The sequence below is a fragment of the Rutidosis leptorrhynchoides genome, chromosome 4 (assembly GCF_046630445.1).
Source record: "Rutidosis leptorrhynchoides isolate AG116_Rl617_1_P2 chromosome 4, CSIRO_AGI_Rlap_v1, whole genome shotgun sequence".
In the NCBI taxonomy this organism is placed as follows: Eukaryota; Viridiplantae; Streptophyta; class Magnoliopsida; order Asterales; family Asteraceae; genus Rutidosis; species Rutidosis leptorrhynchoides.
This window is the reverse complement of record NC_092336.1, coordinates 97,908,358-97,969,840: the sequence shown is the minus strand read 5'-3', so window position 1 is coordinate 97,969,840 and position 61,483 is coordinate 97,908,358. Positions and strand designations below refer to the sequence as shown.

At 33.8% G+C, this 61,483-nt stretch overlaps 3 protein-coding genes and 1 non-coding gene across 5 annotated transcripts; 2 read left to right on the top strand and 2 right to left on the bottom strand.

Annotated features, from left to right (window-relative positions):
- The first annotated feature begins 16,015 nt into the window (after positions 1-16,015).
- Positions 16,016-19,263, top strand: LOC139839968 (magnesium transporter MRS2-5). Of its 2 annotated transcripts, XM_071830181.1 has the most exons (7): positions 16,016-16,148; positions 16,461-17,023; positions 17,431-17,501; positions 17,811-17,939; positions 18,052-18,402; positions 18,512-18,559; positions 18,843-19,263. In XM_071830181.1, exons 2-7 carry the CDS (start codon positions 16,579-16,581, stop codon positions 19,071-19,073), a joined length of 1,275 nt encoding a protein of 424 aa, XP_071686282.1. In that variant the 5' UTR covers positions 16,016-16,148; positions 16,461-16,578; the 3' UTR covers positions 19,074-19,263. The 2 variants fall into 2 exon arrangements, with proteins under 2 accessions (XP_071686282.1, XP_071686283.1); XM_071830182.1 differs by lacking the exon at positions 16,016-16,148 and having other exon boundaries at positions 16,385-17,023.
- Positions 19,264-19,646: 383 nt separating this feature from the next.
- TRNAN-GUU (transfer RNA asparagine (anticodon GUU)) lies at positions 19,647-19,720 on the top strand. The gene has a single exon. It is a non-coding gene; the product is annotated as a tRNA-Asn (tRNA).
- Positions 19,721-24,293: 4,573 nt separating this feature from the next.
- On the bottom strand, positions 24,294-26,116 carry LOC139839965 (ureide permease 1-like). The gene is made up of 7 exons (XM_071830180.1): positions 25,880-26,116; positions 25,644-25,782; positions 25,344-25,518; positions 25,217-25,248; positions 25,025-25,122; positions 24,552-24,926; positions 24,294-24,449 (listed from the first exon to the last, which is right to left on the bottom strand). Exons 1-7 carry the CDS (start codon positions 26,114-26,116, stop codon positions 24,294-24,296), a joined length of 1,212 nt encoding a protein of 403 aa, XP_071686281.1.
- A 1,055-nt stretch (positions 26,117-27,171) lies between these two features.
- LOC139840843 (uncharacterized) lies at positions 27,172-27,807 on the bottom strand. Its single transcript, XM_071831086.1, has one exon. It carries the CDS (start codon positions 27,805-27,807, stop codon positions 27,172-27,174), a length of 636 nt encoding a protein of 211 aa, XP_071687187.1.
- Between the last annotated feature and the right edge of the window lie 33,676 nt (positions 27,808-61,483).

The following is a 61,483-nucleotide window of genomic DNA, read 5'->3' as shown; positions in this document are numbered from 1 at the left end:
TGAAATGATTTTGGATAACGGATGGTATTCTAATTACATAGAATATATATATATATATATATATATATATATATATATATATATATATATATATATATATATATATAGATCAAAAGATTTCGTAGATTACGGAGGACTTTGCGGGATATGTCAGGAAAAGTTTAAAGTAACAGATACGATAAGATATGATTTAGCAGATATGCTAAGATATGAATTTTTGTCTATACACTATTCATGCAATCAATGCAGCAAGACGTGTCTTAGACTAAAAATGATAAGCAGGTAATTTCCTGAGGATGATAAGTAGTTAATTTTCGACACAAAATGATAAGCAAAACTTTTGACATGCAGACACGGTCGAAGTCCAGACTCACTAATGCATCATATCGACTTATCAGTTAGACACACTAATGCAGACCTGGTTTGCTAAGATCACCGCTCTGATACCAACTGAAAGGACCCGATCATATACATTATAAACGATTCACAATAGTTGATTACATTGCGAGGTATTTGACCTCTATATGATACATTTTACAAACATTGCATTCGTTTTTAAAAGACAATCTTTCTTTATATTGAAAACTGACAGGCATGTATACCATTTCATAATATCCACTATCCAACTATAAATTGATTTAATAATAATCTTTGATGAACTCAATGACTCGAATGCAACGTTCTTCTAAATATGCTATGAAAGACTCCAAGTAATATCTTTAAAATGAGCAAATGCACAGCGGAAGATTTCTTTAACACCTGAGAATAAACATGCTTTAAAGTGTCAACCAAAAGGTTGGTGAGTTCATTAGTTTATCATAATCATTTATTTCAATCATTTTAATAGACCACAAGAATTTCATTTCCAGTTCTCATAAATATACGTCCCATGCATAGAGACAAAAATAATCATTCATATGGTGAACACCTGGTAACCGACATTAACTAAATACATATAAGAATATCCCCTATCATTCCGGGATCCTCCTTCGGACCTGATATAAATTTTGAAGTACTAAAGCATCCGGTACTTTGGATGGGGTTTGTTAGGCCCAATAGATCTATCTTTAGGATTCGCGTCAATTAGGGTGTCTGTTCCCTAATTCTTAGATTACCAGACTTTAATAAAAAGGGACATATTCGATTTCGATAATTCAACCATAGAATGTAGTTTCAATTACTTGTGTCTATTTCGTCAAACATTTATAAAAGCGCATGTATTCTCAGTCCCAAAAATATAAAGGGTAAAAAGGCAAATGAAACTCACCATACTGTATTTCGTAGTAAAAATACATATAACGTCATTGAACAAGTGCAAGGTTGGCCTCGGATTCACGAACCTAAATTAATTATATATATTTATGTGTTGGTCAATATTTGTCTAACAAATTAGGTCAAGTCATAGTGTACCACAATCCTAATGCTCGAGACTAATATGCAAAAGTCAACAAAAGTAAATTTGACTCAAAATAATTTCTAAAAATCTATACATGATTAATATATAGTTTAAATATCGTCGTTTTATATTTTTAAATATTTTTAAAAGATTTATTAGAGTAAATAATATAATTTATTTATTAATAAATAAAATTTTATATTAAATTTATATAATAAAATATACTTTTATATATATTAAGTAATAAAATTTATAGGGTTCATTTAATATCATAAAGATAATATGATAGGTATTATTAAAGTAAGTTATTACACGTAGTAAAATATGTTTGTATCACATATTTATTTGAGAAAATAATACCTATAATGATAGTAAGTAAAAGTTGTATTATTTTGTAATAATAATTATTATTATAAAAATATCAACATTTATAATTACTAAGATGACATTATGATAAAACGATAATTCTAATTATGATAACTTTAATATTTACGATAATTTTTAATATTATCTTTAAAATAATAATTCTATTTAAAATAATAATAATAATGATATTTTATAGTAACAATGACATTTCTATTAAAATGATAATTTTTGTTAAAATGATAGTTTTAATATTAACGATACTTTTAATAATAATAGTAATGATAAAAATAATAAGAACGATAATTTTATCTAAATCAATATCTTATAATATTTTAATTTTATCATGATACTCTTACCCATTATTTCCTAATCGTTTCGTTTAATAGCTTTTAATCGTCTTTTATATCGTGTTCATAATAATGATAATAATAGTAATCAAAATAATTAGGTGTTACAAATATTTGTTTTAATTACACTAATATTAATAATGATAGTTACTATAACATTATTAACGATAATACTAATAATTATAATTATCTTAATGATAATATAGTAATAATAATAATAACAATAACAATAACCATTTTTAAATAATGATATATATATATTAATAATGATAATAATAATAATAATACCAATAATAATAATAATATAATAATAATAATAATAATAATAATAATAATAATTGGATAATAATAATAATACTAATTATAACTTTAACGATAATAACGATAGTAATAAATAAAAAAAAATAACAATTTTTAATGATAAATCTCTTTTATTGATAAAGATAATAATAATGATAATAATAAGATAAAACTAGAACGACGATAAAAACGATGATAATAATAATCATTTTAAATAAAAATATCGAAAATTCAATTGATTATAACTTCTAATCCGTTCATCGAAGCCATTCGATATCTAAAGGAAAAGTTCTTAATTTTTCGCTAGCTTTCCAAGGACATGCATATCTTATACCTTATCTCAACCGCAAGTGTAACTAATTCAAGATTCAACCTAACCTGTCTAAGGGCAATATCAAAAGTACAGGCATGCATAATTCTAAATACTCGAGCACTAGTCAGGGATACACTATTAGTATGTAAAAGTTAAATTATGAGTACTCACGTATCAATATTGAGATTCAATATTGTAGGAAAGGTACGTAGACGCAACGGAAATGATAAACACTATATTGACCTTACGAGCATACCCATGAACCATACTCAATCACCTCCATAGCTATAACCCATAATTTTCTTAATCCTATCCCACTCGAAAAACAATTTCGAAATCACTCAGACAGCACTCCGTCGTAATATTTTATGTATACTAATAATATCTTGAAATAATACGGAGTAAATATATATATGTAAATCGATTGAGAGAGTTTAGAGAAAAATATTTTCAAGTTTCTATGAAATAATGAAACCTATTGAATTCTATTTATAATAGATTTTTGAATTATTAAAGTGAATTATTAAAGTATGAATTATTAAAGTGAATTATTAAAGTATGAATTATTAAAGTAAATTATTAAAGTATGAATTATTAAAATATGAATTATTAAAGTGAAGTATTAAAGTATAATTATTAAAGTGAACTATTAAAGTATGAATTATTAAAGTGAACTATTAAAGTATGAATTATTAAAGTGAACTATTAAAGTATGAATTATTAAAGTGAATTATTAAAGTTAAAGTAAAGTAAAAATAAAGTAAAGGTAAAGTTTAAGTATAGTAAAAGTATAAAACTATGTACGTATAATACGCGTATAAATATATATAATATTAATTTAAATCGTTATATATATTTAATAAAATAAAATATAAATATCGTTATCTTTATCATACTAGTTAAGTAATGAGTTGTCAAAAGTGATTCTAGATATTTATAAAAGTTATATACGTTTTAATAATAAAGTTCTTTTTAAACTGAAAACGTTTTTGTACGTTTGAAACTAAATAGATCAATCGAGTCTTTATGAGATTCAATCTTCCACTATCCTTTGTCTAGTTCTCAGTGATTGACAATTTGTTCTTATTTATAAATCACTTTACCATTTTTCGAATATTGTTAAAATGGAAAGATTTCTCAAATCAACGTGGGTCCTTCAACAGAGACTTGTAATCATAATTTAATATATCTGATAATTCAATCATTTGATCTTATCTTCTAATTCCATTGATAAACATTTTGAAACAGATACAATCATATAAAGTATTTAATCTAATATTTTGTTTACGTTTCAAGTTATAATATATATACACATATACATATATAATCATATTCGTTTAATGGTTCATGAATCGTTGGAACTTGGTCGAGGTTGAATGAATGTATGAACATAGTTTAAAATTCTTGAAATTTAACTTAACAAATATTGCTTATCGTGTCGGAAACATATAAAGATTAAAGTTTATATTTGGTTGAAATTTCTGGGTTGTCACATCTAGGGTTATAGGGACAAGTTTTTTGATGTTATTAAAGGTAATAACAAAATGGACCTTGGTTGATTACGATATTGTTGTGATGTACAAAACAATAAAAGATATGGCAGGGAGGCGTAAGAAAAGAGAGAAAGGATTATAATATAAATTTGTTACCATGAAAGAGATTGCAAAATAATCCATGCTTATATTACACATACATAGAATTTTTTTTTTTAACAGCAGGAAAATAAACTTTTATTGATCAAGGAATATTTACAAGGTTCATTATGACATGGGAAAACAAAAACTGTACATACAGGAATTAAAATCGCTAACCATACTCGAATATAATTATGGAAACGGTACTTACGGCGTGACTATCACAGGGTCGAGATGCCAAACTAGGAGCAGACTTGATGAAGACACAGGCAGGACCAGTTCGACCCACAGTACTGAACACTTCAGTTACAAAGCAGACCAAACATGATCCATTTCTCCCCAAACTTGGCACCCATTTACAGGAGATAGCCCGCAGTAACAAGGAGATTTGAACACGATGTAGCACATGCAGATCTACAAAGGAGTCTTAGCCAATTTCATAACTTTTACTGATTTCACGCTCATAATACAGAGGGTTTCAGATCCATATGCTCCAATCAAGGCTAAGCATTTTGTTTCTATTCGAGATCCATTCAAAGCTTTTAAATTGGATTTCATTAAGCACCATAAAACTCGTTTGTTTTGATTTAGAGAAGGTAGCCGCATTTCTATTTTTCTAAATTAGATAACAAATAACCCACTCAATTGCCTGCTAAAGAAACTTGCCCATCGAAGATGAAAACGAATAGCCATTGCCTTGAAATGCATTAACGGTATTAAGATTCGAAAGTGCACCTAGCTTCCACCATTAAAAGACATTCTCCCACGTCTCAAGTGCCGTCTTACACAAAAATAAAGAGCGATCAACACTTTTTAAGCCGTCATCACACAACGGACAATGGATCGATCTTAGATGATTCTAAGTCGTCATCATACATAGATGATTCTACAACCAGCATTCGGGCTAATTTACAACATACTTTGGAAACTAACTATCCACTATTTATGGATAGGATATACAATAATGATTGACCATCTTATATTCAAATATACATATACATATGTTATTAAAAATAATAAAAAAGACAATACAATGGATATCAGATGCTACAAGTGAATGTATCTGTTAGGAAGAGAGGATCGCCTGGACGTTGGGAGATACAAATTTGAGAGAAAAATAACTCTATTACTCACACGAATAGATTACACGGGTATTTACAAAACTCTAAAAAAACTCTCAAACTTACACACACACACTCTCTAGGTTGTGATTACACTTCTCTGAGTGATTTTGGGATGATTTACAACTGAGTTTTGCACCTCTATTTATAGCTAAGATCTTATAGCGGTAGATAGGTGTGAACGAGGAAGGTTGGCGGAAGTTGGCGGCCGTCATCGTGTTCAAGTTTGCTTCTTCTTCATGAGTTGTTCAAAGATGTCTTACTTTGAACATCTAGAAAGATTAGGCTGGAAACCACTGGAAACCATCAATTCTCCCCCTCCAGCCAAATCCACGAACATTCCAGTTATGTCTCTGCATAACTCCAACTTCTCTCGAGTCACCACCTTTGTTAACATATCCGCAGGATTCTCCTTTGTATGGATCTTCACTAGTCTCAACAGTTGTCGATCAATTACCTCGCGTATCCAATGATAGCGAATATCAATATGTTTTGTACGGGAATGGTACATGGAGTTCTTGCTCAAATCTAGAGCACTCTGACTGTCACAATATACCTTGTACTCCTTTTGCTTGATTCCAAATTCATGAAGATAACGCTTTAACCACAACATTTCTGTTCCAGCTTTCGCGGCAGCAATATATTCTGCTTCGGTTGTAGATGATGCAACACACTTCTGTAGTCTTGACTGCCATGAAACAGCTTCTCCTGCAAAAGTGTAAATGAATCCTGAAGTAGATTTCCTACTATCAAAATCTCCAGCCATATCTGCATCCGTATAGCCTTCCAAGATTGGATCAGCTCCCCCGTAACAAAGACATATCTTCGTTGTACATTTAAGATATATGAGAATCCATTTTACAGCATTCCAATGCTCTTTCCCGGGGTTAGAGAGAAAACGACTCACTGTTCCCACTGCGTGAGCAATATCGGGCCTCGTACACACCATTGCATACATCAAACTTCCAACTGCTGAAGAATATGGTACTGACGACATCTCCCCGATCTCTTCCATGGATGAGGGACATGATCTCTTACTTAACTTGAAATTGTTGGCTAATGGAATGCTAACAGGTTTGGCATTGTTCATATTGAACCGTTCAAGCACTCGTTCAATATACTTCTCCTGAGATAGCCATAACCTTCTATTCTTCCTATCTCGGGTAATCTGCATTCCCAAAATTTGTTGAGCTTGTCCTAAGTCTTTCATGTCAAAAGACTTAGAGAGTTCCTTCTTCAGCTGGTTGATCTTCGTTGCATCTTTCCCTACGATCAAAATATCGTCTACATATAGTAGAAGAGCAACGAAACCTCCTTCAGAAAACTTCTGAATGTAGACACACTCATCTGCTGTAGTTTTCTTGTACCCTTGACTCACCATGCACGAGTCAAACTTCTTGTACCACTGCCTAGGTGCCTGCTTTAAACCATACAAACTTTTCTTCAGCTTGCATATGAGGTTATCTCCTGAAACCTCAAAACCTTCTGGCTGCTCCATGTAAATTTCTTCTTGTAAATCTCCATGAAGAAAAGCTGTCTTTACATCCATCTGTTCAAGCTCCAAGTTCATACTTGCGACCAATCCAAGTATGACTCTAATTGAAGTCATATTGACTACTGGTGAAAATATCTCGTCAAAATCAATCCCTTTCTTCTGTTGGAATCCTTTGACTACAAGCCGTGCTTTGTATTTCACCACTTTTCCACTACCATCCTTTTTCAGCTTGAACACCCATTTGTTTTTCAGTGCCTTCTTCCCGCGTGGAAGTTCTACAATCTCATAAGTTTGATTTTTCTGCAGAGAATCCATCTCATCCTGCATTGCGAGCAACCATTTTTCTTTGTCCTTATGAGATACTTCTTCATGAAAACTCTATGGTTCTCCATCTTCAGTAAGTAGAAGGTACTCGGATTCCGGATATCTACTCGATGGAATCCGAACTCGTTCAGATCTACGAACTTCTGGAATATTGTGAGGAGATCCACCATCATCTTGGCCTTGTGATGGCTCTGGAACGTCTGGTAGATGGGGTTGTGGCTCCCCCTGCTCAGCACCGTCATTTTTCTCATTATCTTCTACTTCTGGCATTTCTTCTTGCACTGAAAATTCTTTTCTCATGAATGATTCCGTTGTTGCCTCTAGCACCTGAGCAGCAACATTTGTCTTCTGAGATATTGTGGGCTTTTCAATATCTTCTATTGTCTGGCTTTCATGGAACACCCCGTCCCTACTTTTGATCACCTTTTTCTCCTTTGAATCCCATAATCTGTATCCAAATTCTTCATCTCCATAGCCTATGAATATGCATGGAGTGGTCCTTGCATCCAGCTTCTGCCTGAGCTCCTTGGATACATGTGCATACGCCAAATATCCAAATACTCTTAAGTGAGAGTATGATGGATCCTTTTCAGACCAAAGTTTCTTCAGAACTTCAAAATTCAGTGGTACTGATGGAGATCGGTTGATCAAGTAATATACGGCTCTGACCGCTTCTCCCCAGAATGGCTTTGGCAGCTTAGCCATACTGAGCATGCTCCGAACACGTTCCATGATTGTTTAGTTCATTCTTTCTGCTATACCATTGTGTTGAGGGGTACGTGAAACTGTCTTCTCATGTCGGATGCCATATGATCTGCAATAGGCATCGAACTGCCTAGAAGAGTATTCACCGCCATTGTCGGATCGAAGACACTTTAACTTCTATCCTGTCTCACGTTCTACCATGACATGGAACTGTTTAAAGTAATCGAAAACCTGGTCCTTCGTCCGCAAGAAATATACCAACACCTTTCGAGAAGCATCATCGATAAACATTAGAAAGTATCGGTTACTGCCAATTGATTCAACCTCCAAGGGACCGCAAACATCAGAGTGTTACCAGACTGAGTAACTCTGATTTTCTCGTTGAAGATGAATTAAACGAGACTCTATGTTGCTTACCAAACAGACAATGATTGCAAGGATCTAGTGCAGCGTCCTTGTCTACATTAATAAGCTCCTTCTTTATTAGGGTAGACAACCCTTTCTCACTCATGTGACCGAGTCTCTGGTGCCATAAATTTTGTGAAGCCTCCTTTTCTGCAACATTAATACTGTCTGTGCAGATCTTCACATGAGTTTTGTATAGTGTGCCACAAATGTGTCCTCGAGCGACTATCATAGCGCCTCTTGACAATTTCCATGTGCCTTTACTGAAATGACTATCATAGCCCTGTTTGTCGAGAGCTACTCCGAAAAGTAAATTCAGCCGAAGATCTGGCACATGGCGGACATCCTTCAAAGTGATTGTGCTCCCGGAACTTGTCTTTATCTTGACATCACCAATTCCGACAATCTCAGCGGAACTGGAATTTCCCATCTTCATAGCTCCAAAGTCTCAAGCTTTGTATGTTGTGAAGTATTCCTTGTATGGAGTCACATGGTAGGAAGCTGCAGTATCTACCACCCATTATGTGTCTTCTCGTGAGACGTGAAGGCATGTCTCATCATGGGTTGAACAGTAAGCAACATCACCTGTGATAGCAACTAATGTTTCTCCACCCTTATTCTTCGGCTGTGAACTGCTTTGACCTTGTTCCTCTTTTAATCTATAGCAGTTCTTCTTCATATGTCTCTCTAATCCACAATGATGACATTTCTATGTTGGTTTTCTGCCATCAGCCGACCTGCCCCTGCTCTTGCTTCTGCCTCTCCATTTATTTTTGCTACTCATTCGCTGTCTCCCCCGATTCTCTGTGACAAAGGCATGGGTCTGATATGTGCCCATATCTTTTCTCCTTGCCTCTTCACTGAATAGGGCATCCTTGACCATTGACATGGTAAGTTTGCCATTCGGGACTGAGTTGCTGAGTGTTACTACCAGCGTTTCCCAACTATCGGGAAGGGAACTAAGTAGCAGTAGCGCCTGAACTTCATCGCCAAGCGGCATCTCTACATACTATAACTGGTTGACCAAGCTCTGGAACTCACTGGTATGCTCGGCAACTGAAGTTCCACTTTTGAGCTTCATGTTGACTAAACGCCTCATCAGCAGGGCTCTATTCCGAGCAGTCTTGGCCTGGTACATGTCCTCCAACTTTTTCCAGAGGACATATGCGTTTGTCTCTTGTTCAACATGGTGGAAGACACTATGATCAATCCATTGACGGCGACCAATAGTTTTTCGGTTTGATTTCTTCCACTCTTTCTCTTTGGCAGAATCAGGGTTTATACCCTTCAATTCAATAGGATCGAACAAATCCTTACAGCTAAGGAGATCTTCCATCCGAGGTTTCCACAGCGTGTAGTTTGTGGCTGTGAGCATAATCATAGCTCCAGAAGATGATGTTGACTCTTCTGTGGACATTATCACCTTACAAATAATTTTTCAACACAAACGGGGTTGAATTGTAGAAAACAGATATCACCGTTACGTCCGGAACGGTTGAAAATGGTGGAATAGACACTTCGCGGCTTAAATTCCACTTACGGAGCAAAATTATAATTTTTATAAACTTCAGGGACCAAAAATGAAATTCTGAAAATTTCAGGGACCAAATTGTAAAATTTCAGAATTGCTACAGTACTGCTACAGGAACTTGCTACAGTACCGCCAGCTGCTACAGTGAATTGCTACATGACTGCTACAGTGGATTGCTACATGACTGCTACAGTGATCGTCTTCTCCGGTGAAATTCCGGCACCGGTCGTCTTCTCCGGCGAGATTCCGGCGAGTCGACCAAACTTTGACCGCGTTTTATGGACTCGTTATTACTCCGTTTAAGTCACCATTTTTTGCGTTGGACTCGGTTCGACGAGACGAATCCAATGGTACACTCAAAATTGAATTTTGAGAAAACTTTAGAAGACCCAAAAACTCAACCAACGTCTCTAACCAAGCTCTTGATACCACTTGTTAGGAAGAGAGGATCGCCTGGACGTTGGGAGATACAAATTTGAGAGAAAAATAACTCTATTACTCACAAGAATAGATTACACGGGCATTTACAAAACTCTAAAAAAACTCTCAAACTCACACACACTCTCTAGGTTGTGATTACACTTCTCTGAGTGATTTTGGGATGATTTTCAACCGAGGTTTGCACCTCTATTTATAGCTAAGATCTTATAGCGGTAGATAGGTGTGAACGAGGAAGGTTGGCGGAAGTTGGCGGCCGTCATCGTGTTCAAGTTTGCTTCTTCTTCATGAGTTGTTCAAAGATGTCTTACTTTGAACATCTAGAAAGATTAGGCTGGAAACCATCAGTATCTTGTCGTCAAACACACAACCAAGACACCTCATAACTATACAAATATACTTCGTACAAACTCAACAAACATCACTAACAAATTAAAGAACCTTCCAGGAACGCTTCATCTATATATCATAGGTGAAAGACCCAAACAAGATACAAACAAAGACAACAAAGCCCACACAACTACAACAACGTTTACAAACAAAGAAACTCAGCGAACCAGAAACAAAAACTACAAAAGGGAACAACCACTGAACAAGGCTCCAAGCAACCAAGCAAATGAAACTAAACAAAACAAACGAAAGATCCCGATCAAAACCTAAACAAACAAGAACACACAGACTATGACCGGAATCAAAACATGTTCCTCGTAGATTTTTCCTCAACTCTTCCTCGTGGATCTTTCGATCCTTAATTAGCCTTTTTTAGGTTTCAAAGCGATCTTGAAATTAATAACCTTAGCTTCAACACAAATTTCTTTGAAATCAGACTCGAAAAAGCTGAGTTGACTGGTGATGAATGCAAAGTGTCATCATAGATGGGTTGTAGGCAAACAAGGATGAAAAAGTTAAAGTGCCACTCCAAATGCTCGTGAGGTAGAGATATTATGGTACTAGTATTTTGAAGTACTAAACATAAGATAGTGGGAAAAATAGTAGAAACGTGGCTATGCACGTTGGTTCGCTAAGTTAAACAAAACTTATTTATATATTTTTATAGCACAAAATTCTTATAGCCGTTCTAACGATCTTTGAAAAGATGATATTTATGTGCAAGAAACATGCATGGTGGCTCAAATTTATATATGAACCCAATTAAAAAATATGGATTTATATACAAATTACAAATAAATAATAAATAAGTAAATACTCCGTAATAAATAAAAAAAAACCTAGAAAGTAGAAGGAAATGCAATAGAGGGGTCAATATTGTAAATCGGATAGTTAGAGGGGTTGGTAAAGATATAAAGTTAATCTAGAAGGGTTATTTTGACAAAATATGAATAAGAATTAGAGTTGGAGTATAGTATAGTAATTCGACTGTTGCGCCTAAATAAACGGAGATTAATTCTATAAATAACCCATATATCACACAAATTGCATATACCTGCATTTATTCTTCCGTACGATCCAAACTTACGGCTTTAAGGTATTTTTTTATCTGAATTTTATTTAGTTTTTAGCTCTATAGGTATTCGACACATATCAACAATACATTGTAAGATCTTGGTGTACTTTGTTAGACTATGCTTAAATATTGTTGGTACGTAATACAATCTTGTTCTTAATTTTAGCTAGGTTTAAGAATGGCGCAAGTTTGCAAATCGGTTGATGAACAAAAACTCAACGCATCGGTTTCTAATCAACTAAAACTCGAAGAATCAACCAATGAGAGTTTGAAGATGTCGAGCGGAGACGTCAGTAAAAAAAGTGGGAGGGTCACAAGGATACGGGAGAGGGAAGTCAAGTCGGCCGCCTCTCCCGGCGGTCATTGGTGTAGAACACGGGTTTGGGAGAGCTTATGTTGTTCGTCAACGTATGCTTAAGCAACAACAATTAGAACAACAACAACAAAGTATTGGCGCGAAGCAAGATTCATCAAGTAACGATGAAAAACATGTTCATGTTTCAGTTCCAACTCCAGCTCATGCGGTTGTCCCTAAACCTGAAGTTGTTGATGGACCGCTTGCGATGTACTTTAAGAACGCAAAGACCAAACCATCAAGAAAAAATAGACGTTAGTTTGCCATTAAAAGCGTATTGCTTGTGTACTCAAACTATATAGGGTTTATTTGGAGTTTTTTCGTTTTCTAATACTGTCTTTATATTAGTATATATAAATATAATTAATGAATTAATATTAGTTGATTAAAATTAAGTTTAAAATTAATATTGATCTATCTATGGTTTTTGTATACATGATGAATGATCCTATATGTATTATATATATTTTACAACCTTTGATATAAATCGAAAGCTGAAAAGGATAACATGCATTAGCTTTTCAGTTTTTAGCATCACAATTCACTATTTCCTCTGTTTCCATATTCGTTCGAAAATTGATAGGTTTTTCTATAACTTGAATACTGGGGAAAATAACTAAATGAATATAACCGATCATCTATACTTTATATATTTAATTTATTAGATTATTAGATTTTAAGCTCTTGTTACACGAGTGAATGTTGAATTTAATATGTTTCGAAATTCCACAAATATAACGTTTATATTTTTTTTTTGAACGACTTTATTTATATAAAGTCTCTAGCAAGAAACTAGAGGACAAACGAGAAACAAACTAAAAGAAATATTTTATATAAAGTTTATATGAAATAAAAGAAATATTTTATATAAAGTTTATATGAAATAAAAGAAATATTGTTAAGTTTAAACATTTGGATAATAATAAGCATTTAGTAGCATATGAATATAAACAAACGAACCACAAGGCCATCGATGAAGAACAGAAAAAACATACTGGCGAACATCTCTAATGATACATAGATTAATATGTATTCTCATATATTGGCTCACAGACTTCATTATTGATCATATAAGTAGTTAAAATTTTAGTAATAAAACTACGCACGTACAAAACTAAGAAATTTTATAGAGTTATAAAAATTCAAATAAGAATGGTAAAAGATAGAAGATGAGTACCTCATATATAATATTAGGACATGGGGCAGAACTTCGTCACTTTAATGTGGAAGGAATGTGATTTTTCAGTTAGTTTTCGGTTTGATATGGTTGTTTACTTTCTTTTGTAAGCTTGTGTCTTGTTGATTTGATGAGTCTTTAGATAGTTATTTAGTGTTTAGATAGTTATTTAGTTTTAAGTTCTTGTTGGTTTTTGTTGTGTTGGCATGTTTCGTTGCCTTCGTTTGATTTGTATTCTTCCTGTTTCAAGTTATATAGTTTTTGTTTTTTTGCCAAATATATATATATATATACATATATATATATATATATATATATATATATATATATATATATATATATATAATATTAGGACAAATTCCATTAAAAATGACTTTTTCACCTTAATTTCTTATAAAAATTAATATATTTTTATTTAAATGTTTAAATGATTGTTTTATCAAATGTTGATCAAAAAGAGGTATCGTTACTTTTAAGTTACAACTTCGTTAAAAGATTAGTGATACTTTATTTTTTTATTCACATTTGATAAAATTAACTGTACATTACCATTTGACTAAGTACCTAAATCAAATTAGCTCGTAAAGTATACGAAAGTATGGAACTTACCTGCATATTTTCAATTAACATCGCGAATAGATCCAATCTCACAACCGTCGTTTTAATCCCAAACATGATTTCACCAATGTAAGTACTCGTCGCCAGATTACCACCAAAGAACTACATTATTCAAGTATGAAATATGAATAAAAAAATGGAGTATCATTAATTAATTTTTAAACGGAGTTAACTCAAAAGTAATGATACTTATATTTTTTGTTAATATTTGCTAAAGCAATTCTTTAATTGTCAAAATAAAAATAAATTACATTTACCAAAGAGCTAATGGCTTGGCGGTATCGAGGCCATCCTTACAACCTTGAGGTTGAGGGTTCGAGTCCTGCTTAGGACAATTCGCGGTGTATATATTCGAGTTAGATTTAGATGGGTGTGTGAGTTTGTCTTTCAAAAAAAAAAAAAAAATTACATTTTATAAGAATTTGAGGTAAAAAAAATATGTATATATTTTATTTAAAATGGTGCTTATGAATTTTTTTTGGTAAAATAACAAATACAAAAAGCAAAGGTGGTTCATCGAAAGATAAGAAGGCCGAAGAATGCAACATGATAACGGATAGACACAAATTTAAAAAAAGCTGAAGAAACTCTACCCGCTAACAACAATCGAGTCAAAACCGTGACAAACGAGACATACAACCAAAGACGACTACTAAAACGCAATAACCTAACCCAACAAATACAATTAGCAATAAAGACAATAAAAACAAAACAAACAAAGAACCAAGGATGATAACAATCAAGGGATCAACCTTTTTTAAATTTTTCGTTGACCGTCTCCGACCGATTCACTTGCCCGCTGGGTTCTCGATTTTAAAATAAAGAACGTTGAATGAACCATCCCCGATTAAAGTAGACGATGAAGGAGTATCCAAACCACGATTTTCACTTACCATCCCAAGAGAATCTTCGAAAAAACCTTGGATCGCTACCCCCCAATCCGAAACAACAACGTTTTCGTATAAAGACAACGAACTCGACTTGTCTTTTTTCTTTTAATGATTCCATTTTGAACCACCAGTGCACTCAAATTGGAATGATCACGGGTAAATTTCCAAGCCTTGAGACATTTTTTTTTGTTTTTTTGTTAATCTTGCCATAACACGAGCACGCAAGTGAACTGTCCTCCATGGTCTTACGCAAGGTTGGAGAATTCGGATCTCGGGGAGATCTCGTTTGGACTTTTTTTTGGGAGATCTAGGCATCACGGAATAATCTCGGGAGATCTCGGACGTTAACTTACGTTGACTTTATAGTTTCTTTTAATAAGAATACACATAAAAACATAAATATATGTATATTTATATACGTTTTTACGAGATTTTACAAAAGTATCCGAGAAATGAGCGAGAAAATCTTAAAAATTACGAAATTTACAGGAAAAATCTTACAAATTGGCAAGAAAATCCGAGAAATCTTGGCTTTGACTAAGTTTGACCCCGTTGACCGAGAAATCGCGAGAGATGAACATCTCGTCTCGATTGCCTTCTAAAAACGAGATCTCGGGGGAGATCTCTGGAGATTTACAACACTGGTCTTACCCATGAAAGTAGGAACAGACATAACTTCGGGGATCAACTTTTCAACAACCTTATTAGACTACTAGTATCGGCTAGTCTTTGGAGCGTGGTTGGGAGCTCTGTTGAAGGATGATGATATTAGCAAGTTTCATTGGAGTTTCCTTGCAAAGACCGTGGTTGTATATGTCAATGTATAGCATATTGAAGGACGAAGGTCTTGGCTTATTTGCTTGTACCATATGCTTTAAAAATTATACATTGTATTAATTAAAAGTAGTGAGTGCATTTAATAGTGAAGGAGTATGTCATGAATAATAGTGTAAAGTGATGATTTTAGTGATAGAAAAAAATTGTTAAGGTGACGTTGATGACGGCTGTTCTTAACCAAGGTGCAATCCTACATTTAAATTTAAATTTAAATCTATATCTATATCTGTATTAAAATTAAAATTAAAACTATAATAATCAAAATAAAAAGGTATGTCGTTTTGGCCCAAGCATAAACCTATTCTTAACCGAAACGCTTTCAGTCATGCTACGTGTTTTCATCACATCTCTGCACCAATTTCGATTTATTTCTCACTTAATTAATTTTTCAGTTCTTCTGTCTGAATCCAGTTTCATAGTTATTAAACGAGGTACCAATATAATATTCTATTTCATTAATTGAATTGTTGTTTTGAACATATCATTGATTGATTGTCATGACGTATTGGCGGGTGATATTATAATCCACTGCGTTAAAATTATCTTCCAATTTTTTTATATTTCAACAATCCCTAAATTAGGTTACAATTGCTATCCATTGCTGAATTAGGTTAAAATCACTCAATTATGGAGTAGTATCCAAATTGAAGTTTCAACGCATACATCCTAGGTTTTTATTGGTCAATTAAGCCTCAATTTCCAGTTATTGATTTAGGGTTTTAATTAAATATAAATATATGTAGGTATCATATCACTATATGAGGAACTAGGGTTTTAATACCAGCAGTTTGGCACTGATGCTGACATTATATTGCTGCATATAATTGGTTAAATTTTGGAAATATCGAGCCGTGTGATTGAATGGAAGAATCACGCAATCCGTTTCTGCAATCTAATATAATCGAGTCTGCTAATAGTTTTAGTGCGAGATTTAATCCCGGTAAACGTGGGCGCCAGAACTTTATCGGGCCTGGTTTTCTGGGGTTAAAGAAACGAGGTCATGCTCTTGGGAACCGTTCGTGGATTAAAATTGAGCAAAATGGGAACTCGAAAGTTGTAGAGTTAGATAAGGCTACTGTAATGAGACATTGTTCTTTGCCTGCGCGAGATCTTCGTCTATTGGATCCTCTTTTTATATATCCGTCTACTATATTAGGTCGTGAGAAAGCTATTGTGGTTAGTCTTGAACAGATTCGATGTATAATCACGGCTGATGAGGTGTTTCTTATGAATTCATTGGATGGATCTGTTGTTCAGTATAAATCTGAATTGTGTAAACGAATTCAGCAAGAGAAGTATCACTCAGGTAGATGTTCATCTGCAACTTATTTTTGATGGTTGTGTTTAAGTTGAAATTTTGATTATTCCCGTTAGTTTATATGGTAATTTGGAGTTATTTGGATGAACGAATTTGAACTGATTATTAAAATGTTGTTACAATTATCAGTTTTTAGTGTTTAGATAAACTAACATTACTTATCATACCTGAAAAATGTTAGTCAGTTCATTTATAAAGTTTTTATTTGTTCCTTATTTTCCATTTTTCGGGCTTATCTCTTGTGACTGAAGTATTAAGGGACCCACGTATGTTTTTTCATTTCGACTATATTTTTAATTAGACCGACAAAATGAAAAGGCTAAACAGAATAGTATGATAAATGGCATGAGGAATGTTGTGTAAGGTTTTTCACGTTGCTGTTCGTTTTCATTCAGATGACTTGCCATTCGAGTTTAGGGCATTGGAACTAGCGTTGGAGTTTACGTGTCTCACTCTTGATACTCAGGTACAGACATAATTAATAGCTATTGGGGTGATTGGATGTGCGATCATTTACATATATGATTGGATTGATTGGATGTGGCAAAATGGATGGTCAAGTGGTTTGGGTAACAGGTTGAAGCGGATTGGGGTGATACATTGAAAGAGTTAGACACATTGAACTTACTGGATTCAGACACATTGAAATTGTTATTATTACTAAAATACACTTTTTATATTGGTCTATATATCTTGCTTATAATTAAAGTGAAGTACATCATCTTATCATGTCTCTTTGTGTACGTTAAATATGCTTTTCTCTTTAAATAAATAGGTGAAAGAGTTAGAAATGGAAATTCATCCTGTGCTTGATGAACTAGCAAAATCAATAAGCACTCTCAATCTTGAACGTGTGCGTAGATTTAAAGGCCACCTTCTTGCATTGACTCAACGGGTCCAAAAGGTACTTGTAATGTGAATACATATATTCATCTCAATACATATCAAGCGCCAAAACTTATTTGCCCTTCAACAGTTAGTTTGTTAGTTTTTTTTATTTCTCCAATAACTTTCAGGTCTGCGATGAGATAGAACAGCTAATGAATGATGATGGTGATATGGCTGAGATGTATCTAACTGAGAAGAAACAAAGGAACTCATGTAATGATCTATATGATCAAGTACAAGGAAATAATCATGTTGGGCTTGTTGTGGGATTAGGATCAAAATCTGCACCCGTATCTCCTGTGGGGTCCTTAAGCGGTGCAAATAATTTGCAAAGGGCGTTTAGTAATGTTAGTGCACATAAACCTGGAAGCTTGTTGAGTTCATCTGCAACTGGTGAAACTGAAAACATTGATCAACTTGAGATGTTGTTGGAAGCATACTTTGTTGGAATTGACAATACTCTAAACAAGTTGCTTTCGGTAAGATACTACTACATTTTTTTTTTTTAAATAAGAAAAAAAAGATACTACTTCTTTAGTGTTCTATCTTTTTCATTTTGGTTACATTTTTATGTGGAAATACGTGCAGCTCAAGGAATATATAGATGACACTGAAGATCTGATCAACATTAAACTGGTAAATAACATGTTTCTTTCTATCAGAGTATCAGTAAATACTTTTATTCAGAGCTATAAGAAAATATAAAAGCATGCTCATTTAATAACTGCTTTCATAGTCTATACATCAAAGAGCTGATTTTTACAAGTAAATTACATTACATCCCACAAGAAAATTAAGTGTTAATTGACTATGTTATCCTTTATTGTGTTTCACTTGGAGTAGATTAGTGTTGCATCCTGTTGCTAATATAGCAACTGTTTTAGTATTTTTAATTGAATTTTCACACGATTGTAACCAGGGAAATGTTCAGAATAAGCTGATTAAGTTCGAGCTGCTGTTGACTGCGGCTACTTTTTTGGCTACCGTATTTGCTGTGGTGACAGCAGTTTTTGGAATGAACTTTGAAGATGATGTGTTCGACGAACCAAACAGATTTAATTGGGTAGTTTCTATCAGTGCAACATTATGTGCAGTCATGTATATCTGTTTCCTGATTTATTTCAAACATAAGAAAGTGTTCCCTCTGTAGGTTTTATGTTAAATAAAAGGTGAATATACGTACTTTCACATGATTGTAATCAGTGAACCAAATAGATTTGTTTGACTTTTGACCCTGTGGTCAACTTGGTCTGATTCTGATTGGCTATGATGAAGAGGCCATGTTCACTTTTGTAATCAATAAGTTAACAAGATTTTTACTTGGTAATTTATATGATGATGGATGGAAGTGATTTAAAAGACTTCCAATCATCATTTTTATGTTGTTTCCATTTGAAGATGATTGAAGGGTGGATTCAACATTTGGTTGGGTTAGTAAAGGTGTGGGCTTTAAGGTTGGGGTTAGAGGAATAAGGGGTTGTTTGGATTGGGGTTTAGTGACAGAAAAGATCAAAGGTTTGTAAGTAAGAAGGAATAAAGAGAAGGTGGATAAAGGGTTTCTGCTATGGATGAAAAGTACCGGAGTAAAGGGAACAATCTTGTTTTCCACAAACTTATTGTGCTGCAAATACCAGATTAAGAAATTTATAACCACAAAAAATGTGAAACATAGTAGTAATAAATAAATAAATAAATACAATATAATGAACTGGAAATAACAAATGCTGGAATAGCTCAGTTGGTTAGAGCGTGTGGCTGTTAACCACAAGGTCGGAGGTTCAAGCCCTCCTTCTAGCGGTCAATATTTTTTTCTTTCCTTCTCATTTCATTCATGATTATAATATGACATGTGACTCTTAATATGTCATTATATAAACCCTTAACAAGTAATAGTCTTGTTATCAATATCACATTTCTTTCATTCTCATCAATTATCAATATCAATTTGCATATACTAAAATTATTTAAGGAAATGAGCCAAATTATCTAGAAATTCGATTCAACTTGAGTACAAACGAGTTCGAGCTTGCACATATTTTGAATAGAGTTTAATAAATTTGTTTGAACTTAACAAGTCCGGGAGTCTAAGTTTACATTTCATTTATACACATTAATTATATGTTAATAATCAATAATATTATATATTATATATAAACACGAAGCGACCTCAACTCGAGCTCGAACTTGTATATTGTCAATCAAGTCAGAGCTAAAACTCTACCACCCAAATCATTCAAATACCCCTTTGATTGAGAATCATGGCAAGTTAAATGCATGGCGGTACAAAAATGGTAACATTCAAAATTACAGTCATCACAAAAGACGAGCAAAGCAAGTATCGTTGTACTTTCATTGAGAATATGGTTTAAGCTGCCAAATGGTCATATACTTTTTTTTTCTTTTCAATATAGGTTATATATTCAAAAAAATACTATTGTAGGCTATGTACTTTGAAAAAATGTGCTAATGTAAACAAAAGGTGACCGGTTACCTGTTAAACCGGTCATCTTCATCTTCATCATCAACAGCAAAATCCGGCAAAATCCATGGCGGTTTATGGTGGTGCAAATTGAAAACCCCTCAAAACTTGACCAAAACTCATCAAAATTTGCAGTTAGCTGTGGTAGATCATTCTAAACATAAGCTTATTGATGGATTTCACAAACACAACCAAATATGAGAAATGGGTCGATTTTAGTAACAATTTTATGAAGAAAAAAAATGCTCATAACTCGATTTTGTTGATGTTTTGGATCCAGAATCTTCACAAAATTTGTTTATCGCTGCTCAAGGATAGTGTTTCAAAAAATACAATAATATTTTTTTTGGGTATGTGACCTACATTGAGACAAAAAAAAAGTATATGTCCATTTGGTAGCCTAAACCCTTGAGCATAATACTTGCATATGAAGTATATGTAGGAAAAAAGGTGCATGACATTAATTATTATTAATTAATTATTAATTATTAATTAACCTTATATACTAAAAGACACGAGAAATGTTGTAGTTTTAATTATAACCTTACATACTAAAAGACACGAGAAATGTTGTAGTTTTAATTATATTTGATTGTAGTTTTAAATTTACGTTCACATTACAAACAGTCCCTCAACTTTACCTCTATTTCCACAACGGTCCCTTAAATTTACACTTTTAAGGGATAAAATTGTAAATATATAATTTAATTAAAATATATAATTGTAAATATATAATATAAGAAATGTTGTAGTTTTAATTATATTTGATTGTAGTTTTGAATTTGCGTTCACATTACAAACGGTCCCTCAACTTTGCCTCTATTTCCACAACGGTCCCTTAAATTTACATTTTTAAGGGATAAAATTGTAAATATATAATTTAATTAAAATATAAGAAACTTATTCCACCCGAATTTATAACGGGCCCTATCTTCTCGCTGGGTGCGAGTTAAATTTTTCAGAGACCACCGTTCAACTCGGAAAAATCTTACGAACCCAACGGGACTAACTACACGCGAAACGGACTCTTCTCAAAAAAACGCTAAACACAACGACAACCTGTATCTTCCCGCTCGGCACGTGTTAAATTTTTTCGAGGGCAGCGCCAGACTCGGAATAATTTTATGAACAAAACGATACTAACTACGTTCGAAACGGACAATTTTAAAAATAACGCTAAACACAACGACAGGCCGTATCTTCCTGCTCGCCACAAATTAAATTTTATCGCCCGCACCATTAGGCTCGAAATAATTTTATCAACAAAACGAAACTAACTACGTTCGAACCAGACAGATTTTAAAAAACACTAAAGACGACGACACCAACAACGGCGCATAACAGATGACTCGTTTTCCCTTCTGTAAATAAAACTGCGTTAAATATGAATACGCCAGCCGAAAGCTCCCGCCGCATCGCGCGGGCCGGTCCGGACTAGTTAAATACCAAATAATATAGTGAATACAAACACCAAATCTTAAACTTATTCCTATGGTATATATATCCAATGATGAAATCAGACCAAGTATTATATACTTTGTGCCTTTGCAACTTTAGGTTTGTTTGTTTGTTTGTTTTCCGTACAATGTTGATTTTAGTGACACATCAGCTTGCAGTGATAATTGTTGATACGTAGATCATCGCAAAATAATACGGAGTATTGTATTGTGAATTTGCTTTCGCAACCAAAAATTATATGTTTTCATTTTTTATAGGGTGTTTTTTCCAGAACAACTTCTAAAATTATACTTCCTTCTGGTCAAGACGGCTCACTTTTAAAACTTGCTAATGGTATTAACGAGGATAAAAAAAACCCGCGCTTTGCTGCGGGATGTTGGGTTGATTAACGGTCTATTAATTGAACGTTCAAAAAAAAAAAAAAAAAAAAAAGATAAACGGTTAGTTACCTAAATGTTTAAAAAATAAAAGAATGAAAAATGAAGGGTAAAAAAGTAAGGTAAAAAAGGTAATGAAAATACGGTTTTGGTCGGTTAACGAAACATTAAAAAAAACGGTTAACGGGTCGGTTAACTAAACGTTTAAAAAGTAAATGAATGAAAAGGAAAGGCAAAAAAATCGGGTGAAAAAGGTTGGAAAAAAACAAACAATGAAAAATAGAAAAATGTCGAATTTTCAAAGTACCTTCAAATTTGCGGTTAATTACATCCTTGCCACTATGAATAGTGACAAGGTTCATGCCTTTTAGTAATATTTAATTAATGATTCATTTATCATTCCTCTTACACGCTCTGTGAATTGAACAAAACAATGTTCATATATGATATCCGCTCCTGCCCCCGTATTTGTATAAATGTCACCTACACTATAATTTACTATTTGTGCTTCTATAACCACTGGATCATCCGACAGATTGGTGTTAAATGTAGAAGAGAATGCTATTAATTGTTTAATTGTTGTTTCTATTCTTCTAATACTTCTGCCTTTTTGTGTTGCCCCGTTCCCCATATGTGAATCATATTCATTTCAACAAGGATCATCTCTTTTCCATTTTCTTCTAATTAACACGTTTCTGGTGTTCTTGGAAACGGATGACGCCATATGTTGATACGTATTTCCGTCTAGCGACATATAGGTATCAGTACTAGACTAGAACTCCAAGCGTGATGAGATGATTTGTCGATTGATGTTTACCCTCGGGACAGATCCCTGAACACCCGGCTCACAGTCTGAAACCGTGGTGTGGCTTTATCAAACTTTCGGAACCAAAATGGAGGATGGTCCGTTTAGCGCTCTGCGGCTAAGACTTCAAGTTCTAGAGTGAGAAAGTACTGTGAGAAAAGTGTGTTCTCTACCATAAGTGCAAGTGTCCAAAAAGTGATGTTCCGAGTGACCTATTTATATGCGTGAATCCTCTGTGATATCCGGAGACACGTGTCACGCTATTATTGATTGACTTATGCAAAAAGTGCGTAAACGAGTTTGTGCTTTACACTGACGTGACATGCGTGCAGCTCAAGTGTTCTCTTTAGGGATGCCTTCAGGTCTTACCCAAATTGTTGACCGGCCCGTCTTGTACGTAATTTATTACTGTGTATGTTCTTTTTGACGCAAAACGCAGAACATCTTTTCTCTAAGAATGTCCTTACCACTATTTTTCAAGCATTCTAAATGTCTTTTTCGTCTTTATACATTCTTTTTAAGCGTGCAAACCATATGACACACTTAATAATGTAATGCAAACTTTAATCCACGGAACAATACTTGTAACCGGAAACAAACGTGCACACGAGATAAGCAAAAGCTATCGGCTATTGAACTGTTTTTATTAACTCAATCGTAAGATAAAAGGAACTGCCTATTCAATCTATCTATCGTAAACAATATATAGGAAAAATAAATTAAAGTAACAGATAAACATTAAATAATTTATCTGAGACTTCAACTTTATCTAAAACTGCTTGCTTGCTACCTACGGTCAATTGACCAGCTATTCTTCCAACTTAAATGTGGCTCATTATGATTAATAATGGCGAACCTGATGGCTAAATCGCATGCTAAACTGAATAGAACAGAGTAACGATACTGGAATTATGATTGCACAGAACTCACGATAATCACAAAGCACCCGGCTTCTTTTACTTAACGGAATAAAAATTCGATAACTAGAAAACTGAAAAAAAAAAAAAAAAAAAAAAAAACAATTACGTATTCTAATACTGCCAGCTGCTAGCGTATTCTCCAAGTCAACATGTAACCTGGATCAGTTTGCTGGACCGAAAGCCCATCTAGGCATCAACCCGTCACAAAATTCCAGCCCACTTGTAAACTGCAGTCCATTAACAGCTTGCAGCCCCGTTTGTTTCTTAGACCTGCGCCTGTAAACCCTTCCATACCTTCGTTCACGTACGTACACCTGGCATCATAACGTCTTCAATGTTTTCGTTCTCCAGCTGACGCCATTAGAACTCCAACAGCCACAATAAACATCGACAACATGCTTACAAGTAACACATACGTTCTCTTGGACGATTTACGATATTCACCAAAAAATATCACTCCCCAAAAGGTACTCACAAGTGGAAGAGCCTGAAATTAGTTCACAAACAAGTTATATGTCTAATTATATAACCCGCTACTTGACCCGCCCAATTTGCCACCTCTTGTAATCATAAAAGACTTGTAACTAACCTCAACTGCATCGGCAGCAGCAAAACCAGCAGCTTGGCCTCCCATTAACTGGAGACCGTTTCCAAGACCGCACAAAAAACCGGCAAGAAACGCCCAACCTCGACCATCCCAGTCGTTCAAATACGATTTGATTGATGATGGTGGCAAGTTGAACGCAGGGCGGTAAAGAAATGTAATATTCAAAATTACACCAATCACAAAACTGGAGGAAGAAAAGTAGAAAAACGATGTGTAGACACTCAAGTGAGGAACCCCATCGTTTAATGTATGCCATTGATCGTTCGTTGCAAGATTAAATGCCGGAGAGAATAGAGAGATACAAACTCCAGCAAATATACATACGATTAAACCAATAAAAGTGCTTCTCCCAAACACCTGAAATGCAAATCAAAATGTATAATGTTTAGGAAATGAAGGCACACGTTAGCAGAACCCTAAAGATAATTAAATGCATGATGCATTGAGTGAGCGACCTTAATTGATCTTCGGTTTTCGAGCGCAATAAGAAAATTAGCAGTCCCTGCTTTAGCTTTCTCCTCCAATATGAGAGATCCATTTTCCAAATCCTCTCCTGAGATTATAAAAAAAAGTTAGATGAAAATAATCAAAAGTTCGAAGCCAAAACTAAAGGTGATTAGTAGTTATATATGTTCAAGTTTTCTTACTTGAATTCGAGTTCGTTCCATTACTGGTTGGTCTGTCATGAAACATATGAAATCATGTCATGATTTGAATCCAACATATAAAAAGAAATGAATGTGTATTGAAAGAAAGAAAGAAAGACGATTTTACCCATTTTCGCCCATGTTAGAATCTCCTAATTTATCAAGTTTTACTTTATTATCTTTGGCATTCGACGCATGCACCAATGAACCAAGACAAACAGCAATCAAGAAACACGCAACGCCTGGGAAAAGTACTTCGGCTCTGTTTATCTTGTCATCTAGAAAGTAATTCAACGTTGTACCTATCAACGCATCAAAAACATGCTCGTTTTCAAACAACTAACACTTGAAACTGTCACAATTGTATCAATCAATATATTAACATTAACATAATATATAACGATGATGGTGATGATGATGATGATACCTATGACGACAGTAATACTGCAGGCAATCACCTCAGTTACCGATAAACCAACAAACGCCCAAGCATATTGTGTCGACAAATTTCCAAGACTTAAAAATACACCACCCGCCATAGCGAACAATATACTTGGCCAATTACTCTGAAACTAAACATACCATACCATAAATTTACAGCTAAACAATATATATACGATTCACTAAGCTATTTCAATAACTTTGGTACATGATGATATATACCTGAGAAAGCTGTACTAAAAAGTTGGGTTTAGCATCATTAGTAGGTCCTAATTGCCCAAACGTAAATGCGATTATCACAGCAGCCAGAAGATTAGTGATTGTGTAATCAAGATAACTGTGTTGAGGTAACCTGCCACGTCTTTCTAACTGCGTTAAAATTGCGGGCCACGTTCCAAGAAAAAACAGTGCAAATAGCATACATGCTATAGCTCCACTTTTACTTTCCACTATATACATCTTTAAACCGAAATCCTTTTGTTGTAAAAGTGATCAGCAACTGAAATTAGTTAAAACAAGTTATGATCTGTGAAGGTGAGCTTATCTTTTGGTCAAATACATGACTAAAGATTGAACCCTTTTTATTAAAAAAACACTAATTTCCCATTAAAGTTGAGTACATAAATAGCAACAGAAACTTCAACTTTTATGATAATTTTTGGAAGTGATGAGTTATCTTCAGATCACTCATCAAAATTGGAATTAATTTGCAAAAAGTTAGCATCTTTATGAACCTTAAATGAATGTAAACTGAATATTGCATATTCTATGGTAGATTTGACCTTTTCAACAAACAAATCCAACAGAAACTTTGAACAAAATGAGTGAGATTCAAATGTAAAAACTCTATTTTCCAAACAATTGAGAAACTTAATCACACATTAGAAAAATGATGGTTTGATAATTAACATGAATAAATCAAACAGTAAAATCAAACTAGTAAAATACTGAAGACAGTCATCACCTAAAGATATAATATACCATAATAATAAATTATCATGTGAATGAAATAAAGATTAAAGATTTAAATACCAAATTTATTATTAATAAATTAAAATCAAACCCATCATAGCAGTGGAATTCAAAATCCTTAAGCTTAATTCCATAAAACAGATTACTGAATTTATAGATACCAAACAATCACAAATTCCACACATGCACACAAAAAAAAGTTTAAAATTAAAAAATAAACAAAGAAAGAAAGATGACATAATAGTATCAACCAATCATGGGCCAACAATTTGATTGAATTCTGTAAACAAACAATCAGCATACAAATAAATCAGCCCAGGAAGCCATAAAACTTATCATATCATGTATAGTGGTCACATTCATCATTATATATATATTTTTTTTTTTTTTTTTTTTTGGCAAAGATCAAAATATATTAATTTTCAAGAAACATACAAGGCCTGGACATTACCCAAAGCCAAACAACACAACACCAAAAAACCGAAAACAAGAGAAATACATCCAAAAGCAAAACCAGACATACAACATAAACAGCAACAACCCTAATTCAACACCAATTTATTATCAATCCACCTCATGTTCCACAAACTCGCAGCCTTCATCACAGCAGAAGATTTCTTCACTTTGATACTCATCAATTTGCACTGCACAAAATTCACAATAACAGAACATATGACATCTTCTTTTCTTTCTTCATTTCTAAACATCCTAAAGTTTCTTTCCTGCCATATAAAGTAAACACAAGCTGCTACCACCCATCTGTTTATAATACTCCAAATATGATTCGAAACAGGGAATTTAGCCAACTCATTCATAATCTCAGGCAGGGAATTAGGAATACCTTTAAAAATAATTCTTTCTTTAATCTTTCTCCAAACCTTACTACTATATTCACAAGAGAAAAACAAATGACAAACAGAATCCTTCACCAGTCCACATAGAGCACATTTAAAATTCTGACCTGAGATCCAATTCTCCAACCTATCATGAGTGGTTAGCCTGTTGAGCTTGGCTAACCATATGATAAATGCCTGCTTTGGATCCAAATAATTGAACCAAATAACATGAGCCCAATTCACTTTAACATTATCAGCTTTTAGATCAATCCAGACCTGATGGGAAGAAAAATTAACATACTTGCCAGAATTTGTAATCCATTGAAAACAATCCACATTCATCATTATAAATATTGTCTCCGAATAAACTATAAAATAAAATAATTGAATGATGATATATATATATATATATATATATATATATATATATATATATATATATATATATATATATATATATATATATATATATATATATACCTGTACAAATGGCTACAAGATTCTTTGAAGATGAACAACAACAAGTGACGTTAATTTTCAAAATTGAACAAGAATTAAAGGGTTCTTGTTGCAGTTACGTACAAATGATAAAAGTCCAAGATTACAATATAAGATCACAAAATTATAATGGAGAAAAGCTAAATTCTCATTGATCAACATACGGATGATGTATGTATATATATATATATATATATAGTAGTACTGGAGTTATAAACCTAATACAATACGAATAGGAGTAACCGCTACGCTCGACGTAAGCTCCAAGGCAGATTAGTTAAATAAGCCTATTAATTATTAATCTATCTTATATACTAAACCTCCCCCGATTTTTTGTCGTTTCAGTTTTAACTCTATCCTATATACTAAACCTCCCCCGGTTTTTTGTCGTTTCAGTTTTAACGCATTGTCGTTTTGAGTTTGCGTTCACACTACAAATGGTCCTCCAACTTTCGCACAAATTACACAACAACCCCTCAGCTTTACACTTTTTCAGGGGTAAAAAACGTAAATTTATAATTTAATTAAAATAAAAAAACCTTACTCCACCCGAATTTATAACGGACCCTATCTTCTCGCTCGGTGCGAGTTAAATTTTTCCGAGGCCACCGTTCAACTCGAAAAAATCTCGCGAACCCAACGGGACTAACTATATGCAAAACGGACATCGTTAAAAAAACACTAAATAACGGGCCCTATATTCACGCTCGGTGCGAGTTAAATTTTTCCGAGACCACCGTTCAACTCGAAATAATTTTACGAACACAACGCGACTAACTATACGCGAAACGGACATCGTTAAAAAAAAATAAATATTTCGGGCTATATTACATACATATATATACATATACAACACGACTAACTATACGCGAAACGGACATCGTATATCCAAATTGGATCGCGCGTCGAATACAACCGCAGCAACGCGCAGTCGGATTTTTTCTAGTTTTACATACAAGTTGCCATATTTACATTCTAATGGGCTTATTACGGGCCTAATGAGCCTTATTATGGACTAATATTACAAAGAAATAAAACGAAGATCACGTGACTCGTACGTGTTTGGCGGCTAAACTGAATTTGAACTCCAGCTACCAGAATTAACGGATTAGAGGTGGAAGAGGAGCAGTGATTCTGTTAGTTACTTAGTTGTAGTAGTTACAAATTGAGTCAGCAGTTTAAAAATATATGTAATGGCGATCAGTTATAGATAGTCAATTCTGTGTAATTCGTTTACTTCCCCAAATTCTGTAAAAACCCTAAATTGTTAAATCAACTTTGCAATTCAATTCCATTTACTGTTCTATAATCACTTTATCTGTTGATTTGTGGATTCATTTTCGAATCACTTGGATTCCTAATTGAATCATATCAACCTCCTGTTGTAAATTTAGTGTAATTTTGGGTTTTAATCTACACTTGTAAATGGGTTTGGAGGTACGGAGTGTACACCCATTAAGTGATAGATTACCCGAACCCAAAAGTGGTTTTCCATTATTTACTATCATGACTTGGTCTACCTAAAATTTGACTAAGTGTTTTCAGTACTAAGTTTTCTTAGTAAGCTGAAATTTGGCTAAGTGTTTTGTGCTGGTTGTTCTGCATTGCTGGTCCTTGTACTGGTTGTTCTGCATTGCTGGTCCTTGTGCTGGTTGTTCTGCATTGCTGGTCCCTGTGCTGGTTGTTCTGCGCAGCTGGTCCCCGTGCTGGTTGTTTTACGCAGCTGGTCCCTGTGCTGGTTGTTCTGCGCAGCTGGTCCCTGTGCTGGTTGTTCTGCGCAGCTGGTCCCTGTGCTGGTTGTTCTGCGCAGCTGGTCCTGTTTGCTGGTTCCTCTGCGCTGCTGGTCCTGTATGCTGACTTTTGCGCTGCTGGTCCTGTTTGCTGATTTTTGCGCTGCTGGTCCTTTTGCAGTGCTGGTTCTTAAGAGACAGCAGTAAGAAAACACTTAACACAATTTTGAGTGATTACGGAAGAATTATTCTTGCACCCACTTTTGCTTTAGTGGTTGAAGGAATAATACTTGTTTATTATAAAGTGATCACTAATGCTTTGATAGTTGTAAAATATAATATTTGTTTATTATAAAAGTAACAACTTTTACTTTAATGATGGAAGTGATAATATTTGTTTATAGAAATATTCTTCCTGTAACCACTTTTGAATATTATAGAAGATACTTTTATTAATCAATCGGCCAATTGATTTTAATAAAAAACTCTTTCATGATTAAGGGTGTATATAAATATATTAACCAATATGCATGAGAAAGAGACACAAGTTACGAACACCAAAATATTCTTCTGCAAAAGGAATTCTTGTTTCTGCCAAAACAAGAATTTAATCTCTGTCTTATCCCAAAGTGATATTCGTGTAACCCAGGCTATAAGGGTCGAATAATTACTTTCGGAAAGTGATACCACGATTCAGTGATTTATCCGGCTATCGATTATTTTACCCTACACGAAAGAATTTAATAAAACCTCCAACAATCGAAAGTAATTATTTGTTATAATCGATGGCGGCTACGATGAAACACATGATGGCGAATTTCTCCAAACTTGATAAGTTTGAGGGAATTGATTTTAGGAGATGGCAAAAGAAGATGCACTTCTTTCTGAGCAGCATGAGTGTGGTGTACGTACTCAGCACACCAATTCCTGAAGATCATGGTGATGATGCCACTATTGAACAAATTCGAAAAAGGTGCAAGTGGGAGAACGATGACTACATCGCTAGAGGTTTAATCCTCAATGGTATGGCTGATTCCCTTTTTGATATTTACCTAAATGTTGAATCTTCTAAAGAACTATGGGACTGTTTAGAAACCAAGTATATGTCTGAGGATGCTTCTAGTAAAAAGTTCCTTGTGAGTAATTTTAATAATTACAAGATGGTCGATTCTAGACCGGTCTTGGAACAATACAATGAGCTCATTCGTATACTTGGTCAATTCACACAACATAAGATGAACATGGATGAGTCTATTCAAGTCTCAAGCATAATTGATAAACTACCTCCATCTTGAAAAGAATTTAAACATTCTTTGAAACATAAGAAGGAGGAGTTAACTCTTGTTGAGTTGGGTAGTCATCTGCGTATTGAGGAATCCCTCAGGTTGCAGGATAATGACAAGCCAAAGAGCAACGAAGTTGCTGGTACGTCTGTTGTCAATATGGTGGAACATAAAAAGTTCACTAGTAATAATGACAAAAAGGGCAAACGTAAACATCAAGGTTATAACAAGGCTAATCCGAACAAGAAGTCTAAATTGACTTGTTGGAAGTGTGGTAAAACTGGACACATGAAAAAGGATTGCAAGTTTATTTTTGGTAATAATAATGCCAAAGGATCTAGCACAAGCGGTTCGAAAAATGGTTTAAACAACCACAACTCGAAAGGTCAGAATATATTTAATAATTCAAATGAGAATTATTATGTTTCATATATATCTGAGGCTTATTTTGTGCAGGATGATGATGTCGCGTGGTGGGTTGACTCGGCAGCCACCACCCATGTATGCAAGGATAGATTTTGGTTCAAGACTTACGAGTCCGTGACTGATGGATCAATTCTTCATATGGGAAATGAGTCAACAGCCTCTGTTCATGGACGTGGAAGTGTGGATTTGTGTTTTAGTTCTGGAAAAACTATTTGTTTGTTTGATGTTTTGCATGTACCACAAATAAGAAAAAATTTGGTTTCCAGTAGTGTGTTAAATTGTTGTGGTTATAAACAAGTGATTGAATCTGATAAGTTTATTTTGTCAAAACATGGTATGTTTGTTGGTTTTGGTTATTTATGCAATAGAATGTTTAGACTTAACATTAATCACTTGAATGTTAATTTTGCTTTTATATCTACTTCTAGCATAAATAATTCTACACTTTGGCATGCTAGACTAGGACATATACACTTTAAAAGAATGCAAGATATGTCTAAAGATGGATTAATACCGGTTTTTGACATGAACAATGAAAAGTGTAAAACGTGTATGTTAACAAAGATCACTAAGAAACCATTTCAAAATGTACATCGTGATACTGAAATTTTGGAATTAGTACATAGTGATTTATGTGATTTGCATGCTACTCCTACTTTAGGGAACAAGAAATATTTTGTGACTTTTATTGATGATGCTTCTAGATTTTGCTATGTTTATTTGTTACATACTAAGGATGAAGCATTAGATAAATTTAAAATATTTAAAACTGAAGTAGAATTACAACAAAAGGCTTTGATTAAAAGACTTAGAACAGATAGGGGAGGTGAATACATTGACCAATCGTATTTCCAATCCGTTGGTATTATCCATGAGACCACAGCTCCTTATACTCCACAACAAAATGGTATATCTGAAAGGAAGAATAGGGTCCTTAAGGAAATGGTTAATTCCATGTTATCCTATTCGGGTTTAAGTGAAGGATTTTGGGGGGAAGCTATGTTAACAGCTTGTTATTTGCTTAATAGAGTTCCTAACAAAAGAAATAAGATTACACCTTATGAACTTTGGAATAAAAGGAAACCTAACTTGAATTATCTTCGAGTATGGGGCTGTAGGGCGGTTGTAAGACTACCTGATCCCAAGAAGAAAAGTTTAGGTGAAAGAGGTATAGATTGCATATTTGTTGGATATGTTGAACATTCCAAGGCATATAGGTTCTATGTAATAGAGCCTAATGAGTTTGTCTCAATCAATTCTGTGATTGATTCAAGGGATGCAATCTTTGATGAAAATTGATTTTCATCTATACCTAGACCAAAGGATATGATTCCAAGTAACAATGGAATCAATAAGTATTGTAATGATGAAGTCTCTGAAAAGGCTGTTGATCAGTCACTTGAGCTTCGAAAAAGCAAAAGAAAAAGGAAACCTAAATCATTTGGACCAGATTTTCAACTATACTTAGTTGAAGGTTCTAGGGATGATGTTTCTACCCAATATTCGTATTGTTTCAATGTTGATGATGATCCTAAAACATATGATGAAGCAATGAGGTCTCAGGATGTTGCATTCTGGAAAGAGGCAATTAATGATGAGATAGATTCTATCATGGGCAATAACACTTGGGTGTTAGCTGATCTACCTCCTGGTTGCAAACCATTGGGTTGCAAATGGATTTTCAAAAAGAAGATGAAGGTGGATGGAACTATTGAAAAGTTCAAGGCAAGGTTAGTCATTCAAGGCTTTAGACAAAAGTCTGGCATTGACTATTTTGATACTTATGCTCCCGTGGCACGTATCACTACCATTAGACTGCTGATTGCTTTGGCTACGATTCACAATCTAGTTATTCACCAGATGGATGTGAAGACAGCATTCTTGAATGGTGAATTGGATGAGGAGGTTTATATGAACCAACCTCAGGGCTTTGTCATGCCAGGAAATGAAGGCAAGGTGTGCAAACTTGTGAAATCCTTATATGGTTTGAAACAAGCACCTAAGCAATGGCATCAAAAGTTTGATGAAGTAATTTTATCTAGTGGTTTTAAATTAAACCAAGCAGATAAATGTGTATATAGTAAATTTGATGATTCTGGTAAAGGAGTTATAATTTGTCTATATGTTGATGACATGTTAATCTTTGGGACTGACCAAAGTCAGGTTGATTTAACAAAAGAATTTTTGTCATCAAAATTCTCCATGAAAGATATGGGGGAGGCTGACGTTATCCTTGGCATTAGGATCAAACGTGAAAGCAAAGGAATTTCGATTTGTCAATCTCATTATATTGAGAAGGTGTTGAAAAAGTTCAATTGCTTTGAATGTAATCCTGTGAGTACCCCTGTTGATCTAAGTGAGAAGCTTATGCCTAATCAAGGTGAAGCTGTATCACAACTTGAGTATTCTCAGGTGATTGGCTGTTTGATGTACGCCATGACTTGTACAAGGCCGGATATTGCTTTTGCTGTGGGAAAACTGAGTAGATATACTAGTAATCCTAGTACTCATCATTGGCAAGCAATTAGGCGGGTACTGAAGTACTTGAAGAAAACTATGGACTATAGTTTATCTTATAATGGGTTTCCTTCGGTAATAGAAGGATATTCTGATGCGAGTTGGATAACCAATATTGAAGATCATTCTTCAAGGAGTGGTTGGGTGTTCTTGCTTGGGGGAGGTGCTATTTCATGGGCTTCTAAGAAGCAGACATGTATTACCAACTCAACGATGGAATCTGAGTTTGTTGCTTTAGCTGCTGCTGGTAAAGAAGCAGAATGGCTTAGAAACTTGATCCATGAGATACCATTATGGCCTAAACCTATAGCACCCATGTCTATCCATTGTGATAGTGCTGCGACATTGGCAAAGGCTTATAGCCAGATGTACAATGGAAAGTCTAGACACTTAGGTGTCAGACATAGCATGATTCGTGAACTCATCATGAATGGGGTGATTTCTATAGTGTTCGTGAGGTCACAACAGAATTTAGCTGATCACTTGACGAAGGGATTGGCAAGAGACTTGGTGAACAAGTCTGCTGTGGGGATGGGTTTAAAGTCCACATAAATTTCTAATTATAAGATACCCAATTCCCTTCTGATGAAAATTAGAAGTTGAATTCAATGTGGAAAGCTTATACTTAGAAATTTGGAGTACAAAATTCTGTATCATCCCAAGGTAAGGTATGTACTCGGACCTGTTGAAGGTGAGGATGAAGTTTAGCTTCTTAGTGGTTTATTTGAAAAAGTGCAATAGCAGGTGCATGACTGAAATGAACTACCTATGTGAATGTGAAGTTTTGCCGCTTCAACAAAGCTTGGACTTTTGCTTTAGATACATTCATGAATGGATATGGACACATGGCTTGTAAAGTGTCAGGATAGCTTTAGAGTATTTGAAAACTTATGTGTATGTTATTTTCAGTTATTCAAATGGGTTGAAGGGTTCAATTCTTAGAACACCCCGATTCTCGAATATTTGGAATGTGTAATGTACTAAGGTGAAAATTCAATCTTCAAGATATTTTCATTTATGCATGAGTTTTGTTTTAATTTGTTTAATTCTCATGAAACGAATTGCACTAAATTGGGGAGGATTGTTGTAAATTTAGTGTAATTTTGGGTTTTAATCTACACTTGTAAATGGGTTTGGAGGTACGGAGTGTACACCCATTAAGTGATAGATTACCCGAACCCAAAAGTGGTTTTCCATTATTTACTATCATGACTTGGTCTACCTAAAATTTGACTAAGTGTTTTCAGTACTAAGTTTTCTTAGTAAGCTGAAATTTGGCTAAGTGTTTTGTGCTGGTTGTTCTGCATTGCTGGTCCTTGTACTGGTTGTTCTGCATTGCTGGTCCTTGTGCTGGTTGTTCTGCATTGCTGGTCCCTGTGCTGGTTGTTCTGCGCAGCTGGTCCCCGTGCTGGTTGTTTTACGCAGCTGGTCCCTGTGCTAGTTGTTCTGCGCAGCTGGTCCCTGTGCTGGTTGTTCTGCGCAGCTGGTCCCTGTGCTGGTTGTTCTGCGCAGCTGGTCCTGTTTGCTGGTTCCTCTGCGCTGCTGGTCCTGTATGCTGACTTTTGCGCTGCTGGTCCTGTTTGCTGATTTTTGCGCTGCTGGTCCTTTTGCAGTGCTGGTTCTTAAGAGACAGCAGTAAGAAAACACTTAACACAATTTTGAGTGATTACGGAAGAATTATTCTTGCACCCACTTTTGCTTTAGTGGTTGAAGGAATAATACTTGTTTATTATAAAGTGATCACTAATGCTTTGATAGTTGTAAAATATAATATTTGTTTATTGTAAAAGTAACAACTTTTACTTTAATGATGGAAGTGATAATATTTGTTTATAGAAATATATTCTTCCTGTAACCACTTTTGAATATTATAGAAGATACTTTTATTAATCAATCGGCCAATTGATTTTAATAAAAAACTCTTTCATGATTAAGGGTGTATATAAATATATTAACCAATATGCATGAGAAAGAGACACAAGTTACGAACACCAAAATATTCTTCTGCAAAAGGAATTCTTGTTTCTGCCAAAACAAGAATTTAATCTCTGTCTTATCCCAAAGTGATATTCGTGTAACCCAGGCTATGAGGGTCGAATAATTACTTTCGGAAAGTGATACCACGATTCAGTGATTTATCCGGCTATCGATTATTTTACCCTACACGAAAGAATTTAATAAAACCTCCAACACCTCCTCCTTTGCACATATTCGTGATTGATTTTCTGTAATTTAGGAAAATTGAATTAGGGAAATTGTTAGCTCTACAAAAATCAGAATAGGTATGTATTTTTGCACGAAAGGATTGAGGAGGTGATTTTTCGGCTTTACAAAGTGCTTCTAAGGTCTGTAGCATATAATTTCTTTTTAGTTTGCCTCCTTTTCATTTGAGTTTGGTATCTGTTTTTTGATGAGTTAGTTAGCATCAGTTTGTGAAATATAAATATAGTGCAACTTTAATAACTTGCTAAAGTCGATTTGTGTTTTGTTCATATAAGTTATGTTGATTGATAGAGTAAGTGCAGCATTATGAATTGTGCTGATTGATTACCATAGATATTATAGGTGAGATATGGGCACCCAAGATAATTGACGCAGTTAAATATGGATTTCAACACTTGTTACGAACTATTCGTATATGTTCTCAAGAAGTTTTACAAGAAATGATCCAGTTTGCGAGGGAAGCGATAGGGCAGTCATCACTTGATGTTTGACTGAACGCAGATCGACTCGACATAGATATTTGAGTGAAGTATTTTCGGTATGTCTATACACCAACATATGTGGCTGCTGTTGTTGTTGTTGTTTTTTTTAAACTTGAATGCATCTATTGTAATAGTGTCCTTCATTTGTTTACTTCAACTAGATATAATATCATATGTAATACATTTGTTGGTTGTTTGTTGTACGCTGTTTGTTATTTGTTATATAATTAGACTTGTTGAGTGTATGCTAACTTGCTATATGTTCTTTCTTTCTTTGATCAAGGGAGCAATAGGTGCATTAGATGGGACTCATGTACATGCGATTGTTCCTGCTAATCAACAAACCTCTTATAGAGGGCGAGGTGGTGGTCGATGTTATCAAAATGTCTTAGGGATATGTGACTTTAATATGGTATTTACATGTGTTTGGGCTAGACGTGAAGGCATAGTTCATGATTCTAGAGTACTAAATGAACTTTTAATTTAATCCCACTTCTGGTTCAAAGAAAGATTTTCAATCCTAGAAGAGATGGCTCCTTATTCATTCTCGGTTCAAAGAAACATGGTAATTGCTTGTTTTGCGATACATAATTATATTAGAAAGAAGGATATTAATAATGAGCTTTTCATGGAATGCGACGCGAATGATGAAGAGAATGAAGGAGATGAACAAATAGAAGGTGGGGAAGACGAGGCCAAATCACAATGGGATGTTCAAAGTACGTAATAAATGTCAAATTTGTGTGACGAAATAGCAAGCAATATATGCAAGTAATTTATGGTAAAATACTTGATATAAAACTTTTTATCATTTTGTTGAAAAAAATTGGCCTTATGTAGTTCATGTGAAACTTCTGATTGGAATTGTGATCGGAATTGTGAATTTGTTGATCGAATAACGCTCGTCGGATTGTGAACTCCATGTTATAGATATATAATGTGATTGAGCTGTACACGTTTTCTTCTCAGTTAAGGATTAAATTTGTAACTTCAAACTGCTTCATGTTTATATTTTTTTGTTTAAAAATGGATAATACCTGTCAAAGAAGTTAATCAATTATTGTTAAAATGATTTATTAACATAAAAATCAATAAATAAATAACTTAAACTTCTTAGTAAAAGGGGCTCAGAGTTTGTAATTGAACACTTTTGTTTCTAAGTGACTACTCAAAATCCGGTTCAACGATTGAATTTTCGATCATTCGGTAAACATGTATGTCGAGATGAAGTCTGAAACTGTAGCTGTTGAAGAATGGAGCGGTACATCGTCAAACATGCTATCGCTAACCGCCGTTATAACGCCGTCCACTTCTCCGTCATCATCTTTCACTTTGGTAATCGATTTAACCTTTTTTCTAGAAGATTCATTCCTCCAAGCATTTGTTCCTGAGGTAATACTAATATTAATAATGATCACCATCGTTTCACATTATATCTTTTGAATTTATTCTTTCGATTTCGTGGTGTTGTCAGAATTAATTAATAACTTTATCTGTACATTGAACGTTAACACACACACCCCAAACAGTAGCTGTTAGTCTAATTTCAAGGTTAGGGTTTACGGCTTAGTAATGTGCCTGATTATACATATATGATTAGACAAAACTAGAAAAGTGGCCCGCGCGATGCCCCGGTGCCTTTCGGGTTACATAATCATAGTTAATGTAGCGTTATGTATTTACGGAAATAAAAGCGCTTTGCTACGGGTGTTTTGGATACGCGTCGTTAGTACCTAGTATACCTAATGGCATATGCATTTTTAACGTAAGGAAGATTGTGTAAAAAATGGAAACATCACCATCAATATGATGTAGGTAGTTTGGGTTGTTTATTATAAGTGTATGTATATGTATTGAAGATAGCCCGAGGTGTTTAGCGTTTTTTGAGAAGTGTCTGTTTCGCGTATAGTTAGTCCCGTTGAGTTCGTTAGATTTTTTCGAATTGAACGGTGGTCTCGGAAAAATTTAACTCACACCGAGCGAGAAGATAGGGGCCGTTATAAATTCGGGTGGAATTAATTTCTTTTATTTTAATAAAATTATATATTCACACTTTCTACCCTTGAGAAACTGTAAACTTGAGGGGCTGTTGTGTAAATTGAGCCGAAGTTGAGGGATCGATTGCAGTAGGAACGCAAACTCAAAACAACAATGCAAAACAACTGAAGCGATGCAAATCTAAAACAGCTGAAACGACGCAAATCTGGGTGTATTTTAGTATATAGGTATAATATAATATAATATAATATAATATACTACGTAATATAATTGTACAAAAGAGGTGATTTAATGAATTCAACCCGTACCCAAAAACTTACTTTTTACCCAAGCCATCCATTTTACGGTTTTACCATGTAGTATAGTTAATGTTTATGTTCATTTACGTACAGGAAGGAAGCCAAAGAGACAGTTGCAACAATGATTGGAATGGCTTTAGGAATTCTTCTTGCGCACATTACAACGGGACATGCAGCGATCATATGGTTCTGTTTTCTGTCTCTTACGATGTTCCACGTGTATGGTTAGTTTTCTTATTATCACCAATGTATCATTCAGATTGACAACGCATATATATTATATACAACAACAACAACAACAGAACCCAATACCACATAAATAGTGTATAGGGAGGTGAGATGTAGACAATCATTCCTCTATCCGAGAATAAAGACAAGTCATTTTTTCACCCAGAGTGAAAACACTCTCAAAAATAGAGAAAGTCATCCCTCTCTCTATTCGACGAATAGAGAGATTGCTTCCGAGTGGACCTACGGTCAATAAGTAGGAAATTTTTTTTAAGAGAAATAAAATAAAATTAAAAATAAAATTGAGACGCCATGAAAAAAATCAAATTTCCATGGATTTTAAATCCTGCCCGAAATTTAATTTAGGCTCTAAGATTCAGTCAAGTCGCCAATAAATCAACGCTTGCTGTCGACCCAATAACTAGAGCTAACTAAATAGATTTGATAATGTTAGTATTGATAGTGATCAAATGTATAATACAATTACAATGAAAAACCACTTTATCATTGATGACATGAGTATAAAAGCATTAGTATTGAAACATTAGTATCGTAAACGTTAGTATTGAATACAATTACAATACAACAATCAATAGCTCTCATTCATTGTCGCACAGTTTCTTGAACATATAGTGATACGTTTATTAGCTCGTCCGTTAAAATATGTGTCCCCAAATGTCAAGAAGTTTGATATACTCTAAGTTTATCAAAATATCACATTTTGTAGTTAATATAGATATTTGATTGTTTATTTAAGTTAAGTTATATACTTAAATTTTATATTGGTTTATTCGTTTATAATGTCGCACAATTTCTTAAACATATAATTATACATTTATGAGCTCTCCCGTAAAAATACGTGAATGAAAATATCAAAAAGTTTGATATTAAGTTTATTTCAATATCATATATTGTATTTAATATATATATATATATATATATATATATATATATATATATATATATATATATATATATATATATATATATATATATTTGATATTTGATTGTTTATTTAAATTAAGTTTATATACCTAAATTTCATTAAAAGTTTATTCGTTTATTTCGAGTATAGTTGACACACACATATATGTGTTGTGGAGTATAAATAATCTGATCTTCACAATTTATGCTTAAATATAATCTTCTCTACTAGAATGCAGATTTTGTTTATTGTTTTTTATGATAACAGCTAATAATGATATTATCACATTTAGTATTTAAGTAATTCTATTAAATTTAGAATATTAATACTTTCCTTATTTGAGAAAATCAATTAATATATGGGAAGAAGCGATAGAATGACATGTGACAGAATATTACAAGTTATGTTCAAATCAACTCGACTATAAAAGATATAAACAAATTGTCTCTAATCGGATTGGGAATTTTCTGATAAGTTATTATTTCTGAGTAGCCGTCTGATCCAAAAAATCTATGTAATCTGATTTCTGTCACATTACTTAATCTGATATATCTGTATGTTTTAACCATAATTTTCAGCTTCAATCGTCTGGTTGGAAAACAGAGAGATTTTTGTCGTCATCTATTATTTGGAGGGCAAATTGGAGCAGTGGGACCCATATGAAAACTAAACTAGATGATTACACCTATAAAGACAATCGACAACATACAGGTGATGGATACATTTTTTATGATTAGATGAACGTTATTAGTAGTGTTATGATATTTATATATACGAGTAGAGTAGTGTTATGATATTTATATATACGAGTAGTGTTATGATATTGATATACGAGTTTGTTGAGGAAGCCTGGCACGTCCTTCTAACTACGTTAAAATGGCGGGCCATGTTTTTAAAAAACAGAAGTTAAGTCCAAATCTCTCTGTTGTAAAAGTGATCAAGAATTAAACTTTGAAAATTAGCTGAAACCAAAATAGGAAATTAGTTAATAAGTCATAATAGGTTTTTTAAGAATCTTGAATGAATCTAACAAGTTAAGATATGTGAAGCTGACCATTGATGGTTTTCAGTGGTTTCCAGCCTAATCTTTCTAGATGTTCAAAGTAAGACATCTTTGAACAATTCATGAAGAAGAAGCAAACTTGAACACGATGACAGCCGCCAACTTCCACCAACCTTCCTCGTTCACACCATTCACCGGCATAAATTTTTCCCTATAAATAGAGGTGCAAACCTCCATTGTAAAACATCTCAAAATCACTCAGAGAAGTGTAATCACAACCTAGATAGTGTGTGTGAGTTTGAGAGTTTTTTAGAGTTTTGTAAATACTCGTGTAATCTATTCTTGTGAGGAATAGAGTTATTTTCTCTCAAATTTATATCTCCCAACGTCCAGGCGATCCTCTCTTCCTAACAAGTGGTATCAAGAGCTTGGTTAGAGACGTTGGTTGAGTTTTTGGGTCTTCTGAAGTTTCCTCAAAATCCAATTTTGAGTGTACCATTGGATTCGTCTCGTCGAACCGAGTCCAATGCAAAAAACGGTGACTTAAACGGAGTTATAACGAGCCCAGAAAATGCGGTCAAAGTTTGGTCAACTCGCCGGAATCTCGCCGGAGAAGACGACCGGTGCCGGAATTTTCGCCGGAGAAGAAAGTCCTGTAGCAATTCACTGTAGCAGTCCTGTAACAATTCACTGTAGTAGCTGGCGGCACTGTAGCAAGTTCCTGTAGCAGTACTGTAGCAATTCTGAAATTTTACAATTTGGTCCCTGAAATTTTCAGAATTTCATTTTTTTGTTCCTGAAGTTTATAAAAATTATAATTTTTCCCCGTAAGTGGAATTCAAGCCGCGAAGTGTCTATTCCACCATTTTAATCGTTCTGGACGTAATGGTGATCTCTGTTTTCTACAATTCAACCCCGTTTGTGTTGAAAAATTATTTGTAAGGTGATAATGTTCATAGAAGAGTCAACATCATCTTCGGAAGCTATGATTATGCTCACAGCCACAAACTACACGCTGTGGAAACCTTGGATGGAAGATCTCTTCAGCTGTAAGGATTTGTTCGATCCTATTGAATTGAAGGGTATAAACCCTGATTCTGCCAAAGAGAAAGAGTGGAAGAAATCAAACCGAAAAATTATTGGCCAGATCCGTCAATGGATTGATCATAGTGTCTTTCACCATGTTGCACAAGAGACAGACGCATATGTCCTCTGGAAAAAGTTGGAGGACATGTACCAGGCCAAGACTGCTCGGAATAAAGCCTTGTTGATGAGGCGTTTAGTCAACATGAAGCTTAAAAGTGGAACTTCAGTTGCCGAGCATACCAGTGAGTTTCAGAGCTTGGTCAACCAGTTATCGTCTGTAGAGATGCCTCTTGGCGATGAAGTTCAGGCGCTATTGCTACTTAGTTCTCTTCCCGATAGCTGGGAAACGCTGGTCGTAACACTCAGCAACTCAGCTCCGAATGGCAAACTTACCATGTCAATGGTCAAGGATGCCTTATTCAGTGAAGAGGTAAGGAGAAAGGACATGGGCACAGATGAGACCCATGTCTTTGTCACAGAGAATCGGGAGAGACAGCGAATGAGTAGCAAAAATAAATGGAGAGGCAGAAGCAAGAGCAGGGGCAGGTCAGCTGATGGCAGAAAACCAACATATAAATGCCATCATTGTGGATTAGAGGGACATATGAAGAAGAACTGCTACCGATTGAAAGAGGAACAAGGTCAAAGCAGTTCACAGCTGATAGTGCTCCAAATGAACATATATTTAGGCGCAATATCCTTCCAATATGTAAAATTTTCAGTTGCAATTGTTCTATTTTCAAAGTAATATTCGTTTAAATAAATAAGTGCGAAGACAAAAGAAGAAAAGGAAGATTTGAAGACGCAAACGTCCAAAAAGCTCAAATGTACAAGATACAATCCAAGTGGTTTAATTTATTGATGATTAACGTCTAAAAATGACAAGAGTACAAGACGCGAAACGCAAAGTACAAGATATCTAAGCATACGAAAAAGCGTTCGAAAATCCGGAACCGAGAGATGAACCAACTATCAACGTACGAGTCAACGGAGCTAAAATTACAAGTCAACTATGCACAAGAATAAAATATAATATATATATATATATATATATATATATATATATAATTCATAATAATAATAATAATATAATATAATAATAAATATAATATAATAAATCAAATAAGTGCTCCATATATTAATTGAATGGACATCGGCCGCTGGTATCAACAAACTTCTCAACCAATTTTCAAACTCAAAATAGTGAATTATTTGTGCCTATAAAAGCAACACATGCACACAGATAAATGTACACCTTCACACTTATTTTCTTTCTTCTGTAATCATAGTATATATTTATAATTTTAATTTTAATTTAAGTTTAATAATAATTAGGTTATTGTAAGGAATGTTTTACGGGTTTTAAAGTCGGAACTCTGTCCGTGTAACGCTACGCTATTAATAATCACTGTAAGATATGTTCAACCTTTTTAAATTAATGTCTCGTAGCTAAGTTATTATTATGTTTATTTAAGCTGAAGTAATCGTGATGTTAGGCTAAATATTAAGACGGGGTTATTGGGTTTTGTACCATAATTGAGGTTTGGACAAAAGACCGACACTTGTGGAAATTGGACTATGGACTATTAATGGGCTTTATATTTGTTTAATTGAATGATAGTTCGTTAATTTAATATAAAGATTTACAATTGGACGTATCTATAAATAAACACATACACTCGATCAGACACGATGGGCGGGATATTTATAAGTACTAATAATCGTTCATTTAACCGGACAAAGAAATGGATTAATAGTCAATGGACTCATTAAAATAGGGGTGAATTATGTACAAGGACACTTGGTGTAATTGTTAACAAAGTATTAAGACCTTGTTACAGTTCGAATCCCCAATTAGTTGGAATATTTGACTTCGGATATAAGGATAATTTGACGAGGACACTCGCACTTTATATTTATGACAGATGGACTGTTATGGACAAAAACCGTATGGACATATTGAATAATCCAGGACAAAGGACAATTAACCCATGGTAATAAACTAAAATCAACACGTCGAACATCATGATTACGGAAGTTTAAATAAGCATAATTCCTTTATTTTATATCTTATCGCACTTTTAATTATCGTACTTTTTAATTATCGTACTTTTTAATTATCGCAATTTTATTTATCGTCATTTTATTTATCGCACTTTAATTTATCGCACTTTAATTATTGTCATTTACTTTACGCTTTAAATTAAGTTATATTTATTTTTTTAATATTTTACATTAGGTTTTAATTGCGACTTAAGACATAAAATCGACAAACCGGTCATTAAACGGTAAAAACCTCCTTTTATAATAATACTACTACTTATATATATATATATATATATATATATATATATATATATATATATATATATATATATATATATATATATATATATATATACAAATATAGTTTTAAAAATATAGCGTTAAACTTGGCTAGATCCCTGCGGAACGAACCGGACTTACTAAAAACTACACTACTCTACGATTAGGTACACTGCCTATAATTGTTGTAGCAAGGTTTAGGTATATTCCATTCAATAAATAAATAAATAACTTGTGTAAAATTGTATCGTATTTAATAGTATTTCGTAGTAAAAATATAACTATTTCGTATACACCTCGCATAACATCAAGTATTTTTGGCGCCGCTGTCGGGGAACGCTAAAACTTTTTTTTATTTATATTTGTAAAAATATAATTGAGCAAAAGGGGAAAAGCAAGTGTACAGTTTAATGAGCCCAAGTGTACATCTCCATCTCGTGTAATTAGTGTAAAAAAAAAAGTGAAATTACAGTAAGTGTCGTATTCCCCATCGTGGGGTTTATTATTTTTGAGTTCCACAACTAACAAAGAAGGTAATGAAAACTAGTAATCATTAATTAAATAGTAGGTAGTGGAAACTAGTAAATAGTAATAATAAATTAAATAGTAGTGCATTTGTTGGTTGTTCACGTAGAGGTAAGCAAAAGAAAGAAGTCAGGGAAGAAAAAGTTAATTGTGTGGCTGTGTGACCCATCTTGGGAGTAATCGTGTCCAATTTATAAGTGTAACTTAAAAAAAAAAGTTAATAATAAAAAAATAAATAAAAAGTGTTACAAGTTTGACACTAATTTTAAGAGTATAATTAACTACGACAAGTCAGATTATGTGTACAATTGACAAATACATATTGACATAAAAATATTTCTAGTCACAAATTAATATTATAAATATAGATTTTGTTAACATTTTAGGAATTTTTAGTTCTCTTTAGTTTTTGTAAAATAGATTTTATTTGTGTAACTTAAAAAAAAAAAGGGTTCGTTGATTACTGGTCACACAAAGATAAGAATGAAAATAAATTGATTGTGTTGCTTGCTTAGCGTGAGACCCATCTTGGGAATGGAAGAGAAAGTGAATTATTTGATTGAAAGCAAAAGTAATAGTCCCTCACTTTGGTGGTTTGCTTATTTCGTAAAAAAAAAAAAGTAGTACCAAGTTGTATGACCAACAATTGTCTTGTAGTCTTTACAAACTTATTTAAATTTGTTTAAATTTTTTATAATTATATTTAAGCTTTTATTTTTTTTACTTATATCATATTAAAAAAAAAAATTGGTCCGATGACCTTTCAACAAAATGAGAAGACAAGTTTTAAAATAATAATAATAATAAATTAAATTTGTTTGTAGCCGATTGTCTTTGGGTTGTTGCAAATTGCAGGATCCACCCATGTGGGGGTTGTCACGAAAAAAAATAAAAAAATAAAATCCTAACTGTAAATTCTAAATTTAGTTGCAATTAGACGTACCTATACGAAAAATATAATTGTGACTTGATGTAAGAAGTACTTATAAATATAATTGAACCTTAAATTAATGCCACGTCCATGAGTACTTATAAATATAATTGAACCTTAAATTAATGCCACGTCCATTAGTCGCAACTTTTAGTTTTAAGTTTTTAGACGCTAAGCTTTAGACGTAGAACTTTAATATTTCGACTATTGTTTTTTGACGCTTATTTTTCGACTTCTTATTTTTTGACGCGCTTTTTCTTTTTCATTTGGACGCTCTAGTTTTAGGACATAGATTTTTATCTTCTTTAAATTTCGACGGAAAAATTATTTTAAGCGGTTAAATTGATAGACATCCAAAATTTTCTGGTTCGTAGTAATAGTTGAATTTGTTAGTGGCGAGTTGTGGACTTCCGATTTAAAGGGTCCTGGCTACCTGCTGCATCTATTGGCTATTCGAAACGTGGGCAAAATCAGAAAAGTCTATTAATTTGATAACTTATATAATTTTTATCTTTTATAACTAATAGGATATTCAGCGAATGCACCGAGCGAAATGTTCACCACCTTTCATACGTTCACCACCTGTAACCAGATCAAGACATCTAGCCAATATTGTCACCGTTGATTTTTCTTTAGAATCGTCATCTAGTCGACCAAGTACTCCAATTCAAATTTCCGATAATCCATTTTTTGAACCCGACCTCACAATTGAGAATCCGGAGGATATTCAGGGACAATTCAGAGATCCTGAACCACTAATCATTCCTCTTGAACCACAAATCACTCATCCAGAGATTGTCGAGGAAGAAACCATTAAGTCAGAATCCTCTAGTGATTTAGATTCAACAAATTCAATCATGGAAAATCTGGAACCCTAAGTATGGAAGACCGAATGAGGGCTAAACGCACTGGCCAAGGTCATGCAATTACTCAACCAGACATTAATGCACCAGATTATGAAATCAAAGGACAAATCCTACACATGGTAACTAATCAATGCCAATTTAGTGGTGCGCCAAAGGAAGATCCAAACGAACATCTTCGTACCTTTAATAGGATCTGTACTCTATTTAAAATCAGAGAAGTGGAGGATGAACAGATCTATCTCATGTTATTTCCCTGGACTTTAAAGGGAGAAGCCAAAGATTGGTTAGAATCGTTACCTGAAGGGGCGATTGATACATGAGATGTTTTAGTTGAAAAATTTCTTAAACAATTCTTTCCGACATCTAAAGCCGTGAGACTTCAAGGAGAAATAGTTACGTTCACACAGAAGCCAAATGAAACTCTATATGAGGCGTGGACAAGATTTGGAAAGTTGTTAAGAGGATGTCCGCAACATGGTTTAGACACTTATCAAATAATACAAATATTCAACCAAGGATGTGATATTACTACCAGAAAAGACATCGACATAGCAGCTGGTGGTTCCATTATGAAGAAAACCGCAACTGAAGCTTACAAAATTATTGATAACACTGCTTCCCACTCACATGAGTGGCACCAAGAAAAAGATATCGTTAGATCATCTAAAGCGGCTAGAGCCGATTCTAGCCATGACTTTGATTCCATTTCTGCAAAGATAGATGCTTTCGAGAGACGAATGGAAAAGATGACTAAAGATATTCACTCAATACGAATTAGTTGTGAGCAGTGTGGAGGACCACATTTGACAAAAGACTATCTCAGTATTGAACAAACAATGGAACAAAGAGAGAATGTTTCATACATGAACCAAAGGCCTGGAAATAATTATCAGAATAATTATCAACCGCCAAGAACAACTACAATCAAAATCAGAATTACAACTGAAATGTTCCATACAACAACCAACAAGGTCCTAGTAATCAACAAGTATCTAATAATACTTACAACCAGCAAAGACCTATTTTTCCAATTAAACCACCACAAACCGATGATAAAAAGCCAAATTTAGAAGATATGATGTCAAAGCTAGTTGAATCTAAAACACAGTTTTTCACATCTCAGAAACAAACTAATGAACAAAATGCTCAAACATTTAGAAATCAACAAGCTTCAATCCAAAATCTGGAACAAGAAGTAAGTAACCTAGCAAGGTTGATAGGTGAAAGAAAACCGGAAAGTCTACCTAGCGATACAAATGTTAACCCCCGGAATGAAACAGCTAAAGCCATTACCACGAGAAGTGGTATTACACTTAAACCACCAGAAATATCTGTAATTTCTGATGACGCTATTCCTACTACACAGGCACCACAGCCTGAGCAAGAGAAGGAATCAGAACCGGTAGTTGAAAAGGTTAATGAAAATAACACAGTTAAGGCTAAACCTTATGTTAAACCATACTAACCACCGCTTCCTTACCCAAGTAAAATGAGAAAAGAAAGACTTGAAGCCGAGCAATCCAAATTCTTGGATATGTTTAAACAAATAAATGTAAATCTTCCTTTCATTGATGTGATTTCAGGAATGCCTAGATGTGATGACCCGGAAATTTCTGACCAAATTTAAACTTAATCTTTAAGGTTTTCGACACGATAAGCAAAGTCTGTAAAGATGAATCTCAAAATATTAAACTATTCAATTACCCTTCGATTGTTCTCAACGATTCACGAACCATTATATGTAAATAGATACATATGCTATAACTTGAAAACGTAACAAAGTGTTATGAAAATGATACTGTGCATTAACCTTATTGGTTTGATTATCTGATTGATATTTAGATAAGTTAACCAAAACGTTTAAGATGAACCAGTAAAACACTAATTTGCTACAGTATTTTTGAATTGCTACAGTACCCGAAAAGCTACAGTGTTTTCGAAAATCACTATTTGCTACAGTAAAACACTATTTTAAAATGTATTTTAACAAATAGCGAGACGATGATTTATAGAAGTAATTGACCAAAACACTCAAAAGTTTAAGATACACTTTGAGTGATATAATTTATGGATAATTTAAGTTTATATTTTGACAAAGGTACGAGTCACGAAACGAAAAGTACTAGTTTTCTCAGCGTACGAAAGGGCGTTCGAAAAATCGGAACCAGGACATAAGTCGAGTGACAACGTACGACTTATCGGAACAAAAATTACAAGTCAACTATGCACGTGAATTTAATATAATATATAATTAATTATATAAATTAAATATATTAAATATATAATAAATTAATATGTCGACAAGCGTTAAAACAAAAACATGTGAGCTGGAAAAGTTACCCATGCGATCGCATGGGAATTACACTGCCCAGCCATGCGATCGCATGGCAGGGAATTCCAGGCCACATCTATTTAAACTCGAGCAGTTTCTGTTTCTGATGCATTCCTTTCTCAACCTCGATCTCTTTCTCTATTATATTTATATTTATTATTATTATTATTATTATTATTATTATTATTATTATTATTATTATTATTATTATTATTATTATTATTATTATTATTATTATTATTATTATTATTATTATTATTATTATTATTAAGATTAATATTATTATTAATCTTAATAGTATTAGTAGTAATATTATTAAGTAGTATTATTACATAAAATACTATGACGAGGTTATGAGCGGGTTATTTTCAAAACGAGTTTCGAGCGGGATAAAGCTAAGGAAACTATGGGCTATAGCTATAAAGGTTATGGGTATTGCTTGGGGGTTATGACCATGAGTCAAAGGTCAAACCTAGTGTTTTTCATCTCTGTTGCGTCTACGTACTTTCCTACAATATTGAATCACAATATTGATACGTAAGCATTTATATTTTATCTTTTATATACTAATAGTGTATCCATGTCTAGTGCTCGAGTGTATATATTTATACATGCTTGTATGCTAAATTTCGTCGCTAAACAATTTATAATGAATCACGAATTAAATACATATATTACTGGTAAAAGGTATATGATATGCATGTTTTTGGAAAGCTGGCGAAAAATCAATAACTTTTCAATTAGATATCGAATAATTTCGATGAACGGATTAAAAGATATATTCAACTGAATTATGATTAACGTTAATTGAAATTGATTTTGAATCTGCAATTAAGATTTAAACTACTTGTTTACGAGATTTATAAATTGGATTTTTGAATATTACCAACCGAGTAAATGAATCCTTATATAAGGTACGTCTCTTTTTGTTAAACAACTGTCAAAATTGACTTTTTGGAAACGACTTTAGATAACTTTTGTATGTCGATCTCGAGCATTAGGATTGTGATACACTATGACCTGACCTAGCTTGATAGACATTTATTGACCAACATATGTTCTCTAGGTTGAGATCTACGATTATTTGATAATCCGAGTTTCGGTCACATTTTGGTGAACGACTTTATACGCTGCTAAGGTGAGTTTCATTGCTCCCTTTTTAATTGCTTTTGCAATATATTTTTGGGCTGAGAATACATGCACTTTACTTAAACGCAATGGATACAAGTACATACTTAATTCTACACTGAGTTTAAACCGAAAATCCCTTAGCTTTGGTAACTAGTAACTGCCAGTACATAGGATGTGGACTGGTGGGCGCGAATAACAGTATATAGATCCATAGGGCTTGACATCCCCGTCCGAGCTAGAGCACTAGCCTTTTAACGGACGTGTGTTATTTGAGTTTAGGACACGTTGGTTTACGTGTATTAAAATGAATGGGGTATTTATCATTATAACGTTAAAGTTTAGTTACCAGGGTGCTCTGTTATGTAGAATCTATTGATAAACGTTTCTGGATGAAACACCTGAAATCTTGTGATCCACTTTTATATAATCTATTGATAAACGTTTATGGATGAAACAACTGAAATATTGTGATCCACTTTTATATACAGATTATGCGAAACACTAAAACTATGAACTCACCAACCTTTGTGTTGACACTTGTTAGCATGTTTATTCTCAGGTTCCCTAGGAGCCTTCTGCTGTTTGATTAAATGTTAGACAAGCTATGTGCGTGGAGTCTTACATGACATATTTTTCAAGGAAACGTTGCATTCACCAAATCATCACCATGTATCTTATTTTGATTGCATTGTCAACGGAAGTATCATTGTAAACTATTATATTACGGTGATTGTCTATATGTAGAAATCATCAGATGTCGAAAACCTTTGATTTAAATATTCATTTATGGTGTACCTTTTTAAAAGAATGCAATGTTTACAAAACGTATCATATAGAGGTCAAATACCTCGCAATGAAATCGATGAATGACGTGTTCGTCCATATGGATTTGGAGCGATCGTCACACTAGATATACTAAATTTCTGAAAGATCTAATCACAAATAGAAAGAAAATGGAAGAACTCTTGGCTGTTACTATGAATGCTAATTGTTCTGTAGTATTGTTGAATAAGATACCAGAAAAACTCTCAGATCCAGGAAGTTTCACAATTCCATATTTTTTGGGTAGTCTTAGTTCAATAGAAGCTTTGGCAAATTTAGGTGCTAGTATAAATTTAATGCCGTATTCACTATACGCTAAACTAGACCTCGGAGAATTAAAACCAACACGAATAAGCATACAACTAGCCGATCGATCAGTAAAATATCCTAGAGGGATAATGGAAAACATGCTAGTTAAAGTTGGTACTTTAGTATTTCCAGTAGATTTTGTTATTCTAGACATGGAAGAAGATTCTCGAGTTCCTCTTATATTAGAAAGACCATTCTTAAACACGGCTAAAGCAATAATAGGCGTGTTCGGTAAGAAACTGACCCTAAGTATAGAGGATGAGAGTGTTACCTTTTCTGTTGATAGAGCCATGCAACAACTGCAATTTGCAGATGATACATGTTATTATATTCAAACTATAGATTCACATGCAGAATTGTTAGAAGAATTTCTAGAATTACAAGGAACAGGAGAATGTTCTTTAGGAGAAGGAACTGAACCAATTGATGAAGCTGAAATGTTAGCCGCACTCATGGCTAATGAATACGAACCAACAACAGAAGAACTTCAAATGCTAAAAGAGGAAGACAGATATCGATACAAATCATCGATAGAAGAACCACCGACATTAGAGTTAAAGCCACTTCCAAACCATTTGGAATATGCTTATTTACATGGTGAATCAGAATTACCTGTAATAATATCGTCTTCTCTTACGAAAAATGAAAAATCTCAACTCATTTCTGTGCTAAAAGCTCATAAACCAGCTATTGCATGGAAGATTCATGACATTAAAGGTATAAGTCCTTCGTATTGCACACATAAAATCCTTATGGAAGAAGGCCATAAAACCTATGTGCAACGCCAACGAAGACTAAATCCTAATATGCAAGATGTTGTTAAGAAAGAAATTATTAAACTGCTTGATGCAGGTTTAATTTATCCAATCTCTGATAGTCCATGGGTAAGCCCAGTTCAATGCGTACCTAAGAAGGGTGGCATGACTGTCATCACAAATGAAAAAAATGAGCTTATTCCTACTAGGACTGTAACAGGATGGCGTGTTTGTATTGATTATAGAAAATTAAATGACGCCACCAGAAAAGATCACTTTCCTTTACCTTTCATTGATCAAATGTTGGAAAGGTTAGCTGGGAACAGTTACTATTATTTTCTTGACGGTTTTTCCGGATATTTTCAAATTCCAATAGCACCCGAGGACCAAGAGAAAACCACGTTCACGTGCCCTTATGGTACTTTTTGCTTACAAATGCATGCCATTTGGACTTTGCAACGCCCCTGCAACCTTTCAAAGGTGCATGATGGCAATTTTTCACAACATGATAGAAGAATGCATGGAAGTTTTCATGGATGACTTTTCAGTCTTCGGTGATACATTTGAATCATGTCTAGTTAATCTTGAACGAATGCTTATTAGATGCTAGCAATCAAATCTAGTACTTAATTGGGAGAAATGCCATTTCATGGTTAAAGAAGGCATCGTTCTTGGTCATAAAATTTCAAAGGAAGGAATTGAAGTGGATAGAGCTAAAGTAGATGTAATTGCTAAAATTCCACATCCCACCAATGTTAGAGGAGTTAGGAGTTTTCTAGGGCATGCCAGTTTTTACCGACGTTTCATAAAAGATTTTTCTAAAATTGCCATTCCTATGAATAAACTCCTAGAAAAGGATACTCCATTCATCTTTTCAGATGAATGCATCAAGTCTTTTAATATTCTTAAAGAAAAACTCACTAATGCGCCGATCATGATAACTCCAAATTGGAATCTACCATTTAAACTCATGTGCGATGCAAGTGATTTTGCAATGGGAGCCGTTTTAGGACAAAGGATTGAAAAATGATTTCAACCTATTTATTACGCTAGTAAGACGTTACAAGGAGCACAAACGAATTACACAACTACTGAAAAAGAACTCCTTGCTATTGTCTTTGCTTTTGACAAATTTCGTTCATATCTCGTTTTAGCTAAAACGGTGGTCTATACCGACCATTCTGCTCTTTGATATCTATTTTCGAAACAAGATGCCAAACCACGATTAATTCATTGGATCTTACTCTTACAAGAGTTCGATATTGAAATCCGAGACAAAAAGGGAGCAGAAAATCTCGCAGCTGATCATCTTTCTCGTCTTGAAAATCCTAAATTAGAAGTTCTAAATGAATCAGCCATACAAGATAACTTTCCTGATGAATATCTATTGAAGATAGATTATAATGAAATTCCAATGTTTGCAGACTATGAAAACTACTTAGTATCTTGAAAAAGGGTTGTCATACTAAAAACGAAAGAAATTCTTTAGTGATATAAAACACTATTTTTGGGAAGATCCACATTTGTTTAAAAGTTGTCCCGATGGAATAATACGCCGATGTGTATTCGGGGATGAAGCTAGTCAAATATTAAACCACTGTCACACAGGACCAACAGGAGGGCATTATGGGCCTCAACTAACAGCAAAAAAAGTCTACGATGCTGGATTCTATTGGCCTACAATTTTCAAAGACGCACACCTTCTTTGTAAATCCTGTGATGTTTGTCAAAGGGCCGGAAAAATAAGTCAACGTGATGAAATGCCGCAAAATGTCATTCAAGTATGTAAAATATTTGACGTTTGGGGTATTGACTTTATGGGTTCATTTTTAAAATCTCATAATAATCTCTACATTCTCGTTGCTATTGATTATGTATCTAAATGGGCGGAAGCACAAGCTCTCCCAACTAACGATGCACGAGTTGTAGTCAACTTCTTAAAACGTCTTTTTGCTAGGTTTAGAACACCGAAAGCTTTAATAAGTGATCGGGGTACTCATTTTTGTAATAATCAACTTGAGAAAGTTCTCAAAAGATATGAAGTAACTCATAAAATCTCAACCACTTATCATCCACAAACGAGTGGACAAGTTGAAAATACCAACCGAGCTTTAAAACGTATTCTAGAGAAAATTGTAGGATCAAATCCGAAGGAATGGTCCATGAAATTGGAGGATGCACTCTGGGCTTTTAGAACAGCCTACAAAACTCCAATTGGCACCACACCTTTTAGACTCGTTTACGGAAAAGCATGTCACCTTCCAGTAGAAATTGAGCACAAAGCATTTTGGGCTTTGAAGACATGAAATCTTGATTTGCATGAAGCTGGACATCTACGGAAAGAACGAAGAAATGGCATGATAAAAGAATCATAAGTTCAAAAGAATTTAAGGAAGGAGACCGAGTCCTTCTTTTCAATTCACGATTTAAGCTATTTCCTGGAAAATTGAAATCAAGATGGTGTGGACCATTCATAGTCAAAAAAGTTTTCCCATACGGAACAATAGAGTTGATAGATTCAAACGGGATTGAATTTAAAGTTAATGGTCACAGAGTTAAACATTACATAGATAATCCAATGGAAGTTGAAGATGAAGTTAATCACAATTTTGACACCACGTCTAACTAAGTGTGAGAAGGTTCGAATCTTTTAAGGGTAATATGTATTTTTGTTAGAGTTAGATTTTCTGTTTTCGTGTAGTTTTCGAAAATAGAATCCGCATGGTCTTTCCCTAGCAGACCCTAAAGAACTAGTCTTCTCCCTCCATTTTGAATTTTTATTTCTTTTAGGTTTTACGAGATGAAGAATTCCTTTGATCTGAACAATGGTCTACTACTACATGCTATGATTACTAAACGTAATAATGACATCTTCCCGAGTGAACTGGTATCATTCATAAGAGGAAAAATGGACGAAGTGAGGAAAGAACTCAGGAAAGATCATCATAAGACACATTTTGGTAAAGGAAAATCAAAATCCGCAACAAAAAGAAGAGCATGACACCTTGAAAGATGTCATAAATGCGGAAAATGGTCACACGAAGGTAAATGTTCGAACAATCAAACATATTCAAATACCGAATTTGTTACTCTATGCAGAGAAGGACCGTTCATATGTTTAGAAGAAAAGTTATTGAAGAATCGAGGTTACGCTTATGTAGCTATGGAAAACCAAATCACACGACTCTCCTATGAGTCGGCTAAAGCAGGTCTCTGAGAATTCTATCTCACAGGTAAGTATGTACAGTTTTTATTTGTTTTTATTTATTGCTTTTAACCTTTTGATAATAAACGCTGAATCGTTCGCTATAAAGTATTAAATTGATATTTAATAAAATTAGGTATGCGAAACCGAAATTATTGATGTCATATAAAAATTTATTACATCACTTCGAAATTTACCGTTTATTCTTAAGGTATAAATATCTTTAATCAATCAATCCAAAATATTTCAGAAATTCGTCAGGAGTAAAACTAGGTAAAATAGCCGAAATTACTTTACCCAAAAGAGGGGCGTATATTTTTGATAATATTTGATTGATTAAAGTGGGATAAAAGACTAAAAAGATTTTTAATTTTAATTTTTACCTTGTTTTTAAATTAATATTAAATTATTATTGTAAATTTCTAAAACCAATATATTTAAGTTTTTAAATATTTTAAAAATTAATATTTTCAATATAAGTTTGTAAAATTAATGTATAAAAATATTAATGATATTTATATGAAGTTTTAATTTTATGCATTTTAAATTTAAGTTTGGTGTGAATTTAAAAACAAAAATGTACTTTATTTCATTAAGTTAAAAATTGATTTCTAAAATTCGTCGTAAGTTGAAGACTAGGTCTTTGAACCGAAATTGCTTTACCCGATGGTGGGACGAGAAATTTTGTTATCATTATTTTTAATTATTGATTTAAAGTATGCCAAAAACATTAAAAAAAACTCAAAAATCTTTGCTTTTAAAACAAACGCTTTAAAATGACAAATTTTAAAATTTTGTCGAGGGACGGACTAGATAAATGTACCGAAACTACCTCTACCTAAAAAAAGGAAAACAAAATTTTAAATTTATCAATTATTTGTTTTATTAAGTTAAGGTTTTTATAAAAAAAAAATATGTATATATATGTTTGTAGTTTATCTTATGTACAAAACAGGGTAAAACAACGCACTTTCAAAGACTGGCATTAAGTTCAGCAAAAGCTACTAATTTTAACAATAAGATGATGTGCAAAACATGGTATATGAATTGTTGTATGAAATAGTATGGAAAAATACCGATTAGAGATTGCTACACACTAATGGGCAGTGTACCCGATCGTGTAGTAGTATAGTAAATGGTAAAATCCGTGTATCGTTCCAAGGACAATATCTAAATCAAATTAGGATTATTAACTAAATTGTGATTAACTAAGAAAATTACAAGTACAAGATATAGTTTAGTTTGCCCTTTTACGATGGGCGAATCAAGTGATGAATAAGATTAAAAAGACAATATTTTTGGTATTTTTAGTTTATGAAAACAGAAAGATAGTTTTGATATCAAATTAAAGAAATATGCTCATCTAGACTTTTTACCCTTAATGTTGAATGTTATTTAGGATTAAGATCGGATTGATTGGTTATGCACGAGAACTAATTAATTGGTTCACCAAGAGTAGTCTTGCGCAAACACTCAAACGGGATTACACGACGCAAGTGATGTTCTTGTCATCTAAGACCTCCTATTTGTAATCAACTAATTCAACTAGTTTGAAGGCTTGAAGAATGATTAAGTCAATGGTGTGTTGTACATGATCCACTCCTATATCAACTAAAGGTTTAACTTAGTTCATTCCCTTGGTCCGGTTAAATGCTCAATTCACCCAACCCAAATAATTAACTAAGTGTTATAATAAGATCCCTATAAATGTCACTAGATAAGGCAAATCACTAACACATGTTAATTGATGGAACTAGGTAGTTGAAAGTGTGTATAACAGATTCTAAGGAATTGGTCATTCTCCTAGACAATTACACATACTAATTAAGCTATTCCAAAGTATCTACAAGAGTCGTTCTTACATTCTTATGTAAATTAATCATTTGAACTCAACTTATCCCTTTTGGTAAAAGACGGATAAACACATGTCACTAGGTGTAAATCAATACATTAACTTAACAAGATGATGTTTCTTAATCAAATGAACATATCAACTAGTTGAATCGAAAGGATTAAACTTAATAAGAATGGTTCTTGTATTTAAACATCAAACTATCGTACATAATAACAATCAATCAATAGTAAACATTCAACATCTCGGTTATTTATCTAGATGAACATAAAATGGACTAGCCAACAATCATGCTTGAAAACTTAAACACAACAATAACAAAGATAGAATTCATTGTAAATACAAGATTAACCTTTTAGGAGTAATCTTGGATGAAGCTCTTGAATGATCTTGGATTCTTCAATGATTTGAGTGCTTAGATGCACTTTGATAAGCCCAAGAACTGCTTTGAATCGTATGTTTTCGTCTCTGAATAGAAAGGAAACTGGTACCCAAGAAATGAAGCTGGAAATGGAATTAAATAAGCTGAACAGTTGGTGAAAAGTACTGTGCGCGGCGCGCAGAGTAAGGGTGCGCTGAGCGCACTCTTACCTACTCCACTTTTTCCTTTACAGCTCGACATCGCACGTTCAAATCTGGTTTTCTGGTAAAAGTGCGCGTATGGGTGCGCTGAGCGCACTACTGTGCGCGGCGCGCACTAAGCTTGGTGCACTTTGGTTTTGGCCAAAAAATCTTCTGATCAAAATTCTGCCTTGTGCGCTGAGCGCACCCTTCTGTCTTTGACTTTCTGGTCTTGGTTTCGATCTCTGAGCTGTATCATACATAATCTTCCATATTTCTTCAAGTTTACAATGATTCTAGACTATATTACAATAATATGAAATACAAACGGAATTACTATGTTTACATACGAAATAAACAACAATAGGACGTGATATTAAGACTAAAGATATGACTAATTTGAGTAATATCAAAATCCCCCATACCTAACTCTTGCTTGTCCTCAAGCAAGTCTTGTTCTAATCATTCGTATACAAAACACAAACATAAATGAATCACACGCATTATTTGAAGTACATATTACACGAATCACACGAATCACGCAAAACACACACAGACTCACGCTATATGAAATACATAAAACACAAATGGAATACACACTCACACTTTTATGAACACATATTTACACAATTGGAATACACACTCGTTGAGGTACACACACAATTTATGAAACACACGCACACATTTGGATTATTTGGGAGAGACGAACTTCGGTGAAAGTTCTTTAAAAGTTTGGATCCTTAGGAAAAATTGGATCTTTTAGAAAACGTTTTAAGATTTTGAAAATGTCAATGCTAGTTTTTAGACTAGACACATTTTCCGGTTTTAACCTCAAATTCCGATTGAGGGTAACTGAAAACCGAAGTCTCAGTCGGCGATTAGTAAACTATCCGCCCCCATGATTGTAGTATCATGGAACTCTTAACCGGGCGCCCCCTGACGCGATATAAATATCGGTCTTGCATGTCAATTTGTACAATTTAGATCAAGGGTTAAAACTGCAAAGACTGGGCTATCGCGCGGGACAGATCCTGCTCCAGCTTATATACCGTAATCGGTTTTACACTGGACAGCTCCTTGGATTTACCCTACCAAGTTTATTTTCGGGTTTGAAAGTTCAAGACTTTCCCTTCCCACTGTACCTTATATCGTGAAACGATATTGGTATGAAATGACATAGTTTAGGAAGTTTGCTATATCAAGTAAGGCGACATTCGGAAGACTTTACTTCCTTCAAGGATGGACTAGATGCATCCTTTCCGTTTAGTGATTTTTATTTCTTTTATTTCCAAGCCAAAAGTACTTTAATCGTTTTAACTTTGCAAAACTTTGTGATAATAATTCCAAAAGCTTAGTAACATCCCCCACACTTGGCTTTTTCGCTAATATTTTTAGTTCAAAAATTTAAAATTTTTTATAAAATGCGACAATAAGCCAAGTTGCATTGCATATCCGAGAGAATTACCCCTCCCCCACACTTAAGATTAAGTAAGGCCCCCATTACTTAAAATCAGAAATAATTTAAAAATTCACGAGGGCATTAGTGTGAAAAGAGTTCGAAAAACCTTGGCATAAAGCCGGAGATCGTGAAATGTAGGTGAGCGATGGCGCTGAACTTAATGCCAGCATAAGAACATCGTTCATTTCTTGATCTCTATCACAAATTCCAAACTGATTGTACTTCGTTGAACTTAATGCCAGCATCACTAAACCTTAACAATAAGAAATAAACAAACACACAAAATGAAATAGATAAAAGTGGTGTATTTAACACAACCACCACAAATGTCAATCGTACAATATAAATATTCTAATTGTTACACACCATTGTTTTAAAAGAAACAATTCTGAAAATTACCAAAATGTTACCAAATATTACCAAATAGGGCACATGAGCCCTCTAATTGTCACCAAAAAAGTTACCAAAAGGCCAGCCGGAGTAGGTGCCCGAACCATCATTACTAGGTCTTCCCTGCGGGTATAGCTCCTCAAAGCGTCTTTGTGCATCTTGCATGGCCGCTTGTTCCTCATATAACGGAGGACTAGTGTGGTGACCCGTCCTTATCCACCTGGACGAAATCATCAACATTTGGTCCCATTGCGAGGTACTGACCTAATTATGCCATGTACGACTCCAAGTAATATCTTTAAAATGAGCAAATGCACAGCGAAAGATTTCTTTCATACCTGAGAATAAACATGCTTAAAAGTGTCAACCAAAAGGTTGGTGAGTTCATAGGTTTATCATAATAATCATTTCAATATCTTAATAGACCACAAGATTTCATATACACAAACGTTTTAATAAAAATATTCTAAGTGGTTGAGTACTTGGTAACCATACTTAACATTTAATCAACGTTGCATATTCCCTTTATTATGAAATCTCACTACACTGTACCAAGTATAGTCACCGAAGCGAAGTACTGTGCAACCGTTGAATACTGGTTGTCCAGTCCGGTTGGGGTTGTCAGGCCCGATAGATCTATCAACAGGATTCGCGTTTACAATACCACATGTAAATAGTAGTTACCAAGCTATTAGGGAAAATATGCAGGGTGGTACAACTCAACGTAGAATATATTTTAAGTACTTGTGTCTATTTCGTAAACATTTATAAAAGCAGCGCATGTATTCTCAGCCCAAAAATATATATTGCAAAAGCAATTAAAAAGGGAGCAAATGAAACTCACCTAATGTATTTTGTAGTAAAAATACATATGACGATATTGAACAAGTATAGTGTTGGCCTCGGATTCACGAATCTATATTATTTATATATATTAAAACACATAATAATATTTAAACAAGTTTATGTATATATTACGTTAATAATTATGTTATATTTATTTTATATATTTTAAGTAGTTAATATTTATTCCCATAATACATTTATTGTTATTAATATAGTAATTATTTATTAAAGTAGTTTAATAAAATGGAAATTTATTTTAAAGTTTATATATATATATATATATATATATATATATTAATATATTTTATATATAGCTTAATTAATATCATTTTAATAATAAAAATATAGTAATATGTAATATTATTATACTTGTGTTGTATTTTTGTAAAATAATATTTATTTTAATAATAATAATAATAATGATAATAATAATGAAAATAATGTTAAGAAATCATACCTTTAATAATAATGTTAATTTTAATAGTAGTAGTAATAATAATAATAATAATAATAATAATAATAATAATAATAATAATAATAATAATAATAAAAGGAGACTACCTTCAAAATAAGCTTAAAAATAGATGCCTTAGCTCGGGCTCGAACCTACGACCTCTCACTCAACCCCTAACACTCTAAACCCCTCATCAAATTCTGTTTTTCTAATATAATATGAAACCCATTTTGTTTAATCTATTGTCTTCGGCCCAATAGAAAACATGGATCTCGACGGCCCAACAGGAGCCTGGACCAACTGAAAACACTCTCAAGGTAGTAAAAAAAATATTTTTGCAGCTCCCTGGTTTCGAACTCATGACCCCTCGTTCGTCCAACACCAGACTCGACCATTGCACTGCCGTTACATTTCTGTTTTAATTCATCCTTTAAATCCTTTTAACCGGTTCGTCTGACTTCTTCTTCATTAACCAAAACCCATTTAATTCATATCTTCATTATCATCATGGATTTCCATCTCCATCATGTTACATCATCTGATCATCATTGATAAGC

Excerpts from the sequence above, each read along its gene's own strand:
- LOC139839965 (XM_071830180.1), bottom strand. The coding sequence starts at position 26,116 with ATGTATATAGTGGAAAGTAAAAGTGGAGCTATAGCATGTATGCTATTT. Across the intron at positions 25,783-25,879 it reads TTTTAGTACAGCTTTCTCAG|AGTAATTGGCCAAGTATATT; the intron begins GTATATATCATC and ends GTTTAGTTTCAG. Across the intron at positions 25,123-25,216 it reads TGGAACGAACTCGAATTCAA|GAGAGGATTTGGAAAATGGA; the intron begins GTAAGAAAACTT and ends TTATAATCTCAG.
- LOC139839968 (XM_071830181.1), top strand. The coding sequence starts at position 16,579 with ATGGAAGAATCACGCAATCCGTTTCTGCAATCTAATATAATCGAGTCT. Across the intron at positions 17,024-17,430 it reads GCAAGAGAAGTATCACTCAG|ATGACTTGCCATTCGAGTTT; the intron begins GTAGATGTTCAT and ends GTTTTCATTCAG. Across the intron at positions 17,940-18,051 it reads TGACTCAACGGGTCCAAAAG|GTCTGCGATGAGATAGAACA; the intron begins GTACTTGTAATG and ends AATAACTTTCAG.
- LOC139840843 (XM_071831086.1), bottom strand. The coding sequence starts at position 27,807 with ATGAATGTGGATTGTTTTCAATGGATTACAAATTCTGGCAAGTATGTT.